The sequence below is a fragment of the Canis aureus genome, chromosome 28 (genome assembly GCF_053574225.1).
Source record: "Canis aureus isolate CA01 chromosome 28, VMU_Caureus_v.1.0, whole genome shotgun sequence".
In the NCBI taxonomy this organism is placed as follows: Eukaryota; Metazoa; Chordata; class Mammalia; order Carnivora; family Canidae; genus Canis; species Canis aureus.
In genome coordinates this window covers 19,034,550-19,099,134 of record NC_135638.1, presented here as the reverse complement: position 1 = coordinate 19,099,134, position 64,585 = coordinate 19,034,550, and the positions used below count along the sequence as shown (strand labels likewise).

Below are 64,585 nucleotides of genomic sequence, written 5' to 3'. Positions count from 1 at the left end.
AGAGAGGCAGAGACACAGGCAGAGGGAGAAGCAGGCCCCCTGTGGGGAGCCCGATGTGGGACTCGATCCCAGGACTCCAGGATCACATCCTGAGCTGAAGGCAGATGCTCAACTGCTGAGCCACCCAGGCATCCCTTAAGAACAGTTTTCAAGGTGGGATCCCTGGGTGGCTCAGCAGTTGAGCACCTGCCTTCAGCCCAGGGCGTGATCCTGGAGTCCCGGGATCGAATCCCACATCAGGCCCCCGGCATGGAGCCTGCTTCTCCCTCTGCCTGTGTCTCTGTCTCACTCTCTATCTGTGTCTCTCATGAGTAAATGAATACAATCTTTAAAAAAATTAAAAAGAAAAACACTTTTCAAAGAAATTCGAGTGGGGACTCTGTCAAACTGAGCACTCAACAGTTTGTATAATTTTCCAAATGCAAAGAACAGTCAGTAAAATTAATATGCATCTCCTGACAAGGCAAAAGTTGATGTAGTCTATAATTGTAAATTAATCAGATTAATATATATGGAATGTCAGCCAGAGTTTAGTGTTCAAAGTTGTCACAAGTCTTCCCATCCACGAGCAGTGGGATAGATGACACAAGGACAGGGCCTGGATAGAAGATGTTGAATTCCAGAGGATCAGTTAGAGCCAAGATTGAGTCAGCGTTGGGGAGGGGTAGATGGCCACACGCTGACTAGCCAGACCTTGCTAGAGGGACTGGCCACGAGTGACCTCAGACATAAACCCTTTAGAACATGCGGCAAGGCCAGAGCTCAAGTCCCAAAGATCCAGCTGGACAAGACACCTCAGGGGAGGCCCGTGAGGACCAGAGGCTGGTTGGCAAACCAGATGTCCCTTTCGTTGAGGTCACGCGAACAGTAAGGCACCAGAAAATTCGACCTATTCCCCCGCCCCCACTTCTACTACCAGAGAGAAGGAGAATGGAGTCTTGAATATTTACCCCAAAGAGGTTTGTATTCTGCTGGGAGTTACCTGAATTCCCAGGAAAGGGACTAAATTAAGAGGACATGATGGAAATGGGTCTCTAGTTATTTTACCATCAGTGGAAATGAATGCAGAAATATGCAACTGAAAAGACGGAGGAAAGACAAAAACACAAATGAAGGCAATAAAGCTACGTGTGTGATCTATATATATCACTTTCTTAACATTAAGAATTGGGCCTAAAAAAAAAAAAAAAAGAATTGGGCCTTGTTTAGGTGCTTCTATTTAAATAGTTCTATAGGTGAACACTCTCCACGCTGCCCGCTGATAGTACGCTTTCAATACTACCCTGGATATTGAAAAGGTATTTCCCCTCTGGCAGCCAGAAACATCCGAATCTGGAGCTCAACTCCTGCATCCTGACATTCGAAGAGCAAGAGCGAGCAGCCCAGCCTGGAGGTGAACCACAACTCATTCGGAGGAAATGCGCTAGAGTGACGTGAAATTTCTCTGCTCTAACTTGGAAACAAGGCTTCTGTTCTCAGCCTGTGAATTTTTCTGCGTTTCCATACGGTCTTCTCATTTAATTCTCACAAAACCCCTGAGGGGGCTCCTCCTATCATCCTGATTTCGTGGAGGAAATGGAAGCTCGAAGTGGGCCCCCGGTGATGCCTTGATTGAGGGGGCACAGGCTCCAAGCCCGGGCAGCTGGCACCGGAGCCCACGCGTGCCGCTCCTGCAACCCACTGCCTCCCCTACGCTTTCTGCTTCTGTGTCCCTTACAAATGTGATTTGTGTCAGAGCCTATGAAACCCGAAGAGTCATGTTAGCAGAGCGAGAGACCTGAGGATTGCCAAGCGCAGATGACCAGCCAGGTGAGCGCCAACGTGGAGGGATTATGAGCCTTGGTGAAGACCTAACCGGTGGGGAATGACTTGGGGCTAGTGGTAAAGTCAGAGGCACTCCCCTTTGGTGCACCATGTAATGCATGTGGTAATTAGTTATTTATGTGCCTACGTTCTTCATTTAGAAAATCTGTATATAGTTACTTTCCAGGAGCTGTCACCTGTGCCCTGTATCATTGTATCCTTAATAGGAATTTCTGTGGCTTGTCATGTAGTCACTTTCGCGTCACAGAAGGGGAGTGTCTTAGTACAAAGAGTGAAGGGATGGAGGCAAGTGAGAATCTTCAAGTGTTCTGGTAACATTTGGGCATTCCCAACACACAGCAGTGGAAAACTCAACATTTGCCAAATTTCCAAGCTGTGTTTATCAGTCAAAGCTCCCCCTTCCCCCCCACCACTTTGCAAAGCTTTCCTAAGGAAAGTCACCACCAATAGCAGTTTATGATAATAGTGGGATGGGAACAGTACACGTATAAAACTTAGGACGACAGAATTTAAATCTTTTAAGGCCATAGCATTAAAGCAAATGGGCTGAGACCTCTTAAGAAGTTCTCATTATAACTCTCCTCCTGATAGAGTCTATTTGTATCCCTGGTTTTAGCCTTGCAGACTTGGAGGGAGTGGTGAAAGATGAACGGGCAGTGCTCAGCCACAAGGGGAGAAAAAACGTCATCCGGGCCCCAGAATAGCAACAGCAATAAATATGGTCATGTCGCCCTTCTGCTGAGGCCCAAACGACAGACAGGATCACATTTGCAGCACCAAACAGGCCTACTGGCGACCAGGGGCTGGCTCCAGAGCTGGGAGGAAACGTGTACAAAAACTGATGCTGACCCAGAGCCTTCATTTGGGAGCTGTGACTTAGCTGAAGAAAGAGGAGGGTGCAGAACCCATTGCAGAGCTAGAGGGGGCTCTGCACCCTTCTGGCCACAGGGGAGTAAGTTCTAAATCAGCTTTTAGGACAGCTGGCTTAGGACTCTTGAGAGCTGAGCCGTGAACTTCCTTGCACGTCTGCCTGAGAACTTGCTGTTATCTGCAGCTGCCACAGCCATCAAGGCACATGTGTAATGAGGAAGGTGAAAAAGAGGGCTCTTGTTGGTCATCGGTTATTTAAAGAGGGCCCATCGGATTTCAGCTACTTCATTGTATGGAATCAGCACCTTTGCTCCCTGGAGGTCTTGGAGGAAGGGGCATCTCCCTCCCTTTAAAACTATTCAAGTATCCCTTTCCAGACCAAGCTTCTGGGCTGTAGCTATTTCTGGGAGGCCCCGGTGTTTCATCTTCATCTGTCCCATTTCATGTATATTCCAATTTCATATATTCTATGGCCATGTCTCTTGGGTGGTACCATCTTCACATTCTTTTGCCACTCGGAATGGGAAAAACTGGGCATTTACATTTGCAGAACTTGCATATAGCAATGTGCAAGGCTGAAAAGCTTTTAAGTTGATATATGTATCTGGTTTTTTGGAAACCAAAGGATCACCTGAATTTGACCAGTTTTCCTTTTTCTATTGAACTGCTCTGCTCTAAAAGGATATAATTGCTTGTAAAGCCAGGCTCCTTTTCTCTGTGATCTTTGTGGTTCACTGGTCTCCCCAACCAGTCCCCAGTGTCACTCAGGGAGTCTTTGGCAAAGGTTCATTGTGGTCACATGTCATCCATCTCTCTCATGTAGCATTAACCGGCATAGATTCAATTTCATAGTTTCATTTGTCTCAGTTGTATGCTTAGGATTTAAATTAATCTTTTCTTTATGAACCACAGTATTGCTTTTATTTGAAAAATATGGTTATGTGAAAAATTAAAGCACATGCTGCTTTAGACTGGTATCAGTGTAAAATTCAGCACTTTATTCTATTATCACTATTATCTTATGCTTCTTTAGGATCTTATTAAGACCAACAAGATAAATGAAGTAGTTTTTGAAGCACTGGCTCTCATGTTTGTTCTCTCAACATCCCTGGTGACATTGGTGGTTAAGAAAAAAATATCATCCTAGTGTGTTCAAGTTAGTGCCAAAGGAACATAGACGACTATTTGGTGCTGAGGATATGCTGCTGCCAGTACCTTATCTTGTCCTATTTATACATTAACAAAGCAAAATCTTAGAGCAATCCTTGCAACACATTTTCTTTCTTTATTTTAAAAAATTTTTTTTTCATTTTCTTTCTTTAAATCTTATGTCTCTGAGTTTTTATGCCATTTTTCTCATGTGGCCAGAGACAATGCAGGCATAAATTAACTTCTCCACTTATTGTTTAGTGACTAAAAGAATACAAGAGCAAAAATATTGGAAAAATAAATTCCAGTGTATTATTGAATATTCTAATTTGAATTACAAAGATAAGTGACAAATGATCTTAAATCCCTGGAAAGATTCCTTTGCACATGAAAAGAGAATGTTAAAAGGTGTCTGGGAACACCACCTGAGTCACTTTTGGGGAAATGGAGAGAAAAGGCACCTTCCACGGAGAGAATGGTATTCTATGGTTGTGATTAAATGATAAACGGTATACAAGCATGCTGTAAATTAGTAAGAAAGCACTTCACTTTAGGAAACACAATGAATACAAAGCTGCAATTTCACACCCAAGCTTTACGTATCTTCTATGGACTATGCTTTTCCAAGATTGTGTCTAAAATATCCTGGAGGCTTTCAGAACTGAAAACTTTTATAAATAGACCTTTTAATTATTGTAACGTTAAGAAAAGAACATTAGTGATATTATTCAAATGCAAGTCAAGCATACTGATAAGTGACTCCTTTTTTTCTCCTTGACTTCTCTATGCCTAATATTAACATAATCAACAAAGTGTTCTTTTAGTGATCTGCTCCAGAGGGCAGAGCTTGAGGTCTAGAAATGAACCTGTGTAAATCTATGCATAGAATCTAAATATTTTATTGTTATTTCTTTCATTAGCTATTTTTAATTTCAAAAAGAAAAGAAATATTTAATTTCCACTTAATGCTGATGCTTTCATACGTATTTTTGAAGTACAAATGGGTAATGTTTACATGAACTCATTAGAGAGAATTGCCAAAAATGAAGTTCCAAGGATTAGCCAATCTAGCAGCCAAACTCCTCTGACTGGAGAACATACCACATTAATAGTTAACATTTACCCAGCATAATTACTTTTACCATCCTACCATCATTATGTTAAAATTTTTATATGCCCTATGCTAAACATTGTGTTAAATAACACTTTATAAATCGCGATCAATCCTAAGTCTATCTCAGTGAAAGTGGTTTGATTATTTTTCTTGGTTTATGAGCAAGGAAGCTAACATAGCTGGTGAATGCTGGAGCAAGGATTTGTCTCCATCTCTGACTTTGGAGGCTGAGCTCTTGATTGCTATGCTATGGTCTGCAGTGGAGGGTGACACTAAATTAAGGTGGACAAGTTACACAGTGAATGAAGTGTAACCTCAGGCACTGGGCTCCTACAATGAGAGGATCCCACAATCCTGGATCACCGTGTCCAAATCCTTCATTGTAAAGTCAAGAAAGGAGACTGAAATCAGATTGTGATGTCATAAATAATGGAGTGCTCGTGGGTTGGCCCATATCTAGGCTGAGGCAAGTGGTGAGCCTCTTTGAAGTTGTGGATTGTGGTAGGATGTGCACAGGTTTTGGAGCTGTAAGCCTTGCGTTTTAGTTCCTGCTCTACTGCTTATTAGTGGGGCGGTATACGTCACATCTCAGTGCCGATTCCTTCTCTCTAAAAGGGGGGTTTGTTGGGAAAATCAAATGAATACTGTTTTTAAAGCACTTTTTAAACTTTTAGAAAGGATATTAGATACTATTAGGGGAATGTTGGTTCAAATTTATTTATTAATTTATTAATTAATTTATTTATTTATGCATTTATTATTTTTTCTAATTGCATTGTTTTTTACTGAAGTTTTCAGGTTTTTAAATTTTTTTTTATTTTTATAAATTTATTTTTTATTGGTGTTCAATTTGCCAACATATAGAATAACACCCAGTGCTCATCCCGTCAAGTGCCCACCTCAGTGCCCGTCACCCAGTCATCCCCTCCCCACCCCCCACTCACCTCCCCTTCCACTGCCCCTAGTTCGTTTCCCAGAGTTAGGAGTCTTTCATGTTCTGGCTCCCTTTCTGATATTTCCCACTCATTTTTTCTCCTTTCCCCTTTATTACCTTTCACTATTTTTTATATTCCCCAAATGAATGAGACCATATAATGTTTGTCCTTCTCTGATTGACTTATTTCACTCAGCATAATACCCTCCAGTTCCATCCACATCGAAGCAAATGGTGGGTGTTTGTCATTTCTAATGGCTGAGTAATATTCCATTGTATACATAGACCACAGCTTCTTTATCCATTCATCTTTCGATGGACAGATGGCTCCTCAACATTCCGAGGCTCCTTCCACAGTTTGGCTATTGTGGACATTGCTGCTATAAACATAGGGGTGCAGGTGTCCCAGCATTTCATTGCATCTGTATCTTTGGGATAAATCCCCAACAGTGCAATTGCTGGGTCATAGGGCAGGTCTATTTTTAACTCTGAGGAACCTCCACACAGTTTTCCAGAGTGGCTGCACCAGTTCACATTCCCACCAACAGTGCAGGAGGGTTCCCCTTTCTCCACATCCTCTCCAACATTTGTGGTTTCCTGCTTTGTTAATTTTCCCCATTCTCCCTGGTGTGAGGTGGTATCTTATTGTGGTTTTGATTTGTATTTCCCTGATGGCAAGTGATGCAGAGCATTTCCTCATGTGCTTGTTGGCCATGTCTATGTCTTCCTCTGTGAGATTTCTGTTCATGTCTTTTGCCCATTTCATGATTGGATTGTTTGTTTCTTTGGTGTTGAGTTTAATAAGTTCTTTATAGATCTTGGAAACTAGCCCTTTATCTGATATGTCATTTGCAAATATCTTCTCCCATTCTGTAGGTTGTCTTTGAGTTTTGTTGACGGTATCTTTTGCTGTGCAGAAGCTTCTTATCTTGATGAAGTCCCAATGGTTCATTTTTGCTTTTGTTTCTATTGCCTTCATAATGAATCTTGCAAGAAGTTCCTGTGGCCAAGTTCAAAAAGGGTGTTGCCTGTGTTCTTCTCTAGGATTTTGATGGAATCTTGTCTCACATTTAGATCTTTCATCCATTTTGAGTTTATCTTTGTGTATGTTGCAAGAGAATGGTCTAGTTTCATTCTTCTGCATGTGGATGTCCAATTTTCCCAGCACCATTTATTGAAGAGACTGTCTTTCTTCCAATGGATAGTCTTTCCTCCTTTGTCGAATATTAGTTGACCATAAAGTTGAGGGTCCACTTCTGCATTCTCTATTCTGTTCCATTGATCTATGTGTCTGTTTTTGTGCCAGTACCACACTGTCTTGATGACCACAGCTTTGTAGTACAACCTGAAATCTGGCATTGTGATGCCCCCAGCTATGGTTTTCTTTTTTAAAATTCCCCTAGCTCTTCAGGGTCTTTTCTGATTCCACACAAATCTTAAAATAATTTGTTCCAGCTCTCTGGAGAAAGTCCATGGTATTTTGATAGGGATTGCATTGAATGTGTACATTGCCCTGGGTAACACTGACATTTTCACTATCTTAATTCTTCCAGTCCATGAGCATGGAATATTTTTCCATCTCTGTGTCTTCCTCAATTTCTTTCAGAAGTGTTCTATAGTTTTTAGGGTATAGATCCTTTACCTCCTTGGTTAGGTTTATTCCTAGGTATCTTATGCTTTTGGGTGCAATTGTAAATGGGATTGACTCCTTAATTTCTCTTTCTTCAGTCTCATTGTTAGTGTATAGAAATGCCACTGATTTCTGGGCATTGATTTTGTATCCTGCCACACTACCGAATTGCTGTATGAGTTCTAGCAATCTTGGGGTAGAGTCTTTTGGGTTTTCTATGTAGAGTATCATGTCATCGGCGAAGAGGGAGAGTTTGACTTCTTCTTTGCCAATTTGAATGCCTTTTATTTCTTTTTGTTGTCTGATTGCTGAGGCTAGGACTTCCAGTACTATGTTGAACAGCAGTGGTGAGAGTGGACATCCCTGTCTTGTTCCTGATCTTAGGGGAAAGGCTCCCAGTGCTTCCCCATTGAGAATGATATTTGCTGTGGGCTTTTCGTAGATGGCTTTTAAGATGTTGAGGAATGTTCCCTCTATCCCTACACTCTGAAGAGTTTTGATCAGGAATGGATGCTGTATTTTGTCAAATGCTTTCTCTGCATCTATTGAGAGGATCATATGCTTCTTGTTTTTTCTCTTGCTGATATGATGAATCGCATTGATTGTTTTACGAGTGTTGAACCAGCCTTGCATCCTGGGGATAAATCCTAGTTGGTCATAGTGAATAATCTTCTTAATGTACTGTTGTATCCTATTGGCTAGTATCTTGTTGAGAATTTTTGCATCCATGTTCATCAGGGATATTGGCTGTAATTCTCCTTTTTGGTGGGGTCTTTGTCTGGTTTTGGAATTAAGGTGATGCTGGCCTCATAGAATGAGTTTGGAAGTACTCCATCTCTTTCTATCGTTCTGAACAGCTTTAGTAGAATAGGTATGGTTTCTTCTTTAAACGTTTGATAGAATTCCCCAGGGAAGCCATCTGGCTCTGGACTTTTGTGTCTTGGGAGGTTTTTGATGACTGCTTCAATTTTTTCCCTGGTTATTGGCCTGTTCAGGTTTTCTATTTCTTCCTGATCCAGTTTTGGTAGTTTGTGGCTTTCCAGAAATGCATCCATTTCTTCTAGATTGCCTCATTTATTGGCATATAGCTGTTCATAATATGTTCTTAAAATCGTTTGTATCTCCTTGGTGTTGGTAGTGATCTCTCCTTTCTCATTCATGATTTTATTAATTTGAGTCTTCTCTCTCTTCTTTTTAATAAGGCTGGCTAATGGTTTATCTATCTTATTAATTCTTTCAAAGAACCAACTCCTGGTTTTGTTGATCTGTTCCACAGTTCTTCTCGTCTCTATTTCATTGAGTTCTGCTCGAATCTTTATTAACTCTCTTCTTCTGCTGGGTGTAGGATCTATTTGCTGTTTTTTCTCTAGCTCCTTTAGGTGTAAGGTTAGCTTTTGTATTTGAGTTCTTTCTAGTTTTTGGATGGCTGCTTGTACTGCGATGTATTTCCCCCTCAGGACTGCTTTTGCTGTATCCCAAAGATTTTGAATGGTTGTATCTTCATTTTCATTAGTTTCCATGAATCTTTTTAATTCTTCCTTAATTTACTGGTTGACCCTTTCATCTTTTAGCAGGATGGTCCTTAACCTCCATGTGTTTGAAATCCTTCCAAACTTCTTGTTGTGATTTAGTTCTAATTTCAAGGCATTATGGTCTGAGAATATGCAAGGGACGATCCCAATATTTTGGTATTGGTTAAGACCTGATTTGTGTTGGTTCAAATTTATAAGTGTTAGTTTAGTTTTAGGAGGATATTCTTTCCGTCCCGTTATTCCTCCTTTTTTCTATGAGCTCTAAACAGCCTTGGGCAAAAAATTCTTGAATTAAAACAATTAGGGACTGAAGATAATAAGCAATATTTGCATATAGACTAGTGAAATCAGACCTGATGACCTCATGGTTATCCCGCATATACTGAGCCTGCATCTTGCAGTGGTAAGAACATGACCTCTAGACCAGACTTCTGGGGTTGATAATGTGAATTTGAGAAATTTCCTGACATGTCAGTGCCTCAATATCCTCATCTATAAAATGGGGATGATACTTCTCCCTGTCTTAAGGGATTTTGCAAGTGTTAAATACAATCTACACATAAGTGCTCAAAATAGTTCCTGGCACACAGTAAACACTCCAAAAAAATATTAGCAACCATCTAGGGAAAATACATCTTAGCTTAAATTATATATTAATCCATATTCATGTGTTTATTCTGAAATGTACATCATTCATCACAGTTGAGATAAATGAGAGGGAGTGGACATATATGTCAAATTTTTTCTACTGGAAATATAGCTCAAAGTGAATACTCTAGTTAAAAATAAAGATTTTAGTACATTAACCTTAGTAGTAATTCTTTTAGAGACTAGAAAATTAATCAAATTATTTTAAGTCTACAGTAATCTCACAACTAGAGCCTTCTGAATTAATAAGTTGCACTTGGTATTAAATATGATTGCTCTGGGATGCAGGAAAGACCAGAAGTAACATTTTAGAGTTTCAAAAGTACATCGGGGCTATTCTAAGGTCATTGAGGGTTTTGCTTAGAAGCTTGCAGGGGGTAAGCTACATTTTTTGAGGGGAAAGTGGAGGTGTCTTGGCATCTTGAGCCTATAAACTATAACTGGTGATTTGGCACCATGGGGTTTTATCAGGCTATTTTGTGGAAGTGGTTTCAAAGCATCTGACCTTTTTTTTCTAGATACTGGAAGCAGTCAGATACTGTAAGTTGTGTTTTCATATGCAATTCTGCTCTATAAATTTTACAGATGGGGCAAATTCAAATGGAGAATTGGAATGGTTCATCAATTTTACACTGAATTGGTAGTTTCTCAAACCCCAAGTGCATCAGGAAAATCTGGAGGGCTTTTTAAAACACCAATTGCTCCAGAATTTCTGATTCAGTAGAATGTGCCTTTCTTTCTTTCTTTCTTTCTTTCTTTCTTTCTTTCTTTCTTTCTTTCTTTCTTTTCTTTTCTTTTCTTTTCTTTTCTTTCTTTCTTTCTTTCTTTCTTTCTTTCTTTCTTTCTTTCTTTCTTCTTTTTCTTTCTTTCTTTCTTCTTCTTCTTCTTCTTCTTCTTCTTCTTCTTCTTCTTCTTCTTCTTCTTTTTCATTTTATTTATCATGAGAGACACAGAGAGAAAGGCAGAGACATAGGGAGAGACATAGGCAGAGGGAGAAGCAGGCTCCCTGTGGGGAGCCTGATGCAGAACTCAATCCTAGGACCCGGGGATCACAACCTGAGCTAAAGGCAGATGCTCAACCACTGAGCCATCCAGGTGCCCCAGAATGTACATTTCTAATAAGTTGTCAGGTAATGTTGATCTGTTTGTCAGGGGACCACACTCTGAGAACCACTACAATAAATCAAATACAGGGGCCATATTCATTAGAGATTAGAGCTCTGGCTAGAGCTCATTGCAATTCTTTTTACTAAATCAATGTACCCCATGAGCCAACTTTTATCTCATTCAATTAGATAATACTTAGAGTTTTGTAGATGCTTGAGAATGTCAGACAACAGGAACTATTCACATTTGAGATAAAAAAAAATTCTCAAAAGTAATTTCTAAAGAAGGACCTGCATTTTTCTTATATGCGTACTAATTACAAATTCTGTGCAATTCACGTGTGTCAGATGACTAGCATGGGTCAAAGCAGAGCAGGCTAAGTAGCTTCTGGGTGCTTAGTGTTAATGCTGCTATATCAGGAAGAACTGGAGACAGTTCTCTTTTTCTACATTTGTGTAAAGGATTTTTTTCCCTCATTTTGGAAAATCTGATTTTGAATGAGATAGCTTAATTAGTTAAATATATTCTCTTGAGAATATCATCATTTCTGTTTTTTAATTTGTAAAGCAAAAAAAAAAAAAAGACAGAAAAGCAAATTATTCTTAAAAAAATAGAGACCTCTTGTGGTCATTCATAAAAGTACTTTAAAAAACAGAAACCTAGAGTATGAACAATTTGTCAAAAAGTTTCAAGATCTCTGGCTTAGGTGACATACATTTAAAAAAATATGAATTAATACCTGCCAATATAGATGAGTGATAGGACTTTGAATAATCGCTTTTATAAACATATACATCATTCCGCCATGATAGTTCTTTATGACAAATCAAGACTTGATTGAAGCAGAAGACACTAAAAGATACATATTATAACTATCTAGATCAAGGAATTTTTCCAAACTGGTTATGTATGTGTATCCAGAATATCTGGAGTATTTTTATCATAATTTTATAAGTAAAGTGACTCAGGCTAAGAAAGTTTACGTGATCTATTATTTCAAACATCAATCAAATTCACTTGCACTTTATTCCTTCAAATATTTAAATGAATTAAGAATATCAATGAATATTAACATAAAAGGCAGTTCATTTTCAGAGCCATGATCCATAGTCCAGATTTGTAAATACCAAATTCTGTCAATTGTAATTGTCTTTACACACAGAATTTCTAGGGCAGTAAACTAAACAGGCTATAATTTGTTATTACTTATTATTTTTTGTTTCTGTCTTTATTTGTCACTGTTGGTGCTGGTGATGACTACTTACTCTTTTTTTCTATGAATTAAAAAGCATTTTGGAGCATCCTTTATGCACCAAGCACTATTTTGGGTTCTTGGCGATACTGAAATTAACAACATTGGGTCCTTGGCCTTAAAAGACTCAGAATGTAACACATGAGAAAGAAATTTGTCCCAGGCTGTGTATAGCTTTAAAGTCCACAACTTTCTCTCTTTGGCTTCAAACTAGCATACTGTAGTAGAAAATAACACCTTGACAAGTAGTCTGAAAAGTCATGTTTGAGTTACAGCTCTTTCACTTACTCTAGGATTTCAGACTGTTCCCTCAATCACTAAACCTTATTTCCTCAACTCTAAATTAGGAATGGTAGCTGCCTCACAGGCTATTATGAGGATCAAATGAGACTGTAAGAAAGTGGTCCGTGATCTTTAATGCAAAAGTTCTGCATTTTGCCTTTTGTTTATAAGGTATTATTAGTGTTAAATACCAATGTAATAATGCACTCTGTTTACTATGACTCATGGTTTTGCTGCTGGGAAGATGTGCTAGAGAAAGTGCTCAGTTCGAAAGTTGGCTGATAAATGTGTGCATATCTACTTTTTCCCTAAACACAGTGAAGAGAATGAAAAGGAAATAGGGTGTGGTTGTCTGAGAAATGGAGGAGAAAGCAGAACCAATGCTGGTTGGGATAGGAAAAGGTACCATATACAGATTAATATGCAAACTTACACATTCTCAAATATACTTATGGTTCTCCTGATCGTTATCATCTTCAAAACAATTTATTCAACATTAAGTAAAATATGTGCATTTAGTGGTGTACCGGTAAATGTTTAACAACCAACTTTCCTGAGAAAACAATCACATGATAGATAGTACTTGCTGGTTTCTGTAGTGTAAATACCCCTACCATTCAAGTTATTAACATGGTATCACTGAACAAGGAGATAGAAGAGATGCACTGTAGCATACCCATATAAATAACTTCCATCATACAAATATAATAGATATAAATAAATTCAAGAATACAAATATATTAGACAAAAGAAATTCAAGAGTATAGAAAATAATAAATGTAATAAAACAGGAATTGGTGTGTTTTGAGTACTTGCTAGCTGTATTTTGTAAGTAATTCATTTAAAAGCAATTCAATTTTTTGTAATAACTGGGTTGAACATCCAGCTTATAAAATTCCTGAAAATTTAATAATCAGCTCTCATGGGCCTGTATGAGCAAGAGACGGCACAACACTGGATATATTGGTAATTGCACTAGTATGGTAGTAGTTACAGTAAAGATCATCACCTCTTCTGGGAAGACTATCTGTATTAGGTAGCTTTGTCTATATTCCTATTATAATCTCCTAGATATCAAAGCAATCTCCACACATGTTGAAATCTCATTTCTCTTTCTCCACACTTGAGTTCCCAGTGACTATGATGTTTAAGTCTGTATCTTCTGTGTCTAGCACTGTTCCTGGGACAGGTAAGGTCAACAATGCATATTGAAGAAATAAATTGACCTGGATCCAGGTCCTGTTCTCCAGAAACCCACAGCTTATGTTATGATGTACAAAAACACACAATTACAGAATACCCGTGCAATTTAGTCAACTCTATGAATGAACAAGTAAACAGATAATAGGGTTTTCATATTACCTACAAGTGGCTTTTAGTGAGATGGAAAATAACAGGAGTTATGGATCAATGAAAGTAGATGTAACAGTTTTTTTTCCTACTCCTATCATGATTTAAGACAAAACAAAAAACCCAGAACACCACTATGTTTCCTTATCTAATCTGCTGAATGATATTCTTTTAACACTCAAATCTTTAAGAGGTAAAAGCAGCATATATTCATTTATAGGAAAATTACTATATGTAGAGAATAAGCAAAAGCCATTTATATCTTCCAAGATTGATATATTAGTGTAGGTTAAGACGATAGCACCTGGAAGTCACAAAAAATAACAGTGGCTTGAACAATATGCCTTATTTTTTCTTCAAGTAAATGTTTGGCAGTTTGCGGACTGAGATTGGTGTGGTGGTTCTGCTCCCATGTCGTTAGGGGTTCACTTTCTCTCCTGCTCATGGCTTTGGCCATCTCTGGGATGTGGTCCCATTTCTTATGGTCCAAAATAAGCATCCAGGGGATTCCTTGGTGGCTCAGTGGTTTAGCGCCTGCCCTCAGCCCAGGGTGTGATCCTGGAGACCCGGGATCGAGTCCCACGTCGGGCTCCCTGCATGGAGCCCGCTTCTCCCTCTGCCTGTGTCTCTGCCTCTCTCTCTCTTTCTCTCTCTCATTAATAAATAAATAAAATCTTTTAAAAAAATCCCCAAAAACAAAATAAGCATTCACCCTCCCAGAAGCAAGATGAAATAAAGAGGAAGCACAGGACTAACAGTTTTCTTAGGGAAACTTCCCATAACTTTCCCTGGGGCATGTCCATTATCCCATTTATTTTATTTATTTATTTATTTATTTATTTATTTATTTATTTATTTATTATTATTTTTTTTATTGGTGTTCAATTTACTAACATACAGAATAACCCCCAGTGCCCGTCACCCATTCACTCCCACCCCCCGCCCTCCTCCCCTTCTACCACCCCTACCTAGTTCGTTTCCCAGAGTTAGCAGTCTTTACGTTCTCCCTTTCTGATATTTCCCACACATTTCTTCTCCCTTCCCTTATATTCCCTTTCACTATTATTTATATTCCCCACATGAATGAGAACATATAATGTTTGTCCTTCTCCGACTGACTTACTTCACTCAGCATAATACCCTCCAGTTCCATCCACGTTGAAGCAAATGGTGGGTATTTGTCATTTCTAATAGCTGAGTAATATTCCATTGTATACATAAACCACATCTTCTTTATCCATTCATCTTTCGTTGGACACCGAGGCTCCTTCCACAGTTTGGCTATCGTGGCCATTGCTGCTATAAACATCGGGGTGCAGGTGTCCCGGCGTTTCACTGCATCTGTATCTTTGGGGTAATATCCCATTTATTAGATGGAATCATAAAATCACATTTAGGTACAATGGAGTCAGGGAAATGCAGTCTTTATTCTCAGCACCTATGTGCTTAGCTAAAAATTTCTATTACCATCGGTGAAAGAGAAAATAGAATTTTAGGGTCAGCTGCTGGAGTTTGCTAAAATTTATTTCCTTAAATTGCAAATAGAAGAAGTGCTAGGTTAGAAGTTTTGCCTATTTTCAAGATTTTTGATGCATATGGATAAATTTCCCTTCAGAAATCATGTACACATTTTTACTCCCATGGACATCTATAAATGCTTAATATTAAAAACCAACACAATAATCAATTCATTTAATGTTTGCTGTAAGGCTTTGTGACTGGGAAGATGTGATAGAGAAAGTACTCAGTGTTTTATATGCATGGGATTTATTGTGAGAACCCTTTCAGTGGCAAGTGACAGATGACCTGCCAAGAGTGTTGAATCTATTTAGCTATTGAAGTGATTGAATTAATTAAGGAAAGTTAACTGTATAGTATGTTGGAATCTGAGGTTGAAGAATTTAAAATAAAGCTTTATTTTAAAGAATTAAAATAAAGAATGGCAATAAAGCTTTATTTTAAAGAATTAAAATAAAGAATGGCAATGGAGGATTATATAGTTGTAAAAATTTTGAGGCCTTAAGAGGCTATATTCCAGGCAATGTCTTAAGTGCTTTATATACATTCTCTTATTGAATTCCCACTGCGGGAATATATATTTATATATATATCCATATTTTACACATGAGGAAGTGAAGGCTCAAGAGAGATCAAGTTAGGGGTGGAACCATAATTTAAACCTCATTCTATTTTCAAAGTTTGCTTTTTCTCTTCTACTTTGAAGACCAAACTGATAAAAAAACAAATTTGATAAGGATCATTTTTGCTATAGCATTTGAATTAACTCACAGGTATGAAAGACATTTTAAAATCTTTAAAAATCATAAAAGAATTTATAGAATAACAAATGCAATATTGTAAAGGGGAGGAAGGGGCTCATGAGATTTTTGTCTCTTTTGACCTGAGTTACATCCTTGCCTCTCTTTTCTCATAGAGCCTTGTGTTCACTCTAAGATTGACAGTTCTCAACTCTATTGTTGTCTATTTATTTTGTTGTCTCTGCCACCAGACATATATTGAGTGTCAGATCTTTGTATTCCTAGAGCCTGGCACAATGTTTAGAATGTAATAGGCGCTCAATAAGTATTTACTGAATGAATTATACATTCATTTTACAGTCATATCAATACATATTTGCTGATGGAGAATTTTTATTAATTTACTATGCCAAATTTTAAGAGGTGTACAATAGTTAGACTAGTATAAAACTATGATTTTTCATCCAGCTATACGAGAGTTATTTATAAAACAACTGAATTTGTGAATACTATTGAGTGGCTACAACATGTGAAGCTATTTTGAGTGTTGGACATTGTATTTACTCATTTGTCAGGAAAACCTTATGAGGGAAATAGAACTATTACCTCCATTTCAAAAAGCAAGACGTGAACCCAAGTAGTTCTGCCCTAAAAATTCTTGGTTTAGCAACTAGGCTATTTTTAAAAAAAATGAGATCTGTTGTCATTTATTATTATTTTGCATGACTCCACAAGCGCATCTTCTAATGAAAACTCCAAGATCCTTATACTGTGTTGTCCATCCGAGCTTCCCTTCCGTGAAGGGCGCTAATCCTCCAAAAGGAAGTTGCTGCTTTTATTATACTTGAGCAACTTCTATTCCACCCCCCAAACCAATGAGTAATTTGCAATCAACATTATGCATTACTCATTTTAGTATTCAGGGACTCTTATTTTGGATCGCTTCGCCTGCACAAGTCCACTTGCACCTCCTATGTGACTTCCAAACGCCAGAGGCTTTCTGGCACGGAGACGCGCCCCCCACATCTTCGCAGACCCCGCCTGGCAGGCTTTTTGCCTGCAAAACTACACTTCCCAGTGGCCTGTTCGTCCGCGCGAAATCGTCTTTGCAGGCTCCCGGCGGCATCGCGGAAAACCTAATGACGCTGCGCGGGGCCGTGCGGGTGGGAAAAACACTGGGCTGACGGGCGAGGCCCCGCAGCGCTCCCGCACCCCAGGATGGCTCGGAGGCAGGAGGAGCAGACAGGGGGCGCGCCCTTGATGGCGGAAGGCAAGGCGGACGCGGAGGTTAGGCTCATTCTGTACCACTGGACACATTCTTTCAGCTCTCAAAAGGTAAAGGCCTCTGCCGGGGCGGGCGGCGCCGATCAGGTTTCAGCACCGGGACAGCTCCCCGGGGCCCTCCGGGCACTCGGCCTCCAGAACCGGGCCTCCCCGGGCGCAGCATCCCTTCGAGCGCACTTAGTCTGAGATGCAAAGGCTATGACTCAGGCTCTGCCGCGGATGAAGTGCGACAGAAAAGCATCTACTTTAGGTGTTTGGGCGGAAGGCCTTGTCCCCTGGGCCTTGGAGAGCGAGGCAGAGGAAAGCGCCTTCCTGCAACCGCATCATCTTCTTTTACCCTTTGTACGCATTTGCTCTCCTCCACAAGGCCTAGCACATCTAGATATCAGATTCTTTTTTTTAAATAATTTATTTTTTGTTGGTGTTCAATTTGCCAACATAGAGCATAACACTCAGTGCTCATCCCATCAAGTGCCCCCTCAGTGCCCGTCACCCAGTCACCCCCACCCACCTCCCTTTCTACCACCCCTTGTTCGTTTCCCGGAGTTAGGAGTCTCTCACGTTCTGTCTCCCTCTCTGATATTTCCCACTCATTTTTTCTCCTTTCCCCTTTATTCCCTTTCACTATTTTTTTGTCTGGGGAGGACACATAATTAGGTTTAGGACGCAAAGAAAGTACTGATGATGGGAGAGTCACTGTGGAATAAATCAATACAGCCAGAATTATTTTCGTTCCTCATTTTGTTGTCCTAATTTATATGATTAAGATGCTAGAATATATCTCACTTGTTAATTCCGAGGATAGGAATAGTTAAAGAGGTTGTTGATAATAATAACTTAGGGAAACACAGAAAGGCTACTTAATGGTATCCAGGGGTGTCAGTTAAAGCCTGCATGTGTTGTAGTAACCAGTGTGAACTCTTTCAGGTGCGCTTGGTAATTGCTGAAAAGGCATTGAAGTGCGAGGAACATGATGTAAGTCTGCCCCTGAGTGAACACAATGAGCCTTGGTTTATGCGTTTGAACTCAACTGGAGAAGTGCCTGTCCTTATCCACGGGGAAAACATTATTTGTGAGGCCACTCAGATCATTGATTATCTTGAACAGACTTTCCTGGATGGTAATGTTAAGGCTATTTGTGATTTCTTGGATTTACTTTCAACACAAATGTGTGTATTCCCTCCCTCCATCCCTCCATCCCTCCATCCCTCCTGTTCTCTCTCCCTCCCTTCCTTCTCCCCTTCCTTTTTCCCCTTGGTTTCATGCTAAAAACCTTTTCCATTTCCATAAGCACACAAATACAAATTAGATCAATACCATAAATTTTGTGTAAGCCAGAGTAACTCTATTTAAAAGATTTTGTGTAGCTACAAATTTTAATGTTGGAACTTTCCTTTTACATTCACTTGTAAAAACCTCTGCAGGTGTGTAGTTTGTGGTGGTGAATTTTTAGCCTTGAAAACTCATAACCATTTGAAATGTACACTATGAGTTTTCTCTAGTCTACCAAATAGTTCCATCTTAAAAACAATAGAAGGGAAAAAGATGAATAAAACTTGGGCAAGGGAGAATAGAATGTTAGTATATTTGGAGATCTTTGCCCTGTGGCTTCTCTATAGTTTGAATTTTATATCTTTTGCAAGGAGTTATAGCACTTAAATTTGTATAGTGCTTTTAAGTAATTGACAGTGTGTTTTATGTTAAGCATTTTATAACTTCTCTTATATTTAATCTTCAAAAGAACTCATGTGAGACAGGCATGGTAGACTAGTTATTCCCATTGTTTGTGAGGAAAAAGAAACAGGGTTGCCTAAGGTAATACAGCTATTTTATGGCAGAGTAGGGCTGGACTGGAAGTCTTTCAAATCCTCATCTTTATATTATACTAGCTATCTCCCATAGTCATTGCCATTTGCATATTGTCTTGCTTGCTCCTAATGACAATCCTTTGAGGTGAACTACAGCTTCACTGGCATAATTGAGAGAAGAGAAGGCTCCTAGCTTTCAGCTGAGTACTCTTCTGAAAAAGAAGCCGCATGAGATCCAGTTACTTTTCATCTACCACTAGTTCTGTTGAGGTTAATTGGGCAGGATAAAATTAGAATATAACCCCAAATTACTGGAAGCTGAGAAAGGGAACTACTAGGTCAAAAAATGCTTGAGGTACTTAGAAAAAATTGTATGGGACCTAAACATGTGTGGAGGGAACCCCAGGGAATTAGTTTGGCAATGTGGCTGCCTCTATTTTTATTCCAAGTGTTTGCTTCCCTAGGATTCTGATTGGAGGTTTTAGAGGTGGCCATTGATCTAAATCAAAGAGTTTAATGAACTGTTTTCTCCTTTATTATTACTTGCTCTCCCTTATGTATGTATGCTGGGGACTGTACTGAAAATGGTGGCTAATTGATTTAAGACAATTTTTCTCAACCTTGAGCTTTTTGGAAATGGACAAGTCTGTTAAATAATTTGTATTTCTTGGGAAAAGTGGTTATGATATGAATAAAAACTGTATAATAATTCTGTTTTAAATTATCAAAAATCTTAAAAAGATATAGTAAATGAAAAATCATATTTAAATATTTTGTTGGCATCCCTTGAACTACTACTATTACTAGCATTCTCCTCCTCCTCTCCTTACATTGTTTCTCCTTTAAGATATTCAGTAATATAAAATGTTACTTTATAACATAGTAATGTTAATGATTATTAGGCTTTCTTAGGCGTTTTCTTTTGCTTTGATGATGTAAAAACAAAACTAAAATACATTCTGAGTCCTACTCAAAGAAGGGAAATATTAAGTTCTTCTTGTTGCTGCTTATGGAATCAGAGGAGAAGGCACTGGGACTAAATGTTAAATGAAAGTATGGGAACTAAGGACTTTAATTCTGGCTATACCAATAGAATCAGTAAACAATCAAGAATCCCAGGTCTTAATCTGCAGCTGTTGCTAACTTGTTGCATATCCTTGGTGATTTAGTTTCTCTGTCCTCTTGGATTAGGTGATATAGTTTGGTCAATTGCAGAGATAAAACAAGTCCAGTCAATTCTTATTTCACTCTTTTCTCTTTCCCAGGAGAGTAGTTACTCCATTAAAAAGGGTTAAATGAAGAGTAAGGGACCCCAAAACCCATGGTTTGAAGATATGAAGACAGCAAGAAAACAGTTATATAAAAGCTAGTCTGGTCTATGGATGAAATTAATCCCAATGTATTAAAATAAAAAATAAACATGCATGTGTTATCACAATTACCATTAAGATAATTTGTATTTGTTATTAAGAACCCCTGGAGATTAGGAAAAGAGCCGGACAAGACAGATGTTAGCCAATTGTCAAGGATGGGGAAAGCTGAATTCTACGAATCTTGCTACTTAAAATGTGTTCCATTGACCAGCAGCATTGGGATTACCTTGGAGCTTGTTAGAAATGCAGAATCCCAGACTCTACTGTAGACCTCTTGAATCAGAATCCTCGTTTTAACAAGATCCCCAAGTGATTCATATATACATTAAAATTTGAGAAGCACTACTACTGTGTGTTAAGTAACTGCTTAAATTTTAAGCAGCACTTATAAATTACTTATACACACATATGTGTGTGTATATATATATATATATATATATATATATATAACTTTTGAGTATCTCAGTTAAAAGGAACAAGCTTAAATTTTACATTACTGAAGAATGGCTTTAACACTTAAAAAAATAAATCTATTGTGTACTGGGCATGGTTCTAGACATAATGTATCTTAAGTAGAGCCTTTGAGATTACTTCATAAGATACCCTTGTGGAAAAAAGAAGCAAATATGGCTGGATAAAAGTAATGCACATTTTCAGATGAACAACCCACTGTATTGGAGAATATTCATTTATAAATGTGTTGCACAAGGTTGCCCATTTAGCTAAAGACTTATCCTGTATAATTTTATTATATTTATTTCAATTATTTATAAACAACTATAAACACGTAAGGTCAGAGACAGTGTCTGTCTCATTAATAGCTCTATTCCCAGTGCTTCATATGGTGAATGTTCTTTAAAAGGAGTTTATTTTTATTTTTTTAAAGATTTATTTATTTATTTATTTATTTATTTATTTATTTATTTATTTATTTATTTATTTATGAATGATAGACATAGAGAGAGGCAGAGACACGGGAGGAGGAAGAAGCAGGCTCCATGCTGGGAGCCTGACGTGGGACTCGATCCCAGGACTCCAGGATCACGCCCTGGGCCAAAGGCAGGCGCTAAACTGCTGAACCACCCAGAGATCCCCTTAACAGGAGTTTAATAAACTTTTTTGAATGATTAAAATGGATGAACTTTTGGCATCAGCCTGGACAGGGATATCTACTGGTGTTCTTACAGGTTTCTGTTCTTTGACTTGAGCCTAACAATTCTATAAATGACTTGAATAAGCACATTGTGGAAATACTTTTACATTTGTGGATGACAAAAGCTAAGATAGTTAAAATGATGACTAGTTTGTGAAGTGCTTGTCATTGGGCAATAAAATGGAAAAATAATGAAGCAAAGTTTAACAGGGCTAAATGTAGTATGTGAATTAAAAAATCAGGGGCATTAATGAAGGATGGGAGACCTAGCTTGCTAAAAAGTTTTTGATTAAAGCTAATAATAAAAAGCTGATATGATTACAAGTTATTTAAAAGTATAGGTTCTATCTAGAACATGGCAGATTGTGAACTGGTCAGAACATACAACATTTTGTCGAATTATGGATAGAACTTTGAGGAACATTTACAACTTAGAGTAGTAAGTGAATGGATATCATGAGACATAGTTGCCCATGCTTATAATAGGAGATTTTAAGTGTATTCAGTCATGTAAAGAATAGAATGCAGTTACCTGTTATCTCCCTTGCTGCCATTTGTCATCTCTTACTAGTTTACCAGCTGGGGATTATATTACAAATGATATTTTGCTGACCTGTAGACATTTCTCAACATTTGTATATAGTCAGTATTTATATTTATATGTTTTTGGGATGAGTCCATTAAATAACCAGTAGTTTGGGGGGAGAAATTTGGTAGCCAAGGCAATCCCTTTCAAGTCTTAGCCTAAAAAAAATTATCTAAATTGAATGATGGCTATGCTTGATTTTTTTAAAGTTTTATTTTTATTTAAGTAGTCGCTACACCCAATATGGGGTTTGAACTCATGACCCTGAGATCAAGAGTCATGTGCCACTCTGACTGAGCCAGCCAGATACCTCTTAATTTTTTTTTTTTGAAAGCAGTTATTGATGTAGATGTCAATGATATTCCTGAGGTCAAAATTTAGGTCAAAGGAAGAATTTAGAAGCACTCAATTATGGCTGCTCAACCAAGGGCTGGCAAAGAACAATCTCTTTATTCATTCTTTTAATAGGTATTTTTGGGGTACTAATTGGTGCAAGGACCTGAGATATTTCAAAGATCCCTAATCATTAGAAGCTTATTAATATTAAAGATAGCTTCATTCTGTAAACTTGATAATAATATCAAATTTAATACATGCATATGCTATTATTACTATCAGTTTTACTGAGTCCTTTCCATGTATGTGATACCTTTTTCTCTTCAGGCATGTAATGAAGAGTAGATATGCTGAAGCCTGCAATTGATTAAACTAGATGATGTGTGATACTAAGCAAACTAGGGAAACTCAGGAACAGTGGATGTAACAAGTGAATATATGCACAAATACAGATTTTAAAATCTTTTTTTTTTTTTTTAAGATTTTATTTATCCATGAGAGACACACACACACAGAGAGGCAGAGACACAGGCAGAGAGAGAAGCAGGCTCCTTGCAGGGAGCCCGATGTGGGACTCGATCTCGGGACTCCAGGATCACACCCTGAGCAGAAGGCAGACACTCAACTGCTGAACCACCCAGGCATCCCATTATCTAGATATTTCTTATATGATTCATAACCTCTTTCAGTGAATTTAATTTGGCCACTAGGTAATAAAAAAGGGGGTCTGAAATAACTACCAAACACTAGGACATTACTTTTCTTACTGCCAAATGACTAAGTGGTAACTGGAATCAAGGATGTTATATGGTGAATATGGAATTTTGGTAAATTAATATATAAGAGTTCTGGGAAGATCTTTTTCACATCTTTGGCTTATATATCTCATTGATTCTTAGGAAATAGAATTTGGTTTGGAAATTAAGTATCCTGATATGATATTAAAGTACTGTATATAAATCTAATTAGGAAATAAATTTTATAGATAAGATTAAATATCTATTGAACCTCATTTTAAAAACATTAATTCTGAAGTCATTCTTACATTAAAAATGCAGTTATTTAGGTAAGGATTTCCAATTATTCCAATTTTTATATATTAATGAAAGTCTCTCATATATAGTTGAATAACTTTATGCCTTTTAGCACATCTACTGAAATTGTAGTTAGCACAAAGATTCTAACCAAGTGTGGAGAAAATATGGTATATGGTAAGGAAAAAGAAAATGAGTCTTTAAAACCCATGATTGTGCCAATAAAAGTGGCTTTAAAATGGTGCATATTATCTTATACACCAATGCCACCACCAAGTGATCTAAGTAAAATAAAAAATCTGCAAGGGGATAAAGATAGAAATGAAGTCTGTTTTCATTGAACTAATAATAATAAGGAAGAGCTGAAAGTTATTCAAATAGACCTGAGTAGGGTGGGTGGGGAGGGAGTGTTTCTTGAAAACAAGGCATAATTATGCCTTCTTTATCTGCCATGACTGGGGAACATAGGAAATCAGAGCAATCAATGTAGTAAAATAATGGAAACTTATGCCTATGAGCTCCTAAATTCTTTTAATTTTTTACTCTTGGGGAAACTGAATGTGATCTCCACCTCCCCCCCCCCCCCATCCCCCGTGGCTCAAAGCCATTGTTATTCTACGGAGCAATATTGAGACTTGAGACTGTATGCAGCCGTTTGTCCCTGTTAAATAGCTGCAGAATTGCTTTTATTGTATCTTTTCTTTCTGGTTTTAAAAAACTTTTCTCTCATTATTACATCTTTCTGTTTTATTGCTATCTGTACCTGCTTAAATTTAGGTACAGTACAAGACCTGTCTTATCCCCTGCTCGTTCTTCTAGGAAGTCAGGTCATTTGCCTGACTGACATTCATTTACTCTTATTTTTTCTTCCAAATTAGTAACTTATCCTGGTTTTCAGTACAGCAACTCTATTGGCTAATGCTGGAAACTCTTCAATGCCTGCTTCTTAAAAGTCCTTTGATTCCCTACCCTGCCCCTGTAGGCCTTCTATTGCTTTTTCACTCCTGACAGAGGTAGAATAGAAAAACCAGCATTTTAAAAAAAAGTAATCTCTACACCCAATGTGGGGCTTGAACCCATGACCCCAAGATCAAGAGTTGCACACTCTACTGACTGAGCCAACCAGGTTGGCTTGCTTCCTTCCTTCCTTCCTTCCTTCCTTCCTTCCTTCCTTCCTTCCTCCCTCCCTCGCTCCCTCCCTCCCTCCCTCCCTCCCTCTCTCCCTTCCTTCCTTCCTTCTTTCCAACATGCTTTATGGAAGGACTGGGAAATAAAATAGAATGAGAGTGAGAGGGAAGATCTGTATAAAATTCAAATGAAATTCCCAGTTGCCTTTTGAAAAACTCTGGTTCCAGAGGCAGTGGATACTATCAAGGTCTGGTGTCGAGGAGGACAATAACAGCACATAGCAGGTGTTGCCATGGAGGTCCTGGAAGGGAGACAGTGAAGCTGGAGGAGAACTTTGGTTCAGTGGATATCTTATGCTCTGTCGGACAAAGCGTCTGACAAAGATAGTTACATGGTAATAGTGTCCTGAGTAGAAGGAAATTGTTTTCATGGATTTAAACATTTATCTTCCTTTGAAGAATTAGAGCTCAGCCAGATGGAGCTTCCCCAGAAAGCAATTACTAGACAGTATTTTCCCTGCTCTTACTTTCCCAGAAGGAAGTGGTATGCTCTTCTGAAGACAAGCCTCAGGCCTGGCACCAGAAAGTAGCCTGAGCCAGTGACCATAAATTTAATGACTTGGAAGCATTTTAAAATACTGTACCAGTTTTGGTTATTAACTTGAGGTTTTTGGACCCCCAGAGCAGTGGTTCTTAAACTTTTTGGTTTCTGGGCCCCTTTATCATAAAAATTATTAAGAACACTGGAGAGCTTTTGTTTATCTATATCTATCAATATTTGCCAAATCAGAAATTAAAACAGAAAAATTTAAAACACACGAATAGGGACGCCTGGGTGGATCAGCGGTTGAGTGTCTGCCTTTGGCTTAGGGCGTGATCCCAGAGTCCCAAGATCAAGTCCCACATCAGGCTCCCTGCATGGAGCCTGCTTCTCCCTCTGCCTGTGTCTCTGCCTCCTTCTGTGTGTCTCTCGTGAATAAATAAATAAAATATTGAAAAAAAATAAAACACATGAATACACAAGCCAGCATGTCATTAACTGTCAGAATGATAGAGCCATATGTCCTGTAGCCTCTGGAAAACTGTGCTTGCTGTACCCTTGAGGGACAATAAAAGTGAAAAATCAATTAAAATTGCAGTATTACTATAAAAGTAGCTTTGACTTTGTGGACTCCCTGAAAGTTTCTTGGGGAAGCCCAGGGATTCTTAGACCACATTTTGAGAACCGTTGCTCTAAGTGGTCTATGAATAGAATTCAGGAGATTTGAGATCTTAGAGGCGAAAAAGATTATCTTTATCTTCACTAATTTCCAACAGAACTTATGACTTCCTTTCGTTTCCAATGTAGGCATAAACCAAAGCAATATTAGGAGTTCCCGTGACTTTCTTACCAATAGAAATCACAGATATGTTCGTAGCATGTCAAGTTATTGCAAAGTTATCTTAAAAATAACTTTGAAACTATGGTAGTTATTAGACCTGCTGCTAGATCTTGTTAATGTATTAATAAAAGGTACTCATATTAAAATTTTATAATTTAAAATTAATTTGATAAATATATAATCAATTTCCTTTGCATTTTTATGTCTTGTATGTTTAAGAACATTATTTTGAGAAGAGATCAGTGGCACACAAAAGGTTAATAACTTTTTAGTATTTCAAGGACCTTAGAAGGACTCTAGACTTTTGTCCTCATGGAAATGTCTACCAGGCATTGGTTGGGATCCTAGTGATATACTGAGATCCTGAAAGGTCAGCAGGAAGTGTGCTCTAGTTGGGTAAATCCACTGTTGACAAGCAGTATGTGGCTGACACTTCATTCTTGGTTATTCCAGTGCAGACTTCAGAATTGGACTCCTCAGCAGGGAATTAGATATTTGCCTACTGTTTGAGGGAGTAATCCATCTTATTTTTTCTTAGAGAGTCAGAAATAGTCTGTTGGCTTAGAAAACTTGTTCTACTTGGATTATGGCATTATGAGGTCTTGTCTGAAATGCTCTGCAACCTACTCTGAATTGCCAACACTTATGAATGAGTGTGGGATAGCTCAAAAGGATTCTAAATTAAATAATCCAAACTAAGAAATAAATGAATAAATTGAGGCTTCTCACTTGTTGGAATAAGCTCATTGGCATTTTTCAGGGGCAATTTGAGTGTCAGAAATAGGAAGTGATTCTCTAGGGACATAGTCCTGATTTTTGGATCACATGGTTCATCTTTTTTTTTTTTTTTTCTAAGACTTTATTTATTTGAGAGAGAGAAAGACAGAGATAGCAACCGAGATAGCACAAGTGGGAGGAGAGGGAGAAGCAGGCTCCCCGCTTAGCAGAGAGCCCAATGTAGGGCTTGATTTCAGGACCCTGGGATCATGACCTGAGCTAAAGGCAGATGCTTAACTGACTGATCCACCCAGGCACCTTCATGTGGTTCATCTTTATTCTTCTTGGATAGTCTCTGAAATGTAAACCCTTTTGAAGATGTTACAATGATGTTGTCTGCCTTTCATTAGCCGAGAATGCCTTAGCCTTTATGTCCTGGTTAACTGCTACAGAGCTTCTCCAGCTCAAATATTCTATAACAACTAGAAATTTGGGAGTATATTCATTAATTGAAATTTACTGAGCACCTACTATGAGCCAAACATTATATTAGGTACTGGGAACTCAATAGAGAACAGTACATGGTCCCAGCCCTCAAGTACTCTAGAGTCTAGAGTTTAACAGCAAATGAGGATTTATGTAGAACCCACTTTCTAGACATAAAAATATTAGAAATTCATGGTGAATTCTGTGAACTTTGTCAGTTCACATTCATATAGCATCAACAGGGTCACTTGGTATTAATGGAACCTAGGAAAGAGGAATCTCTGATTATCTTTTCATAATGAGCTTTCATTCACCTAATGAACCTTTATTAATAGCCTAAAATGTGTGAGACATTATGATAGACAGTGGATCACAGCTCCCTGCCCTGAAGAAACTCATAGGATACAAACAACCAATTAAGGTGATAAGGCTATGATAGTATATGTACAAAGGTATTTTTCATGTACGGAGGAAGGCACACCTGACCCAATCAGATATTGGTAGTTTTAGGAGGTTAGGGAATATTCTATAGAGGAGTTGGCATCTTGAGGGTCGAGCAGCAGTTTGTAAGGTTGAAAAATGAGAGAATTTTAATGTAATCATGGTTTGGACTCTAGTCTGGTACATCAGTCCTTTTCAAATTTTGAATGTCTGGTTTGGGGAGATATGTTTGAAGTGCCTTGATTTAATATTGAAAATGTTCATGAGGGGGTTTGGGTTTTTTATTTTGCTTTGGATGTCACCTCTCATTTATAACTTTTTCTTTAATGTTTGTAGAAAAAACACCCAGGTTAATGCCTGATAAAGGAAGCATGTACTACCCACGGGTACAACATTATCGAGAACTGCTTGACTCATTGCCAATGGATGCCTATACTCATGGCTGCATTTTACATCCTGAGCTAACTGTGGACTCCATGATCCCTGCTTATGCAACCACAAGGATTCGCAGTATGTAACAATCTTAAAGACTTCGAATTCTGTCTCAGAGTTCTTTTAATTCATTTTTGAGATGGGGCTCATCTCATGAAGACTTGGGGACAGGGTTGTTAGGTTTGCTTCATGGATGTTACAGATCAATCCATGCACCAGTCAGATTAATCTGTGCTTCAGCTGTTCAGCTGGACATTTATTATCTATGGGAGCTGATTTTCCATCTCTTGGTCTTGAGGGCCAAGCTTGGGTGAAACTCAGAAGAGTAGCCTGTGGAAAAATAAGGAACATAACATGTTCTCATAGAAGATGGACTAAGAATCATGAAATCTGGAATCTGCTGGGGATTATGGGGGGGCAACTAAATGTACATTTCTGGTCCTTAATTTTTGTTTCATTATGTGAGGGAACTGGACTACAGGCTGTCTAACCATTACTCTGCCTCTAAATTCAGGTATTTGAGATGTACTAAGATTGAGTCGTGATATCCAGCTCCTTCTTTTTCTGAGGACACAGATGGTCAGTGCATGGGATGTGGAGGAGAAGGGGTGTTCTTTGGCATAGGTGATTGAGATAGGAAAGTAAGGGAAAGTGGCTGTGGTCAAACTCTGGGAGTGTATAATTAGGAATACTCAAACCCAGATCTTCTAATTCTAGAAACCACATTCTTTCCATTACATCATACCTCACCTTTATAATTCTCTTACTTATGTTATTTTTCTTTCCTTTTGATACTTCTTCTCTCCTCTTCCATCCCCTCCTTCCTTTTTTCCTCTTCTCGCTTTACTTCTTGTTCCTCCTCCTTCTCTTCATAAGTATTCATATGATTTGAAACAGGTGGCCTGAATATAATTCTATCACCTAGAGTTAATATATTTTTAAAAACAAAGCCTTTTCCTTCTCTTCATATAGAAGTCCATTAATAAAAACTTGAAAGATATTGAAAGGTAGAGCCACCACTCTGCACTGAGCACTTCTGACCTGCTAGGCCTTGCTCTAAGTGCTTTCCTGGGTGCCTCACATTTAATCCTTAGCCTATGTGGCAGACACTCTGATAGTTCCATTTTAAATTTGAGGAAACTGAGGCACAAAGAGGTCTAAGGCAGAGTCAGGGCATGAGCCCTAGAGCTCATGGAGTGTCCTAGCTTCTCCTTGTTTCTTGTTTAGAAGGGAGGAAATAATTTCCTATTTCAAAAATGATTTTATTATCAGGCCAAATTGGTAACACAGAATCTGAACTGAAAAAACTTGCTGAAGAAAACCCAGATTTACAAGAGGCATACATCGCAAAACAGAAGCGACTTAAAGTAAGTAAACCAGGCTGTCCTCAGTTGACATCCACTGTTTGCATTCCATGTTCTACATTTTGTAAAGTCTCACTATTTCTAGGACATCTTCTCTTAAATATTTGCAAATCACCAGTGCACGTTAGCTTTTGCTTACGCTCTGCTTTTAGAAAGAATTTTCCTTTGATTTAATAGTCAGACCTGATGACAGTTGCTTAAAAGGCAGATTTTGCTCATGCTGTTTACCAAGGAAAGTTGTAAAATGTAAAAGCAAGTTCATAATATACACTATCAATCTGTCATTTCGGGTACTCTGCCACTTTTTAAGGCCTAGCTAGAACTTCAGGACTTTTTTTTTTTAATACCAATAAGGTAATTGGCAAATTTGTTCTTATACTTTTCTCTCTTCTCTTATTTTTTTCCTTACCTTTCACCCATTTCTTCCACGTCTAACTCCCACCTCTGGCAACCACCAATCTATTGTCTATGAGCTTGGGTTTTGTTTTGTTGTTGTTATTGTTGTTTTTAGACTCCACATTTAAGAGAGATCCTACAGCATTTGTCTTTGACCCATTTCACTTAGCATAATTCCCTTGAGGTATAGTTACGGGAGTGCAAATGGTAAAACTTCATTATTCTTTGTGGTTGAATAATATTCCATTGTATGTATATCCCACATCTATTCATTCATCCATTGATGGGCACTAAGCTTGTTTCTTGGATATTGTAAATGAAGGTGCAATGAACATGGGAGTGGATATATCTTTTTGAGTTAGTGTTTTTGTTTTCTTTGGATAAATACCCAGAAGTGGAATTTCTGGATCACCTGGTGGTGGTTCTATTTGTAGTTTTTTAAGGAACTTCTGTATTGTTTTCCAGAGTGGCTGCACCAGTTTACATTCCCACCACTAATGCGCGATTGTTCCCTTTTCTCCACATCCTTGCCAGCACTCACTTCTGGCCTTTTTGATAACAGCCATTCTAACGGCTGTGAGGTGATAGCTCACTGTGGTCTGGATTTTCATTTTCCTGATGATGGGTGATGTTGCACACCTTTTTATGTACCCATTGGCCTTCGATGTGTCTTCTTTGGAAGAATGTCAATTCAGAACCTCTGTACATTTTTAAATCAGATTTTATTGTTGTTGTTGCTATTGTGTTGGAGTTCTTTATATATTTTGGATGTTAACCCCTTATCAGATACATAATTTGCAAGTATTTTCTCCCATTGAATAGGCTGCCATTTCATTTTGTTTTTGGTTTCCTCTGTCATGCGGAAACTTTTTAGTTTGATGCAGTCCCACTTGTGTGCTTTTGCTCTTGTTGCTTTTGTTTTTGTGTAAGATTCAAAAAATTATTGCCAAGACCTACATCATGAAGCTTACCACCTCTGTTTTCTTCTAGGAGCTTTATGGTCTTAGGTCTTATGTTCAAGTTTTTAATCCATTTTGAGTTAATCCATTCTGACTTGTCTGCCTCTTAAGGAGCAGGGCTTTGTTTCATCTGTTCCAGTCAGCCTTTCTCTTTCTGAGGTGATTCTTTCCTCAGGGCCCAAGAACACACACAAGCTTCCCCCATATTGAAAATGTAGCAAACGTCAACACTCATCACCTTCCTCAACTTTCCATCTTCCTTTATCTCAGCTAAGTGAGCTGCTCAAAAGAAATGCCTGCACACACAGCACTTCTTACTTTGCACTCAGTCTCTAAGTCACTGCATTCAGATTTCTCCCTCAGCCTGACCCTTCAGTTGTTCATTCCTTGAAAGCTGTTGAAATTCCATTTGTTAGTTGGGGGCTGAGAGGAGTCTCTTTGTGCTCCTTATATTCTTTGCCATCTCTGGTCATCTAGTGTATGGGAGTTACCTGTGGACCAGTGGGTCTGGTCAGTGGAGTATTCTCACAGCCAGAGCATTTTCCCTCAGGTTTTCTTTTGCTTTAACATTATTCTCTATCTTCTCATTGCCTCAGATAAACAGGCTCCAACTTTTTAAGAGTTTATATCTGCTTTGCTCTGTGTTGTTTTTTGCAAGCATCAATAACCTATTTAGTTATTTTTGCTAATTAGTCAAAGCTGCTTGACCATGACAATGTCAAATATTTGAAGAAAATTCTTGATGAACTGGAGAAAGTCTTGGATCAGGTTGAAACTGAGTTGCAAAGAAGAAATGAAGAAACCCCAGGTAGGTTCTTATTTGTGTGTGTGTGTGTGTGTGTGTGTGTGTGTGTGTGTGTTTCTCTTTTGCTGGATCCCAGGCATGTTATATTTATGGGAATATTATTAGATTTTACCAAAAACATTCTGTAATCTGTTTTTTTGTTATTCTTATTCATGGGCAGTTTAAATTATCATGGCAACAATAATACTGACCTCAGCAAAACCCAGATGTCTAATGGTAACCCAATCAGTGTCTATGTGAAATGTGACTGGTGGAGGATTTTTCTGCCCAATTTAAAGTTATGGTTGGGAGATTCCTACTTAGCCTGTTTGACACATTTGTAATTATAGTAGTTCATTTGGTTGAATAACCTGAGTAATTAGCTTGAAAGCTTCCTCTAGTTTTACCCCAGGCAGGGGGAATACTTCCAATCTGAAGTATGAAATGGAGGCTGGCCTATGTATATCTGTAGGCTGGCTGGTGAGCATCTGTGTATTGTACCTGTGAACCTAACCCCAGGATCCAGCCATTGCCCAGGTGCATGCACTTGGACCATTTGCAACTATTCTAATTGGCAACAAAGTTGAAGACCATGTTACATGAAACGTACTTCACAATAGGAACTTTCTTTTGCTTTATGTGAGTGACGAGGAGCAGCAATCACTGAGTGACATTCCAGGCCCAATTTTATGAATTTTTCTAAGGCTCACCTGCTGTTTTCCTAAGCCAGGAGGAAAGATCTGTGGACTCCTCTGGCTTGGAGGCTCTCAACTCCTCAGAATCCTTTTCAATATCAAAGATAGATTTGAACTCAAGTAGCTTCCGTTTCACCCAAGGATGTAGGTAGCTGGCAGGTATTAAGCAAATCTCCCTTTGCTTGGGTGACATTGGCATGGACTTTGTCTTAGGATTAATTTGTCAAGAAAATGTACCACGGCCTTCATCTTTTCACTGTTCTCACACTTGCCCTTATGACCACGATGAAAGATGCCAGTTAGAGTCTCTCTGTACAGCTCTTGCCCCTAATTCTCCATGTCCCTTTCTCTGATTAGAAGAGGGCCGCCAGCCTTGGCTCTGCGGAGAATCCTTCACCCTGGCAGACGTCTCTCTCGCTGTCACATTGCATCGACTGAAGTTCCTGGGGTTTGCGAGGAGAAACTGGGGAAATGGAAAGCGACCAAACTTGGAAACCTATTACGAACGTGTCTTGAAGAGAAAAACATTTAACAAGGTTTTAGGACATGTCAACAATATATTAATCTCTGCAGTGCTGCCAACAGCATTCCGGGTGGCCAAGAAAAGGGCCCCAAAAGTTCTTGGCACCACCCTTGTGGTTGGTTTGCTTGCAGGAATGGGATATTTTGCTTTTATGCTTTTCAGAAAGAGACTTGGCAGCATGATATTAGCACTTAGACCCAGACCAAATTATTTCTAGGCTTGTAGGGATCTGGTGGTGGCAACTCATCCAACCATTCAACTAGGCCCTTGTTCACTCTTCCAGGCCCAGTGAAGAATGACCCTGGGCAATTAGTAAAAAGCATAATTTACTTTACTCTTTGGGTAGTTTTGTGGGGAGAAGAGGTAATGAAAATGTTTTTGTGGGCTGGTAACTTTGAGATTACTTATTTGCAAACCTGAACTAATCCATCCTCAAAACATGTGCAAGGTCAAAATATGTAAATGCTGACAAAGAACTAGACCTTTAAGTCAGAATGCCAGTTCAAGTTCTGAATTACTTTTTGGGAGAAGGTTCTTACTATGAGCAGACAGTAATCATCTGTGATTGCCCATAGCTCTTCATCTGAGACAATCTGGATGTGCTGAGTGTTGAGTAGTTAGCAACATTTTCCACTGGAATTCAGAAATCATCTTTGTTTCACAACCTGGGTTCTGACAGCAGCAGGGTACAATAGTACTTCACATGATCACTCTTAGATTCAGGCAGAAATGAGAAACACAAAGGGAACAGGGAGAGGGTTAATGAAGTCTATCTAGTGAAGAACAGTAGAAGGCAACCTCCAGGCACTTCCAATGCCACTCATGGCTGCATGTCCCCTTAGTAAACATCAGACTACTTATGGCCACTGCCCGTGTATTCTCCTATATTTAAGACCTTGGGGAAATGACTAGGGAGTTACTAGGGGGAGTGGGCTGGAGAAAACTCTGGGCTTTACACTTATAGCACCTCATCTGACCTTAGTATTATTTTAAATGCACGTGATTCACACTTGTTTTAATAAGACTAACTGCTTATATACTTGGGTGTGGAATGCCCACTGGAACATGTCTGCCTAGCATTTACATAAAAGTCTTAAGTGGTTCTTTTCCTCACAGTTCCCCAACTGGATGGTACCTGTGAGATAGCACTCCTGTGGACCTTTGTGTCCAGTCAGTGGGGGGTCTTGGCTTCTACAGCTCTTTTTAGCACACAAGTGGAATATTATTAGGTGAATATTCACCTGAATATTATCAGGTGAATGTCCCAGCTAATTACTAACATGGCTTGTGGCTGGGTAGTGGATATTTTAATGATCTGGAAGTACTAAATATGCTCATTCTGTATTTGAAAAGTCTGGTGTGTTAAAAAAAAACCTGTTGCCTAGACCTTGCATCTGTTTATTGTCATTAACAAGGCCTTAAAAGGTTAAAGAGAAAGGTCTAGTCTTAGTCTGTGGAAATTAATTTAGGGGAAATGAAATAAGTTGATAGTGATGTTCACTTATATTCATTCATGTATGTCTAGGGATTTCAGGGGGGTACCTCAGTCCATCTAGAAGGGCAACCCCACTGTGCCCCATGAACAATTATACAACTACATCCTACACAGCACTCAGGAAAAGATTTTCCATGGTGACATGAAGATACAGTTTCCCTGAAGCTAGTCTGAAAGGAGTTGGGGGACAGTTTTAGGTCTCTGGCTGGAAGTATGTACAGAGAATGATGAGCTAAGTAAGGTTCCAGCAAACAATAAAAGCTTGTTTGGATTGCCTCAGATTGGCTATGCAAAACAGCCAAAGAATGTACTGAATTTTCATTAACAGGAAACAGTCATACATAGGAAATGATGACTTTTTGATGGTAAAATGAGTCTATAATTCCATTTCATGAATCAGTTGTTTTAGAAAATTCTGATGAAATGGATATTCCATTTTGCAAAATTTGCAAAATTAGTTTTCAAAAATTAGTAACATCTCCATGTAAACTCAATACAACAATAATTAACAGGCTGGCAGCTTTTCTGATGTCTTAATATTGCTCCTCAGTGCATTGTCATAGAGATTGGCTGGATTTGTTTGTTGCTGGCACACTCCAATTCGTATGTTCCTGAAAGAGCCACAAAACTGGTTATTTAGTAATTCATTGTGTTCCTGAGATCTTTATATCACCCTCTTAGAAGAATTCAGACAGGAAGAGGACACGATTGGGTTTTTATAAAAATCTACAAAGTGTATTTACCTATTGAGAGGCTGTTGATTAAGAATAAAGATTAGAAGCCTAGTGCTGGCTTTTCTTAAATTTATTTTATTACTGAGTCATAGAAAGTCTACTGGGAAGTATAATTTTCTGATATAGTTTCATTGGAAATATGCTTGTGTCAATATTAAAGATGATGCATCATAGTGATTTCACTTGTTTCACGGATACTCCTGGGTTTAGACTAATAAAATGTTTGGGGTCATAATGCCCACTAGATGTCGCTGCTCACACAGTAGTCTGAGCTGGGGCATTAGGTTCAGCAAGCCTTCTAAAATGGCCCAAGTGAAGATAAACATTAATGACCTTAGTTTCTGAAATGAAGGATCTTGATCAGATCATTCATCTGTAAAAAAGCTTGAGGCACATGTAGTATTGATTTCTAATGCTTTGGAAGGGATAAAAGTATCACACAATGTCAGGCTAAAGAGCTAAACAAATACTGTCAGCAAAATAAGCACTTCTATCTTTTTTTTTTTTTTCATGATCATTGGTGACTGGCCCATGTGCTCCTCAGTTTCCAAAGTTTGTATAAATATCAAAATTATAAAAATGCCTGAGGTACTAAATTTAAGTTGGCTATGTATGTCTAAATACATAAATACTATTTTATTGTTATTGCAATTACATGCCCTTTGAATCCATTTTTCTTTAATTGCAGATACTTGTAAATGTTTGCTTGATTTTTAGGAATTATTGATATCGACACCAGAGTTCTAGGTATTTTGGTGTTGTTGAGTGTAATAGATCAAGATACTATTCTGCCTGTAAAATCAATAAAAGTAACTGGATAATGAATATGAACTCTAAAAGTGTTAATTTTATAATCTTTTTAAAGAAAAGAGATTTCATTTAAATCAAAGCATACTGTGGTAACTGGAAAGAATAAAGTAAACAAAGGCTTTAGATATTAAAGCTATTTAGCTACAGGATGTCATATTTTCCTTATAACAATCACTGACTCATGATTTATTTAAATACACACAGTTTTATAATGAAAAGAATAACACATTGCTCTGGGGTACCTAAGTGGTGCAGACAGTTAAGTGTCCAACTCTTGATTTTTGGCTCAAGTCATGATCTCAGGGCCAGGAGATCAAGCCCCTTGTGGGGCTCCATACTCAGCACAGAGTCTGCTTGAGTTTTTCTCTTCCCTGCACCACCCCACTGTACTCTCTCTATCAATCAATCTTAAAAAAAAAAAAAAAGAATAACATATTGTTCTTGAACATTAAAGGCCTTCTTTTGCAGCTACCTAACAGGCATAAAATGACAAATATCAAGAGAATATTGTTTTTTCAAAATAATTTCGTTACATGTTTACTCAAAGATGACTTTTATGATATTTATGGATATTTTTGATATAGCTAATTCACTTATTGAATTATATATTATGAATATTCAACTTATTATCTATATTTCCAGCCTTGGCCATTATTCTAGTCATCAGATAGAAACTGAATATTATTTTTGTGTTACAATGAACAAAGTAAATGAGAACCTAATTGACTTTATTTTCCCTGAGTTTGTTAGCAAAACAAAAAAACCACAATATCGAATACCCATAGAAAGTCAAATGATATACAATTCCATTGTCTATTCAGAAAAGGGGAAAACACCATATTAAAGACACAAAAGTCAAATTAATGCACCAAATAGATAAGTATTTAGTCATAACTTTCATATTGTTTATGCCAAATATTTGGCTCCTTTATATTGTTATTCTTTACATATTCATCTCAGAATGCCTTTGTTTTCTAATTTTTCACAACACTTATGTTATACAAGGTAGGGTAGAAGTTTCCAAACCAAGTAAGGAAGTATAATTTCTAGAGTGAGGATAATAGTTTTAATTATGTTTTACACTGTGAAAATGGAGAGAGGGAGAGAAAAAGAGAATTCACTTCATATATTAGAAGGGCAGTACACTGATGAAAGCAGTATCTTGTATTACTTAATCTGAGTTGAGCCCTGGATTTGTGTCTTAGGAAGGAAGAAGGACTGATATATGGGTCACAAGGCAGCAGGGTGGAGCAGGCTCTGAGGTATAAACAAGGCCAGGTGGAGCTTGAGACAAAATATACGTATAACAGGCCCTGATATACTCTCATTCCAGCAGGTGGTGTATCTCATTATAAAGCTCTCTTTGGGAAAGCTAGACGTTTTTGTCTTCAGCCTTTCACTCTATTTGTTATTTATACATTGGCTTCTGGATTACAAGGTATTGTCTTTAAATTCCTTTACTAGAGAAAAACCAATAGTATGGATGAAAATATAAAGATGTTAATGAAATCTAATGTACATGGAAATCAGGTTTCCCTGCTAACAGAAATATTCACATCCATATACATAAAGTTAATTCCTAACCAGATAGGTAATTTTTCAGACATACGGCTACTATGTATACGTTTTGTACCATCAGATTAAGCTATCTTTTGAATTTAAGAATCTGATATTCAGCAGTCTCTTACAAACCTCAAAAGCACATCATAATAAAAATATAATGGTATACTTTTAGCAATTCCACACTTAAGCTCAATGAATAAAAAAGTAAAGATTTACATTGAAAAACTGATATGAACTAAAAATTGTTAGCATTAAAAGTAGAGGTGGCTATGTTTTAAAAATGGTCAAAAATTTGTCTCATTCTCTTGCAATGTGATGTTACAAATCCTCTTGTAATTTCAAATCCTCAGATCATGACTATTTTAGGCTTCCTAGAAAGGAACTTACCAGAGATATTAGACAGTAGCTAGTAATGAAAGTCACTAGACGTCCTCATTAATACCTTGTTAATCCTCCAGGCAAAAGTCAGGACTATGCCCTCACATAAGGCCTAAGTTAGAAGAGTTTTTCAGTCTTGGCACTATTGATATTGTAGGCCGGGTAATTCTTGTGTAGATCTGTTTTTGTGTGTTGTGGGGTGTTTAGTGGCATTCCTGGCCTCTACCTACTAAATGCCAGTAGCTCCCCATTTATTTCCTGTTTTGACAACCCGGAACATCTTCAGATTTTACTGAATGTCACTTGGGGAGAAAAGCATCTCCAGTTGAACGGCTCTATTCTACATTGACCCTAACAAAGCCTAAAACCAACCCTGACAAAATCTGCAGGGGAGATAGATATTGAATGTTGGATCCAGCCAAGTTAGAGTACTTGGGAAATGTCTTGGGCTCCCATATGTCCTCCATATCAAAGCATAAAATCAAACCTATGTAATTTAAAAGTTATTAGCCAGTAATTGAGCTGCCTCCCAGAACAAGAATCAATACCCATCAGAGGGAAGATAACAGGATCCAGAATCTCTATAACATACTGCTATCAATGTCCAGTACACAATTAAAAAATTACCAGACACTGAAAGATACAGGAAAATAGGATCCAAAATCAATCAAAAAGATGATAGTAAACAGCAGCAGAATGGGATGTGACCCAAATGTTGGATTTAGCAAAGACTTAAAACAGCTAAAGGACAATATATATTCATAGAATTAAAATAAAATGTAGTCCGATTGAGCCAACAGATTAGGCGTTGGAGAAATGAAAACCACAATAAAGAACCAAATAGGAGGGGATCCCTGGGTGGCTCAGCAGTTTGGCGCCTGCCTTTGGCCCAGGGCGCGATCCTGGAGCCCGGAATCGAGTCCCGCGTCGGGCTCCCGGCATGGAGCCGGCTTCTCCCTCCTCCTGTGTCTCTGCCTCTCTCTCTCTCTCTCTCTCTCTCCTCTGTCTGTCTATCATGAATAAATAAATAAATCTTTAAAAAAGAAAAAAAGAACCAAATAGGAAAGCACTGTAACTAAAGTGAAAAATTCATCAGATAGCTTCCACAGCAGATGGGAGACCACAAAGAAAAGATGAGGGAGCAGAACCTCAGGGACACATGAAAAATAACTCGTTTAATATATGTGTTATAGGAGCACTAGAAAGAAAGTAAGAATGGGGTGGAAACAAACATTAAATGCCAAATTTCCTAAATTTGATGAAAAATGTTGATTTACAAATTCAAGAAAATCACTGAATTCAACGAATGATAAATACCAAGAAAGCAAAACTTAAGCATTGTTGAAAATAGCCAGAAGGGAAAAAAAGTCACGTAACACTGAATTGAACAGTAAGAATACTTGCTGGGTTCTCATCAGAAACAGTGGATATCAGAAAACAATGGAAATGTCTGTAAAATGTTGATGGGGGAAAAAATCTTCAGAATTCTGTATCTGAAGAAAATATTTCTTAAAAATTAAGTGAAATAAAGACATTTTCCTGATAAATGCAAACACAGTAATAAATTAAATCCAGTAGACCTGCAAAACAAAGTGTTCCAGGCATTCTTCTGTTAGAGCAATGAGATCTGATGGAAAACCAAATCTACAGAAAGTAAAAACTAAAGAGTTCTGGGAATGGCAGATAAGTGGGTGGTATAAGAGATTATTTTTATTAGTTCATAATTTACTTAAAAGGACCTGATTGTTCAAAACACAACTAATAGCATTGTACACTGTATTTTATAATATGTGAAGAAACAAATATATCACAAAAAGAAACACAAAAGTAAAAAGTGATGGATAAATGAAATATTGTAAGGCTGTTAGATTTACATATGAAGTATGAAGAAGGATGTGTCAAGGGCAAAGTAACAAGTGTCTAGTTTGAAGTAGTACAATTTTGACTCCAAATAGACTCTGATAAGAAAGCAGTGTTGTCACTGGAAGATTACTAAAAATTAATTTTATAAAAAGCTGAGAAACCAACAGAAGGGATAGAAATAAAATATCAACGAAAAAAACAGAAGAGACAAATGGAAAACAACTAGCAAGGTGGTAGATTTAAGCACACTATTATAATTATATTAAATGTAAAAAATATAAATTACATTAAATGTAAAATCTTCCAACTGAAGGTCAGATTTTAGGTTAGATAATGCAAAACACAGAGATGCATTTTAAATTTCAATTTCAAAGTAAATTGAACATAAAAGGATAGAAAGTTCACATGAAAGGAAAGCACCAACAAAACAAAAAGTCAACTGGATGGGAGAAGATATTTGCAAATAGTATATTTGATAAAGGGGTAATACCCAAAATATATAAATAAGTTATATAACTCAAACCAAAAAAATCAAACAATTTTATTAAAAAATGGGCAGAGGATCTGAACAGTAATTTTTTTTTTTCTCCAAAAAAGACATACAGATGGCCAACAGACACATGAAAAGATGCTTAATATCACTAATCGGGGAAATGCAAATCAAAACCACTATGAGATAGTACCTCACACAAGTCAGAATGGTTAACTTCAAAAAGATAAGAAATAACAAATATTGGTAAAGATGCTGAGAAAAGGGATTTCTTGTGCACTGTTGGTGGAAATGTAAATTGGTGCAGCCACTGTGAAAAACAGTATGGAAGTTCCTAAAAAAATTAGAAATACAATATGGTCTAGTAATTCCATTACTGAGTAGTTACTCAAAGAAAATGAAAACATTAATTTGGAAAGGTATATATACCCCTATGTTTACTATAGCCAATATACAGAAGCAATCCACATGTCCACTGATAGATGAGTGGATAAAGAAGATATGGTATGTATATACAGAATGGAATATTAGTCATAAATAGAATAAAATCTTGCCATTTGAGGCAATATGGATGGACCTAGAATGTATTATGCTGAGTTTAAAATAAGAGAAAGACAACATATAATTTCACTCATATGTGGAATTTAAGAAATAAACAAAAAACTCAAGCAGATACATAAGTACAAAGAACAAACTGGTGGTGGGATTACATTAAATGTGTAGATTGCTTTGGGTATTATGGACATTTTAACAGTATTTGTTCTTCCAATTCATTAGCAGGGAATGTCCTTCCATTTCTTTGTATTTTCTTCAGTTTCTTTCATCAGTGTTTTATAGTTTTTAGAGTACAGGTCTCTTTGGTTAGTTTTATTCCTAGGTATCTTATTGTTTTTAGTTCAATTGTAAATGGGACTGTTTTCTTAATTTCTTCTTCTGCTGCTTCATTATTGGTGAATAGAAATATAAAAGGCTTCTGCACAGCCAACAAAACAATCAACAAAACTAAAAGGCCATCTATGGAGGGGAAGATGTTTGCAAATGACATATCTGATAAAGGGTTAGTATCCAAAATAAATAAAGAATGTATAAAACTCAACACTCAATAAACAAATAATCCAATTGAAAAATGAGCAGAAGACATGAATAGACATTTCTCCAAAGATGACATACAGATGGCCAATAAACACAAAAGATGCTCAACATCACTTGTTATCAGGGAAATGCAAATCAAAACTACAATGAGATATCACCCTGAAACCTGCAGAATGGCTAAAATTGACAACACAAGAAACAACAGGTGTCTGGTGAGGATGTAGAGAAAGGGGAACCCTCTTGCACTGTTGGTGGGAAGGCAAACTGATGCAGGCACTCTGGAAAACTGTGTGGAGGATCCTCAAAAAAGTCAAAAATAGAAGTACCCTATGATCCAGCAATTGCAATACTATGTATTTACCCAAAGAATACACAAATACTAATCTAAAAGGGTACATGCTCCATGATGTTTATAGCAGCATTATCTACAATAGCAAAATATGGAAACAGCCCAAGTGTCCCTTGATCTGATGAATGGATAATGAAAAGGTGATACACACACACACAATGGACTATTAACCATAACAAGAGAATAAAATCTTGCCATTTGTAACAACATGGATGGAGCTAAAGAGTATTATGCTGAGCAAAATAAGTAAGACAAATGCTGTATGATTTTACTCATATGTGGAATTTAAGAAACAAAACAAATGAGCAAAGGGACTAAAAAAGAGAGGCAAACCATGAAACAGTCTTAAATATAGAAAACAAACTGATGGTTACAGGAGGGGAGGCAGATGGGGGAATGGGTCAAAAAGGTGATGGGGATTATGGAATGCACTTGTGATGAGCATTGGTGATACAAGAATTGTTGAATCACTATATTAAGCACCAGAAACTAATATTACACTGTATGTTAACTAACTGGAATTTAAATAAAAGCTTAGAAAAACAACAAAAATTACCAGTATTGGAAATAAAAGGAGGAATACTATTACATTTCTTACCAATTTTAATAGGAGAATAAAGTATTAGGAAAAATATGTTAATAATTTGATAACTAGATGAAGTGGATAAATTTCTTGAAAAACACAACTTAACAAAAGTGACTCAAGAAAAAATAGAAAATTAAAATAGGCATATAACTATTAAAAAACTTGAAATCCTAGTAATGTCAAAAGAATATTCCACAAAGAAAACTCAAGACCAAGAGGTCTTTATTGGTAAATTCTATCATGCACAAAGAAAGAAATAATACCAATCATACATAAATTCTTTTTTCAGAAAATAGAGAATAGAATGTTATTTTATGTGATCAGTCTAACAGTTATACCAAAATCTGACCAAGATTTATAAAGTAAGAGAGTAGAGACAGTTATGGGCTGAATGCTTGAGTTCCTCCAAAGTTCATATAATACCTTGATCTTGGATCTCTAGCTTCCAGAACTTTGAGAAATAAATTTCTGTTGTTTACAGCCACTTACTCTATGGCATTTTGTTATAGCAGCCTGAATTGACTAAGACAGTAAGATAGTGACCAGTATCCCTCATGAACATAGATTAAAAAATCCTCAACAAAGTGTTGGCAGATTGAATCCATTAAGGTTTACAAAAGGATGCATCCTACAAGTACAATTTATCAAAGTGCAAGCTTATTTTAATGTTTGAAAGTCACACAATATAATTAACCACATTAACTGAACAAAGATGCAACATCATATGATCATCTCAACAAATGTAGAAAAATATTTTGGTAAAATTGAACAAGCATTCAAGATAAAAAACATTCAGCATAGTAGAAATAGAAGGAAATTTCCTTATTCAGATAAAGCTATCTATGAAAAATCCAAAGCTAACATAATTTAATGCTTAAAAAAACTAATCAGCAGTCTCTCTCATAGATCAGGAATAAGGCAACAATGTCCAAAGCCATCACTTCTACTCTCCTACTGGAATAATTGTACAATAAAGCAACTAAAAGAAATAAAAGGCATAAAATTGGAAAGGAAGAAGAAAAACCATTTTTATTTGCAGTTCATTTGATTCTATATGGAAAATCCTAAGGTGTTTTCTAAAAAACATTTAGTGAAGTTATCAAAATCATAGAATGCAGGATCAAAATGTAAAACTAATTGTTTTTATATATACTAACAATTTACATTTGAAAAGTGAAAAAAAATTTTTTACAATACACCAAAAAAGATAAAATACTTAGGTTTAATAGAAAGCGTGCAAGACAGCTACACTGAAAACTTCAAATGGTTGATAACAGAACCTTAAAAAGACCTAAATAGATTTACCATGGTTATTGATTGGAAGATTCAATATTGTTAAGAAGTTCATTCTACCTAGATTTATCTGTAAATTCAATGACATGCCAATTAACATCCCAGCAGCCCTCCTACACTTTTAAAAAGAAGTTGAGGGATCCCTGGGTGGCACAGCGGTTTAGCGCCTGCCTTTGGCCCAGGGCGCGATCCTGGAGACCCGGGATCGAATCCCACATCGGGCTCCCGGTGCATGGAGCCTGCTTCTCCCTCTGCCTGTGTCTCTGCCTCTCTCTCTCTCTCTGTGTGACTATCATAAATAAATAAAAATTAAAAAAAAAGAAGTTGAAAACTTTATTCTAATATTTATATGGAAATGCAAAGGATCTAGAGTAGCCAAAACAATGCTGAGGCAGAATGAAGTTGGAGGATTTGCATTATCTTGTTTTGGGACTTAAAAGGAAGCTATGGTGTTCAACTTAGAATGGTCTTGGCATAAAGGTAAACATATGTCAGTGGCACAGTATAGAGCATCTGGAATAGGCTTTCCATGTATGGTCAACTTTCCTTTTTCTTTTTAGATTTTTTTTTTTAATTTATTAATGAGAGACACGGAGAGAGACAGAGACATAGGCAGAAGGAGAAGCAGACTCCCCATGGGGAGCCTGATGCTGGACTCAATCCCATGATCCCAGGATTATACCCTGAGCCAAAGGCAGATGCTCAACCACTGAACCACCCAGGCATCCCAACTTTTCTTTTTAGCATGGGAACTACTAATTCTTTTTCAATGGAGGAGAGAGAGTCTTTTCAAAAAATGATGCTGGAACAAGTAGATATCCTTTAAAAAAATATAGTAATATACCTTGACAGTCATCTCGAAAAGTACACAAAAGTGTCTTTGAAATTTATGATATACAAGGTAACATCATGTAATTTCTATGAGAAAATATAAGAGCAAATGTTTGCTACTTTGTGATAGGCAAAGATTTATCAGAGAGGTCATAGAAGAGTACTCACCATAAAAAATGATAAATTAGACTTCATCAACATTATAACGGCCTACTTTCCAGAAGCCACCATTAAGGAAATGAAAAAACAAACCACAGAATGGAAGAAAACATTCACAATATATATATCTAATAAAGGGCTTAAACCAGAATATATAAAGTATTCTTGCAATGCAGTAATAACAGAACAAAAAGCTAAATGAAAAAAAGACTTAGATACTTTACAAGAGAAGATATGTGAATGGTTGGTCAATAGGCATATGAAAAGGTGCTCAATATCTTTATTCATCAAATCCAATAAGACCATTGGATTCAATTGGAAATCAAATATACAATTATTTTACAATCACACCACCTATTAATGTTATATAACTCAAGCCAAATCTACATTAAACCACAATGAGGTACTACTTCATATCCACTAAAAGTGCTAAAATTAAAAACAGTGATAATAGTAATTCTTTGCAAGGATATGGAGCAGCTGGAGCTCTTAGAAATTGTTGGTGGGGATGTAAAATTTCCATCTACTTTGGAACACAGTTTTGCAGTTTTATATAAATATTCACTTAACATATGATCTGACAATTCCACACAGAGATTTATCCCAGTGAAATGACAACCAATATCTACGTTTATGTGCAAGGCCTGTACATGTTTATAGCTGCTCTGGTAATAATAGCCAGTGATTGGAAACCATTGAAAGTTACGTCATAGATGAACAATAAACAAGCTATGTTATAGTCATACAATGGAATACTATTCATCCATAAAAAATAAACTATTAATTTATACACAAATATAGCTGAATCTCAAAAACATGTTATTTGAAAGAAGTAATGAGCTCACATGTGACTCAAACTGAAGGATGACCATGACTGGCCCAGAACACTGAACTTTTCTTATGTCTGAGTAAGAGTCACTTCGGATCCGTAAATCAACACTATTCTGGTGAACCAACTTTATATGATCTCGTGAAAGAAAAACTGGTCAGTGGAAGTGATTTGCCTACTAGGCCACCCTCCTGGAATTGGGACCTGTTCTTGGGATTCCAGGCAAGTCTCACAGGTGTGGAGTATAGAGTTCCTCAAGGCATCTGGTAAACTTATATGCAGGCTAGATGTTTGGAGAATGTCCAAAATAGGAGAAACAGAGATGAGGACCATGTAGATTCTGGTCTGAGCTCAAGGTTCTCTACCTGGACAGATTTGCTGGTCATGGCCAGTCCCAGGCATCTGAGGCAGACTTAGAAGATTTTGAAGAATGCCCTCTAAAGTACAGTAACTGTTAGGTTATACCAAGGAGGTACAGACTGCTTGATTTTAAGGGCAACAAGTGATGCTAGAATAATTGGATATCTACGTGCAGAAAATGAACTTTGATCCAAATGTCACATATATACAAAACCAACCCAAAATAGATCATAGATGTAAATATAAAACTTGAACACTCTTAGTAGAGAACATAGAAGAAAATCTTTGTGACATTGTATTTGGCAGAGATTTCTTAGTAACAATACCAAAAGCACAACCTATAAAAGAAAAAAAATAATAAATTGGACTTCAAATTAAAAACTTCCACTTTTGAGGGGGAGGAGCAAGATGGCGGAGGAGTAGGGTCTCCAAATCACCTGTCTCCACCAAACTACCTAGAAAACCTTCAAATTATCCTGAAAGTCTATGAATTCGGCCTGAGATTTAAAGAGAGACCAGCTGGAATGCTACAGTGAGAAGAGTTCGCGCATCTATCAAGGTAGGAAGACGGGGAAAAAGAAATAAAGGAACAAAGGCCTCCAAGGGGGAGGGGCCCCGCGAGGAGCCGGGCTGAGGCCGGGGCGAGTGTCCCCAGGACAGGAGAGCCCCGTCCCGGAGACGCAGGAGCTGCACCGACCTTCCCGGGCGGAAAGGGGCTCGTGGGGAGGTGGAGCAGGACCAGGAGGGCGAGGAGGCCCTCGGGCTCCCGGGGACAGTAACAGCAACTGCGCGCCCAGGAGAGTGCGCCGAGCTCCCTAAGGGCTGCAGCGCGCACGGCGGGACCCGGCGGGACCCGGAGCAGCTGAAGGGGCTCGGGCGGCGGCTCCGCGGAGGGGGCTGCGGGGCCCCGGGAGCAGCTCGGAGGGGCTCGGGCAGAAGAAGAGGCTCCGTGCGGAGGGGGCTGCGCGGTTCCAGGAGCAGCTCGGAGGGGCTCGGGCGGCAGCTCCGCGGAGGGGGTTGCGCGGCCCGGGAGCGCGAATCCACCAGCGCAGGCCCCGGAGCACAGGGCGCCGGGACACAGCCCAGGATCCCGCCTCCCCCGGGACAGGCAGAGGCCGGGAGGGCCCAGGACAGCAAGGACGCTCCTGCCCCAGCTGAGCACAACAGCGGCCCCGCCCCGGAGCCTCCAGGCCCTGCAGACGGAGTTCCTGCCGGAGCTGACTCCAGGTTTCCAGAGCTGCCCCGCCACTGGGGCTGTTCCTCCTGCGGCCTCACGGGGTAAACAACCCCCACCGAGCCCTGCACCATGCAGGGGCACAGCAGCTCCCCCAACTGCTAACACCTGAAAATCAGCACAACAGGCCCCTCCCCCAGAACACCAGCTAGACTGACAACTTCCAGGAGAAGCCAAGGGACTTAAAGAACACAGAATCAGAAGATACTCCCCGGTGGTTCTTTTTTTGTTTGTTTTTGTTTTTGTTTTTGTTTTGTTTTGCTTTTTGATTTGTTTCCTTCCCCCACCCCCTTTTTTTCTCCTTTCTTTTTCTTTCTCTTTTTCTTCTTTTTTTTTCTTTTTTTTTCTTTTTTTTTCTTTTTCTTCCCTTTTTTTTTCTCTTTCTCTTTTCTTTCCTTCTTTCTCTCCTCTCTTTTTCTCTTTTTCCCAATACAACTTGCTTTTGGCCACTCTGCACTGAGCAAAATGACTAGAAGGAAAACCTCACCTCAAAAGAAAGAATCAGAAACAGTCCTCTCTCCCACAGAGTTACAAAATCTGGATTACAATTCAATGTCAGAAAGCCAATTCAGAAGCACTATTATACAGCTACTGGTGGCTCTAGAAAAAAGTATAAAGGACTCAAGAGACTTCATGACTGCAGAATTTAGAGCTAATCAGGCAGAAATTAAAAACCAATTGAATGAGATGCAATCCAAACTAGAAGTCCTAACGACGAGGGTTAACGAGGTGGAAGAACGAGTGAGTGACCTAGAAGACAAGTTGACAGCAAAGAGGGAAACTGAGGAAAAAAGAGACAAACAATTAAAAGACCATGAAGATAGATTAAGGGAAATAAACGACAGCCTGAGGAAGAAAAACCTACGTTTAATTGGGGTTCCCGAGGGCGCCGAAAGGGACAGAGGGCCAGAATATGTATTTGAACAAATTCTAGCTGAAAACTTTCCTAATCTGGGAAGGGAAACAGGCATTCAGATCCAGGAAATAGAGAGATCCCCCCCTAAAATCAATAAAAACCGTTCAACACCTCGACATTTAATTGTGAAGCTTGCAAATTCCAAAGATAAGGAGAAGATCCTTAAAGCAGCAAGAGACAAGAAATCCCTGACTTTTATGGGGAGGAGTATTAGGGTAACAGCAGACCTCTCCACAGAGACCTGGCAGGCCAGAAAGGGCTGGCAGGATATATTCAGGGTCCTAAATGAAAAGAACATGCAACCAAGAATACTTTATCCAGCAAGGCTCTCATTCAAAATGGAAGGAGAGATAAAGAGCTTCCAAGACAGGCAGCAACTAAAAGAATATGTGACCTCCAAACCAGCTCTGCAAGAAATTTTAAGGGGGCCTCTTAAAATTCCCCTTTAAGAAGAAGTTCAGTGGAACAGTCCACAAAAACAAAGACTGAATAGATATCATGATGACACTAAACTCATATCTCTCAATAGTAACTCTGAATGTGAACGGGCTTAATGACCCCATCAAAAGGCGCAGGGTTTCAGACTGGATAAAAAAGCAGGACCCATCTATTTGCTGTCTACAAGAGACTCATTTTAGACAGAAGGACACCTACAGCCTGAAAATAAAAGGTTGGAGAACCATTTACCATTCGAATGGTCCTCAAAAGAAAGCAGGGGTAGCCATCCTTATATCAGATAAACTAAAATTTACCCCAAAGACTGTAGTGAGAGATGAAGAGGGACACTATATCATACTTAAAGGATCTATTCAACAAGAGGACTTAACAATCCTCAATATATATGCTCCGAATGTGGGAGCTGCCAAATATATAAATCAATTATTAACCAAAGTGAAGAAATACTTAGATAACAATACACTTATACTTGGTGACTTCAATCTAGCTCTTTCTATACTCGATAGGTCTTCTAAGCAAAACATCTCCAAAGAAACGAGAGCTTTAAATGATACACTGGACCAGATGGATTTCACAGATATCTACAGAACTTTACATCCAAACTCAACTGAATACACATTCTTCTCAAGCGCACATGGAACTTTCTCCAGAATAGACCACATATTGGGTCACAAATCGGGTCTGAACCGATACCAAAAGATTGGGATTGTCCCCTGCATATTCTCGGACCATAATGCCTTGAAATTAGAACTAAATCACAACAAGAAGTTTGGAAGGACCTCAAACACATGGAGGTTAAGGACCATCCTGCTAAAAGATAAAAGGGTCAACCAGGAAATTAAGGAAGAATTAAAAAGATTCATGGAAACTAATGAGAATGAAGATACAACCGTTCAAAATCTTTGGGATGCAGCAAAAGCAGTCCTAAGGGGGAAATACATCGCAATACAAGCATCCATTCAAAAACTGGAAAGAACTCAAATACAAAAGCTAACCTTACACATAAAGGAGCTAGAGAAAAAACAGCAAATAGATCCTACACCCAAGAGAAGAAGGGAGCTAATAAAGATTCGAGCAGAACTCAACGAAATCGAGACCAGAAGAACTGTGGAACAGATCAACAGAACCAGGAGTTGGTTCTTTGAAAGAATTAATAAGATAGATAAACCATTAGCCAGCCTTATTAAAAAGAAGAGAGAGAAGACTCAAATTAATAAAATCATGAATGAGAAAGGAGAGATCACTACCAACACCAAGGAAATACAAACGATTTTAAAAACATATTATGAACAGCTATACGCCAATAAATTAGGCAATCTAGAAGAAATGGACGCATTCCTGGAAAGCCACAAACTACCAAAACTGGAACAGGAAGAAATAGAAAACCTGAACAGGCCAATAACCAGGGAGGAAATTGAAGCAGTCATCAAAAACCTCCCAAGACACAAGAGTCCAGGGCCAGATGGCTTCCCAGGAGAATTTTATCAAACGTTTAAAGAAGAAATCATACCTATTCTCCTAAAGCTGTTTGGAAAGATAGAAAGAGATGGAGTACTTCCAAATTCGTTCTATGAAGCCAGCATCACCTTAATTCCAAAGCCAGACAAAGACCCCGCCAAAAAGGAGAATTACAGACCAATATCCCTGATGAACATGGATGCAAAAATTCTCAACAAGATACTGGCCAATAGGATCCAACAGTACATTAAGAAAATTATTCACCATGACCAAGTAGGATTTATCCCTGGGACACAAGGCTGGTTCAACACCCGTAAAACAATCAATGTGATTCATCATATCAGCAAGAGAAAAACCAAGAACCATATGATCCTCTCATTGGATGCAGAGAAAGCATTTGACAAAATACAGCATCCATTCCTGATCAAAACTCTTCAGAGTGTAGGGATAGAGGGAACATTCCTCGACATCTTAAAAGCCATCTATGAAAAGCCCACAGCAAATATCATTCTCAATGGGGAAGCACTGGGAGCCTTTCCCCTAAGATCAGGAACAAGACAGGGATGTCCACTCTCACCACTGCTATTCAACATAGTACTGGAAGTCCTAGCCTCAGCAATCAGACAACAAAAAGACATTAAAGGCATTCAAATTGGCAAAGAAGAAGTCAAACTCTCCCTCTTCGCCGATGACATGATACTCTACATAGAAAACCCAAAAGTCTCCACCCCAAGATTGCTAGAACTCATACAGCAATTCGGTAGCGTGGCAGGATACAAAATCAATGCCCAGAAGTCAGTGGCATTTCTATACACTAACAATGAGACTGAAGAAAGAGAAATTAAGGAGTCAATCCCATTTACAATTGCACCCAAAAGCATAAGATACCTAGGAATAAACCTAACCAAAGATGTAAAGGATCTATACCCTCAAAACTATAGAACACTTCTGAAAGAAATTGAGGAAGACACAAAGAGATGGAAAAATATTCCATGCTCATGGATTGGCAGAATTAATATTGTGAAAATGTCAATGTTACCCAGGGCAATATACACGTTTAATGCAATCCCTATCAAAATACCATGGACTTTCTTCAGAGAGTTAGAACAAATTATTTTAAGATTTGTGTGGAATCAGAAAAGACCCCGAATAGCCAGGGGAATTTTAAAAAAGAAAACCATATTTGGGGGCATCACAATGCCAGATTTCAGGTTGTACTACAAAGCTGTGGTCATCAAGACAGTGTGGTACTGGCACAAAAACAGACACATAGATCAGTGGAACAGAATAGAGAATCCAGAAGTGGACCCTGAACTTTATGGGCAACTAATATTCGATAAAGGAGGAAAGACTATCCATTGGAAGAAAGACAGTCTCTTCAATAAATGGTGCTGGGAAAATTGGACATCCACATGCAGAAGAATGAAACTAGACCACTCTCTTTCACCATACACAAAGATAAACTCAAAATGGATGAAAGATCTAAATGTGAGACAAGATTCCATCAAAATCCTAGAGAAGAACACAGGCAACACCCTTTTTGAACTCGGCCATAGTAACTTCTTGCAAGATACATCCACGAAGGCAAAAGAAACAAAAGCAAAAATGAACTATTGGGACTTCATCAAGATAAGAAGCTTTTGCACAGCAAAGGATACAGTCAACAAAACTCAAAGACAACCTACAGAATGGGAGAAGATATTTGCAAATGACATATCAGATAAAGGGCTAGTTTCCAAGATCTATAAAGAACTTATTAAACTCAACACCAAAGAAACAAACAATCCAATCATGAAATGGGCAAAAGACATGAACAGAAATCTCACAGAAGAAGACATAGACATGGCCAACATGCACATGAGAAAATGCTCTGCATCACTTGCCATCAGGGAAATACAAATCAAAACCACAATGAGATACCACCTCACACCAGTGAGAATGGGAAAAATTAACAAGGCAGGAAACAACAAATGTTGGAGAGGATGTGGAGAAAAGGGAACCCTCTTGCACTGTTGGTGGGAATGTGAACTGGTGCAGCCACTGTGGAAAACTGTGTGGAGGTTCCTCAAACAGTTAAAAATATACCTGCCCTACGACCCAGCAATTGCACTGTTGGGGATTTACCCCAAAGATACAAATGCAATGAAACGCTGGGACACCTGCACCCCGATGTTTCTAGCAGCAATGGCCACGATAGCCAAACTGTGGAAGGAGCCTCGGTGTCCAACGAAAGATGAATGGATCAAGAAGATGTGGTTTATGTATACAATGGAATATTACTCAGCTATTAGAAATGACAAATACCCACCATTTGCTTCAACGTGGATGGAACTGGAGGGTATTATGCTGAGTGAAGTAAGTCAGTCGGAGAAGGACAAACATTATATGTTCTCATTCATTTGGGGAATATAAATAATAGTGAAAGGGAAAATAAGGGAAGGGAGAAGAAATGTGTGGGAAATATCAGAAAGGGAGACAGAACGTAAAGACTGCTAACTCTGGGAAACGAACTAGGGGTGGTAGAAGGGGAGGAGGGCGGGGGGTGGGAGTGAATGGGTGACGGGCACTGGGTGTTATTCTGTATGTTAGTAAATTGAACACCAATAAAAAAAATAATAATAAAAAAAAAAAAAATAAAAAAAAAAAAAATAAAAACTTCCACTTTTTAAAAGTATTTTAAAAGTGTCTTTTCATTATCAGAATGCAAAGACAAGTCGCAAATTGGAAAAATATTTAAAATTCTTACATCTGGTAGAAGATTTCTATGTTAAATATACTAAAATTTTATTATTTATATTTTAAAATATTTTATTTATTTGATGGGATGAGCATTGGGTGTTACACTATATGTTGGCAAATTGAACTCCAATAAAAAATATACAAAAAAAGAGATTTTATTAATTTATTCATGAGAGTCAGAGAGAGAGAGAGAGAGGCAGAGACACAGGCAGAGGGAGAAGCAGGCTTCCTGCGAGGAGCCTGAAGTGGGACTCGATCCCCAATCCTAGGATTATGCCCTGAACCGAAGGCAGCCGCTCAACTGCTGAGCCACCCAGGCATCCCTATACCAAAATTTTAAATGAGAATTAAATAACCCAACAAAAATATAGGTAAAAGATATGAACTGACATTTTATCAAAGATACGTAGATGAAAAATAAGCACATGAAAAGATGCTTATCATTAGTCTTTATGGAAACATGAACAGTGAAATACTCTATACCTATTGTAATGTCTAAAACCAAAAAGACTGATCTTAACAAGTGGTAATGAGGATGTGGAACAACTAGAAATCGCTGGTGGGAATGTAGAACAAAAATAGTTCAGCAATTTCTTAAAATATGGCAAATATATATTTAACCTTTCAATTCTTAGGTATTTAAACAGAACAAATGAAAGTACATTTCATACAAAGACTTGCACACCAATGTTCATAGGAGCTTTATTTTTATTTAATTTTTATGTTTTTAAAGATTTTATTTATTTATTCATGAGACACACAGAGTAAGAGGCAGACACATAGGCAGAGGGAGAAGCAGGCTCCATGCAGGGAGCCTGATGCAGGACTTGATCACAGGACCCTGGGATCATGCCCTGAGCCAAAGGCAGATGCTCAACCACTGAGCGACCCAGGTGTCACTATTTTTATTTTTTCATATTAGCTTTACATATATTTTTTCATATCAGCAAACCAGAAGTGACCCAAGTGTTCAACAGGTAAAAAGAGGAACAAATGGGTGTATGGATACAATACTACTCAGCAAATAAAAAGGTATAAACAATTGCTACATGCAGCAGCATGGATGCACATAAACATATTTAAGCTGAGTGAAAGAAGCCTGATGAAAAGCCTACTGCTTTTATATTCCCATTATGTGAAATTCTAGAAAAAGCAAATTCATTTAGAGTGTGCCCAAGACTCCTTAATGTTTCCTTCAGCTTGACTAACTTTTTTTTTTTTTTTTTAATTTTGTTAGTTAACATACAGGGTACTATTGGTTTCTGGAGTAGAATTTAGCAATTCATCATGTATATACAACAACAGCCAATGCTCATCACCACAAGTGCCCTCTTTAATACCCATCACCCATCTAGCGCATCCTCCACCCACCTTTTTCCATCAACCCCATTTGTTCTCTGTCATTAAGAGTCACTTAAGGCTTGTTTCCTTCTCTCTCTTTTTTTTCTTTTCCCCCTTCCCACATGTTCACCTATTTTCTTAAATTCCATGTATGAGTGAGATCGTATGGCCTTTGTCTTTCTCTATTTCACTTAGCATAATACAATCTAGCTCCATATGTGCCATTGCAAATGATAAGATTTCATTAATTTTGATGGCTGAATAATGTTATATATATATATATATTTATACATATATACACACACATACATACCACATCTTATTTATTCATTCATCAGTGACTAAATTTTTTTTAAAGATTTATTTGAGAGACAGAGAGAGAGAAAGGGAGAGAGAGAGAGAGCAAGAGCGTGAGCCTGCACTCGAGTGGGGAGAGAGGCAGAGGGAGAGAATCCCAAAGGAGACTCCTTGCTGAGCACGGAGTCTGATCCCAAGACCCATGAGATCACAACCTGAGCTAAAATCACGCATTGGACACTTAACCAACTGAGTCACCAGGCGCTCCTAATTAGTGACTAAACTTTATGTGGGTCTGTTCTTGACATAGCCCCTGCCCTCCTGTTCCCTAGAGCATTTGCTCTAGCAAACTTAGAATTGTGAATTCTTTCTTTGCGATGTAATTCTCCCCCCAGCCTATTGAAACAGTCTTTACTTCCATTGTAATAGACTTGAATAAAGTTTATTCTAGTTAATCTAAATGTGGTGCAATTTTCTTGATGAGGGACAGACCAGTGACTGTCTAGGGATTGGGGAAGCTGTGAGAGAAAGATTACAAAGGTGTATGACAAAACATGGGCACTGTGGACATAGTATTTTGTGTTTGGGGAGTAGTGATGATTTTATGAGTATATTTATGTCAGATTGTTTCATCATCAATTATATCTCCATAAAGCTGTTAAAATTATGTATATGATCTGACCCAATAATTTGACTTTTAGAACTCTATTAAAATAATTGTGTGTGTGTGTGTGTATATATATATATATAGAGAGAGAGAGAGAGAGAGAGAGAGACTTGTGATAAGGATATATGAGGTAGAGTTTGAAAAAAAACTGGAAACAACCTTTTTATCAAGGAGAATTAATAAATTATGGTATATTCATAGTACTATGCAGCTATTAAAAGAATGAGTGGAAAGATCAAGAGCAAACTGAAAATATGTATGTATGTTATTTTATGACTTTACTTATATGAATAAATATCTAAGTACACAGGAAAAAAATTAACACTAAAGCTTAATTGTGGTTGACTCTGGAGAGGTAATTCGAATTGTGAAGGGATATATGAGGGAGGATATATAAACTTTTACTGTGTAAAAAGTTTATGTATTTTATATCAATAACTTGCTTATCTTTGAGAGCTTGATTATCTGCTTTCTCCTTCATGTCCTCTAATATTGGCCACTATTCTGGGGTGTACATTAACAACTAAAAGCTTGTTCTTTTTCTATTATTTTCCAGTTTTTTTAAAAAAAATTTATTCATGAGAGACAGAGAGAGAGAGAGAGAGAGAGAGAGAGAAAGAGAGGCAGAGACATAGGCAGAAGGAGAAGCAGGCTCCATGCAGGGAGCCTGATGTGGGGACTTGATCCCGGGACTCCAGGATCACACCCTGGGCCAAAGGTGGGCACTAGACCACTGAGCCACCCAGGGATACCCCTATTTTCCAGTTTTTAAAATAGTGATTGGTTTCCTAGTATCCTCCTCCTCCATCCTCCAAAGATGACCTATGAGGGTTTTTTTCCCCCAAGAGGGTGACATGAACTCAAGGATTTAAGCATATTTCATGTGTTTCAACCCATTGCCTGTACTATCTTATTCATACTCAAATTCTCCCATCTTTGGTCACTATTTGCTTATTCAGGTTGGTTCCTGAGTTCTACTCAGTATGTAATTTGATTACACGATTCCTGGTATATTAAAGTGCTTCAAGTGCATGTTTTACATTTCCTCTCCCAAACTTGGAATCAGCTATTTTCCCAACAAGCCCTGATTCGTGTTAATGGGAAATTGATGTGAGAGTTGGTTATTGCTATGGGGTTGATAATTGTTTTCTAGATCTTTTCAGTGGATAGAACTTGGTATGTTCTAAAATCATCTTCAAAAGCACAAAGATGTAGTAATACTTAATCTTCCAGCTAACACATTGTTAGATACTGCTGGGTATTTAAAAAAAGGATAATAGAAAAAACGGTCATTGATATTCAGTAAGTTCATACTACACTTGGAGTTTACTGATTTTGCCGAAGAATAAGAAATATTGAGTAGCATATTTTGAATCAATCCCTTGATGTGAATACCAATTATGAGTTCTTTTTATCAGTGCTGGGTTCAGATACTGTTAAGAAAAACTATTAATGAGGAGAAATGGAAGGCTGGAGTTTTTGTGTGTTCTATGATCTAGATATAATTGTAACAAATGTTCTCTGCTTAGAATTCTTTTTTTTTTTTTTTCTGAGTGAAAATCTGCTTAGGGAATTGAATTATTTAAGTGGAGAATTTTTGGATTATTAATTATGTCTACCTTTTATTTCAATTGCTCCCTATTTGGAATCTTTTCTTTCCAGCATCGTTAAGCTTTTTACTTCCAGTGGTTGCATTGAAATCTTAGAATTAATGGAATCTGAATTACATTTAAACTAAAAATACAAAACCAAAAAACAAGAACTTCTTCCTTACTTTACTTACAAATCATTCAGCTTACAAAATGGGAAACTTTCCGATGCTTTTTATAAACCTAGGTTAAGTCTGGGTCTTTTCAGGATTTAGCTTTCAAATTAAGCAAAGTTTCATGAAACGTGACATTTTGTTTCCCTGGGTGCTACACATAAACATATTTAAACAAATCCCGATCTGGAACAGCCATTCAACACTTTAGCTGGACTCTCCAAAATTAGGTTGAAGAAATTCTTAAAAATCAATTAAAATTACCTTGCTTTGTAAAATTTCACCTGTTTTCAGGTTTCTGATGGCTTTCATCCCAACTTTTAACCCCGTCCAAGTTTATTTGAAAACCAGTCTGTGTTGGCTTTAGAATTGACCTGCCCTTGTCCCAGATTCATCCCACTCAAATTGCAGCCCAGGTTAGTCCAAAACTCATCTCTAGAAATCTTTTTTTTTTCTCCTGTGAGAGAAGAATCTGGCTGTATTTTGGGGAGTAGGACTGATTTCAGAAATTATAGATTTAATAATCTTTGAATTTTTACAAATATTTCCATCCTTAACCTAAAAATGTGTTTTGCTAGCAAAATAGAATCCAACACTATATCTAAGTCATGACCCATTTTCTCATTTCTAGATCTCTCCATCTTCCCTTGGTCTGGGGCTTAATTACTGTTTTAACTACATCCTCTGACATTTGTGATCCATACTTCTCTATACTCTCCATGTAATTATAAGAGGTTATTTTTTTTTTCTCTTAGTTTGCCAGTTTACCAGTTATTTAGCTGTACCTCTTGCAGGTTCACTTCTTCCATGAAGCCTTCCAATAAAAATTTATGAAATGCCAAGAGGAAAAGTATAAGCTCACAAATGTAACAGTTTTCTTCTACCTTCTCAATCAACCCAGGTCTTGGTTATGGTTGGTGTCCCAGCAGTTAAGGTTGTAAGTCTCACATTATCACCAGCACACATGAATTCAACTCTTAACACCAAGTTACAGATTTCCTGCCTCTGTAATGATGAGAATAATGATTTCATTTATTTACCTCCCATGAACTTACTATTTGGAATATAATCAGCTGAATTCAGACAATGCACTGATAACTATTTGCTTTTTAAAACATTCTGTTATTTTAAAAACAGCTTTGTTTAATTTTGTCCATTAAATGTGCCTTACATTAACATTTTCTTGCCCAAAAAGATTGTGTGTGTTGACACCTCTTACAACTTCTGGGAATTCACTTCAATAGGGAGAATAACAACCAGCAGTAACATACTGTATTACACAATTTCTTTAAATTCCTCTCAGGCAACCTCTTTTCAACCACTATGTTTTGTTCCAGAACTCATGCATGAATAATTTTTATATTTTTCCAAAGTAAAAGTTGTTTTCTTCAGGTCGTTTCTTTCCACTAGGAAGTCATGTTTTCCCTATGAATGGAACTTAAACCTCAATTGTTCAATTCTAAATTCAAAACCCACAGAATTTGGTCTAAAGAAAGCAAAACACATTTATTCTTTCATTCCTAATTGCTTGAAATTCTATCCAGGTTTTCTAAAAGTTGATTGAGTCTTACCAACATTTTCTGTGAACCACACATGGATTTGGAGTTTATAGGCAAACCCCAAACCTCTAGAAATAAACCCCGCATCAAGAAAATTTCATTTGGTTTCAGGTTTCACTACAAAAATTCAATATAACTTTATGAAAAAAGCACTAAAGCAACACAGGATGGAGATGATCTTGCCACCAGTGAAATGCCATGTTTCTGTATTATTGCACACCAGTACTAATTTATAGCTTAAGTCTTGAGTGAAGTCCACTCCATATTTTGCAGCCAATCCAACTACGCACATTTTATTTGTAGCTAAATTTACATCTTGAAGTTACACAAAGAAGTATACTAAAGAACAGCCTTATATGGAGGTGGATCTGTTTTAAATCATAGCTGAATGATGTTAAGGCTAGCAAAACAAATGATCTGGATGCTAGCAAGTAAAATATTAATTTATTAACTTCAGAATTAAAAGCACAGAAGCAAATGAGACTTCAGGGATCTTTGTTCTCCTCCTGCTTTTTTACTATGGTACTTCTGCAGAAATTAGATATGAAATCCAGGCATATAGATGCCATAAAGAGACTTGGTACATACAAATTTTCCCTGATCCTTCCCATATACTTTCTTTACCATTGGAACAGAGATGTCAAGGCTCAGAGAGTGACAAAGCCAAAAGACAGAAGTAGCTGTATAGCATGCAGGAAATTTGCTACTGATTAGGAATATCCATATGGAACTTATATTAATTAGCAAGAAAAATCTATAGGATTCAGACATGGACATTTGGGAATTTGTTATAGATGCTAGCATTATTCTTACAAATACAGAATGTATTTTATACTCATTTTCTATGTGGTTTTTATTAATACCAAAATGTAATATCAATATTTTAATACCAAAGTATTAAAAAAACTTTAAATTTATAAGGAGAAAATAATATATTCAGCAGTGTCTTAGAATTGCATAATATGGGTAGTATTCTTAACAACTTGAGATTTATAGTACATAAACCATCTTTAGATCTACCAGTTAAGGGATGCCTGGATGGCTCAGTCAGTTAAGCATCTGCCTTCTACTCTGGTTGTGATCCCAAGCCCGGCATTGGGCTTCCTGCTCAGTTGGGAGCCTGCTTCTCCTTTTCCCTCTGCCTACCACTTCTCCTGCTTGGGTTCTCTGTGTCAAATAAATAAATAAAATCTTAAAAGAAAAAGATTTACTAGTTAAGCCTATGTACTTTAAATGATTTAAATAATTTTTCCTTTCTAGTAAAGAGATTAACAAAAACATAAAAGAGAAACTGAATAAATCTGGCATCAACAAAAAATGAGAAAAAACTATTTTTTAATATCATCTCCCCAGTTTCCCAATAATTGGCTTTGAAATCTTAGCACAGTATTTTTCTCTTCTTTGTTGAGTGAGCTCGGTAAGTTTGGGATAAGGAATGATGGGCATAAGACATGAATATAGGCCTCAGGGAATTTTAGATGAGAAACTTGGACCCAAATTTTTGTGTAATGTGTGTAAGTATCCTGAATCAAAATGTCCTAAAGAGCCTAGAAAGATTATAATGACTATTTAACATCTATTTGTTGGTAATAAGGAAAGAAAAAAATATGGGGCTAAAATTTAAAAAGAAATTTCTGTGGACTTTGACTACTATCTCAGTGTCTTCTGTTGATCTAAGACAATATATATATATATATAGTATATTTGATTATAAAACTGAAAAAACAGATGATTAAATATTTTTTGCAGATGATTAAATATTACCATAACTAATAGTTTAAAAAATTATTATAAACCTCAGTTAAACACTTAAGTTCAATTGAATGGGGGCAATGTCTTAACTCACACGTGTTTTTATGAATACCTTTCTGTGCTAAATAACTCTTAAGTTTCTGAGAAATATACTTGAAGAAAATAGAACCACCAAAGTATTCGTAATGCTGTTTGGATATTTTGTGAAACCTATTTTTCTTCTTATATATTTGCCTCCGACCCCTATTCTTTAGAAACTCTGTTCTTTCCATAGCAATGTTAAGTAAAATTCTCATGTACATGTTTGCCTTGAATGAAGAGAATTAATAAACCATTTGGATAGAACCTTCTAGTAGCTGTCCCTCCAGTATATCTTCTCACAGGTCCTCTTCTCTGCTTCAATGTTCAGGTTAAATGCATTTGTTGTCTTCCCTAGGCAGAGTTAATCATTCCCTCCTCTATTTCTAAAGCACTCGATTCATTCCTCCGCTGTACTACACTCACATATATGTACTTATATCGACCAGAGGGTTGAGTACAAAAGTGTGATGAGGTGATTATCCAGAGAGGACACTGAAAGGTAAGTGGAGTGAAGCTGAGGTGGGACTGAGGAGTGATATTACTGGTGAAGGGTCAAAAGGTAGAGATCTGGAAATTGGAATCCAAGGAACGTTCAGACCTAGAGGGAACTATCATGATAACAAGGTTGGGTCAAGAAATACAATGGTGAATATAAATAATAGTGAAAGGGAATATAAGGGAAGGAGGAAGAAATGTGTAGGAAATATCAGAAAGGGAGACAGAACATAAAGACTCCTAACTCTGGGAAACGAACTAGGGGTGGTGGAAGGGGAGGAGGGCGAGGGGTGGGGGTGAATGGGTGACGGGCACTGAGGGGGGCACTTGACAGGATGAGTACTGGGTGTTACTCTGTATGTTGGTAAATTGAACACCAATAAAAAATAAATTTATTAAAAAAAAAAAGAAAAAAGAAATACAATGGTGAAACCCCAAGTTGAGAGATAACCTGAAGTTGCATTAACGTCAAAGAAAATGTGTGCCTGGGGTCCATGTATTACTTTAGCTGGCTTTATCATCTCTCATCACTCCTGTGTGTGGACTCCCTTGGTCATACCTGTCTTGGCTAGCCTGTGACCCTCTCACAGGCATCCTCTGTATTCACCTGAGTTCACAGTGACTTGTCCAGTTCCTGGTGTCCAAACAATGAGTATTAAATGACTTGAAAAATTCTGGAAGCTACTGTTTACCTTATTTTACAGATGATAAACCTAGGGGCTCATCAAAGCTTTTAGCATGTTAGTCAATATGGACATAGCTACAATAATACTTTGGTTAGAATATGGTGCAAGTTAATTCTTAACAATCTTCTTTTCAGCCCAGAGAACAGATCGTGCCTTAAAACTATTGTATACAATTTATATGTAAAGGCTCTATTCCATGTTAGTGAAGAATCCAAAGTCAGAGGTGAATTAAACACACAGACAATAAGCATGAATTCATGCCTTCTCTTTTTGTGCAGAACACTGAGAAAACTGGACAAGAAGAACAAATTACTCTCTTTTGTAGAAAAGACCATTTCACCGTATAGCAGTCCTAAGGCCATGGTACTGAGAGTATGGATGGAATATTTTGAGATGAAACGCAGAGTCACAGTTCTGCTTTCAAAGAGATACCACTGGTACCAATGGCACATTGCCTTTTAGTAATGCCTTATTCCATGTTGTAAGTGTAAGACTGTGTAAGACTGGGACACTCTAGCACTGGCAATGGGTAAACTTCATCTTCAGTCAAACCCAAATAAAGAAAAATTTCATCATACCTGTACTCGTATCTCTAGTCATTTGGTCTTAGACTTAATGAAAGTTTGTTTACAGAGCCATACAAACACATTTATTTAGCATCTAGTATATGCACCACACTGCTTTTGATATCAGAGTGATAGAGACACAGGTTAAATAAAAGAACTGGAAGACATACTTAAGATGTAAGCAGTGTTGTCAAACTGGTGCTAATAACTTATTGATGGATGGTGAAATTAATTTAGTGGCTTGTGATTGGCATTGAAAAAAAGGACAAAGGGTAGAATGGAACACAATGCTTCCATTGTGCACCTCACGTATAGTAAGGAGTACTGTTCTGCAATTTTTTCCCCATGTGTATGCATGTGTATACTGGGTAATGATATAAAAGATATTCCTTACTGTGTATCATAATCAAAAGAGTTTGAGAACCACTACCATAAGGAGTTCTGTTACAGAAACAGTGGAATTTACATTATAATTTTTTTTTAAAAATATTTTATTGATTTACTTATTTGACAGAGAGAGACAGCACAAGCAGGCAGAGGGAGAGGGGGAAGCAGACTCCTCGCTGAGTAGGAAGCCAGATGTGGGGCTCAATCCTAGGACCCTGGGATCAGGACCTGAGCCGAAGGCAGATGCTTAACCAACTGAGCCACCCAAGCCCCTCTATATTATAATCTTTTGGAAACCCAAAGTTCTTCTCTCCATGTAGCTTTTTATTTTTGAAATTCCTAAAAGATATTTTTAAACATCAGAAAAATTGAAATAAAAGCCCATGCAATTATTGGTTTTCACAATTCCAATGTAATATTATCTCATAAAAATAAAAAAATAATTTTTGTGCTGAAAGCAAAAATACTTTTTCCTCAAGTATAAACAAATTACTTTTTGAATATGTGAAAAGCCTTGAAGTTAATCTTTAAAACTCCAATTTCATAGAGGCTAATGTTCCATAAAATTGCTATCAAAATATATCTGAACGGATATACTACCGATCCTCCTCATTCTTTTTTGTTGTTGTTTTTGTTAAGCTTGGTTTAGGTAAAGAAAATCTCAGTCTCAATGTATAACATTCTTCAAGTTAGTGAAAGCAAAATTAATGGATATGTAGAAATTTACATAAATAAAATACCTCTGCAATATAGCAGTGGACATTTTCGAAACAAGTATATACATGACCAAAATGGCCAAAGACTGTGTTAAAATATAATTTTATACCTTGAAATTATGGGAGAAAGAGTCACTACTGAGTTTGTTTGGCTTATTTTTTTTTGTTGTTGTTTGGCTTATTAAAAACATTTGAATATTTAAGTTTGGTTACATTCAGGTATTTTTTAATGGTATAGGTGCTTTGGCTGAATTGTTTAAGGTTTGTTAGTATTGGATTTCCCATCCTATCGGTTTTGTTATAGTACTGACTGAATGTTATTGTTTCACTTGAATAAAATTTTAAAAGGAAGAAATATAAGAAGGGAGATTACAAACAGATTTAAAAAGTCTAATTCTTAATTTTTTCCCATCTGGTCAGAGAAAAGCACAGGGCATGTTTACATGTTTTATTTGGGTGAGTATCCCCAACTACCCATTCTACATGGGAGAGGACTAGGATTGCAAATGAAGCCAGATGGTGGCATTTCTTTTCTAAACAAGTCCGCCAAATATTTATAAGTTTTACGTGCTTACTTTTTCAGCTTTTGCTGATGGAGCTTATCCACTGAATCACACCAGCAGTTCCAGTAAAAGTATATGGATTATGGTCAGTAGTATTTGGGTAAGACATTTAGGCAGATTTCTCATGTTGCACTGTCTCCATTGTGTGCGCTCCAGTGACTTTTAGACACCACTTGATAGAACAGCAAGGATGAAGTTCAATCATCTGAAAGATACTTCCTATGTTTAAACGTGAACCTTGATGGAGTTGCTTTTCTGTTTAGATTCAGTTAAGATTTAAAAACTTAATACTCTAATTTGGTGCTATGTATAAGGTTTTGAGGCTTATGATATCTGGAAAGTTTTGGAGTATTTTTAGTCTATTATACATTTATAATGATCAATATTTAAATGTGAACTATTTTAAAAGAGAAAGAAAATAGGATAGTGCTTTGAGTTTATAGTACACATTAACTCAATGCAAGAAATTTTGGTGACAAAGAGATTGTGAGACATTAATTTGTAATTAATAAACATAATGACAGTCATAATTTCTTGAGTACCAAATACACTAGAAAATACATTAAATAACATGTACATACTCTCATTTGATTGCTAGGTGAAAATTATTTACTTTGCGCATTAACTAAAAACAAAAATCCTAGCTTAGCTTACTTAGGCTTATTAATAGCATTATTCTAAATAAGGACAGTAGCTGTCATTTCCTAGATGGTTACTAGGTACAAAGCAGTTTATATGAATTAGCATGTTCAATAATGACAAAAACTATCTAAGGTATATATTTTTGACATCCTTATTTTTACAAGTGAACACACAGAGATGTAGAGAGCTTGAGTCCCTCACCCAAGGTCACACTGGTAGTGATGGAGTCCAGACTCCAGTGGCAAGTGTGTCTGACTTCAGAAATTATATTCTTAACCACCATACTGCTGCACTTTTTTTTTTTAAGATTTTATTTATTAATGAGAGACACAGAGGGAGAGGCAGAGACATAGGCAGAGGGAGAAGCAGGTTCCATGTGGGGAGCCCCATGCAGGGACTCGATCCCTGGGATCACAACCTGAGCACAAGGCGGATGCTCAACTACTGTGTCACCCAGGTGCCCCAATGCCATACTTCTTAAAGCTTCTTACTTTTGAAATCTATGCTTATTGGTATTATCAACTGATCTTTCAGGAAAACTTTTTCTTTCCTCAGTGACATTTGAACCTGTTAGAGTTATCTCTCCTCCCCATGCTCTTCCCTTGC

General features: G+C 37.6%; 1 protein-coding gene across 5 annotated transcripts; it reads left to right on the top strand.

Annotated features, from left to right (window-relative positions):
* Window positions 1-5,394: 5,394 nt before the first annotated feature.
* Window positions 5,395-35,884, top strand: GDAP1 (ganglioside induced differentiation associated protein 1). 5 transcript variants are annotated; one of them, XM_077876521.1, is made up of 6 exons: window positions 5,395-5,484; window positions 18,162-18,209; window positions 28,014-28,187; window positions 29,382-29,476; window positions 31,522-31,636; window positions 32,665-35,884. In XM_077876521.1, the coding sequence occupies exons 3-6, from the start codon at window positions 28,031-28,033 to the stop codon at window positions 33,045-33,047; spliced, it is 750 nt and encodes a 249-aa protein (XP_077732647.1). In that variant the 5' UTR covers window positions 5,395-5,484; window positions 18,162-18,209; window positions 28,014-28,030; the 3' UTR covers window positions 33,048-35,884. The 5 variants fall into 5 exon arrangements, with proteins under 5 accessions (XP_077732647.1, XP_077732648.1, XP_077732645.1 ...); XM_077876519.1 differs by having other exon boundaries at window positions 5,464-5,484; window positions 18,162-18,354; XM_077876518.1 differs by lacking the exon at window positions 5,395-5,484 and adding an exon at window positions 17,041-17,285 and having other exon boundaries at window positions 18,162-18,354.
* The last annotated feature ends 28,701 nt before the right edge of the window (window positions 35,885-64,585 follow it).

Coding starts and splice junctions, on each gene's coding strand:
- GDAP1 (XM_077876518.1), top strand. CDS start 17,169: ATGGCTCGGAGGCAGGAGGAGCAGACAGGGGGCGCGCCCTTGATGGCG. Junction 18,355..28,013: donor TGAACAGACTTTCCTGGATG/GTAATGTTAAGG, acceptor TAATGTTTGTAG/AAAAAACACCCAGGTTAATG. Junction 28,188..29,381: donor TGCAACCACAAGGATTCGCA/GTATGTAACAAT, acceptor TTTTATTATCAG/GCCAAATTGGTAACACAGAA.